Source organism: Chaetura pelagica, unplaced genomic scaffold, assembly GCF_000747805.2.
Source record: "Chaetura pelagica isolate M959 unplaced genomic scaffold, ChaPel_1.0 scaffold47, whole genome shotgun sequence".
Lineage (NCBI taxonomy): Eukaryota > Metazoa > Chordata > Aves > Apodiformes > Apodidae > Chaetura > Chaetura pelagica.
Genome location: NW_009954140.1, coordinates 3,598,569 through 3,661,727, shown reverse-complemented (window position 1 = coordinate 3,661,727; position 63,159 = coordinate 3,598,569). Strand labels below are relative to the sequence as shown.

At 40.0% G+C, this 63,159-nt stretch overlaps 3 protein-coding genes across 3 annotated transcripts in view; 2 read left to right on the top strand and 1 right to left on the bottom strand.

Moving 5' to 3' along the window:
* Nucleotides 1–4,928, top strand: part of POLG2 (polymerase (DNA directed), gamma 2, accessory subunit) — a 6,829-nt gene extending 1,901 nt beyond the window's left edge. The window contains exons 2-8 of the mRNA XM_010002786.1: nt 214–358; nt 504–609; nt 985–1,158; nt 2,172–2,312; nt 3,137–3,217; nt 4,032–4,132; nt 4,731–4,928. Of these exons, the coding sequence (XP_010001088.1) occupies nt 214–358; nt 504–609; nt 985–1,158; nt 2,172–2,312; nt 3,137–3,217; nt 4,032–4,132; nt 4,731–4,896 (914 nt within the window). The 3' untranslated portion in view covers nt 4,897–4,928. The remainder of the gene's footprint in view (nt 1–213; nt 359–503; nt 610–984; nt 1,159–2,171; nt 2,313–3,136; nt 3,218–4,031; nt 4,133–4,730) is intronic.
* Nucleotides 4,929–4,995: 67 nt separating this feature from the next.
* MILR1 (mast cell immunoglobulin-like receptor 1) lies at nt 4,996–9,230 on the bottom strand. Its single transcript, XM_010002785.1, has 7 exons — nt 8,945–9,230; nt 8,329–8,613; nt 7,720–7,833; nt 7,181–7,270; nt 6,055–6,114; nt 5,813–5,935; nt 4,996–5,054 (listed from the first exon to the last, which is right to left on the bottom strand). Exons 1-7 carry the CDS (start codon nt 9,228–9,230, stop codon nt 4,996–4,998), a joined length of 1,017 nt encoding a protein of 338 aa, XP_010001087.1.
* Nucleotides 9,231–18,596: 9,366 nt separating this feature from the next.
* Nucleotides 18,597–48,518, top strand: PECAM1 (platelet/endothelial cell adhesion molecule 1). The gene is made up of 16 exons (XM_010002694.1): nt 18,597–18,630; nt 18,772–18,798; nt 20,641–20,934; nt 21,890–22,189; nt 22,275–22,544; nt 22,917–23,177; nt 24,179–24,460; nt 26,227–26,508; nt 26,889–26,996; nt 28,503–28,530; nt 29,004–29,074; nt 29,742–29,798; nt 32,260–32,328; nt 36,201–36,257; nt 43,288–43,310; nt 47,967–48,518. Exons 1-16 carry the CDS (start codon nt 18,597–18,599, stop codon nt 47,994–47,996), a joined length of 2,193 nt encoding a protein of 730 aa, XP_010000996.1. The 3' UTR covers nt 47,997–48,518.
* The last annotated feature ends 14,641 nt before the right edge of the window (nt 48,519–63,159 follow it).

Below are 63,159 nucleotides of genomic sequence, written 5' to 3'. Positions count from 1 at the left end.
ATCCCAAAGTGCACGTGGGATGCTTTCCCGTGTCATTAGGGGAAAGGCTCTTAAAATCACAGTTGCCACTGTACCTGGAGGAAGCAGGCTGCACCTGCAGAGCCACTTTCTGCAGGACATTAACACTAGAGGGGCTGCACATACAGAGCCTGTGTGTTACGTTCACTGTCAGAATTTAAAAGTTAATTTTTTTTCTGTGGCTACTGAAACGAGCAATTTGTCTCTTGGCAGGTGTTTTGGCACAGTATGTTGGCTGCTTAGAACTGGTGAACAAAAGGCTGCCTTGTGGCCTTGCACAGATTGGAGTGTGTTTTCACTCCATTCCAGAAAATGAACCACACAACAAAAACTTTACAAGGTAGAGTAATAGAGGGATTGATCCCTCATCATACTTAAACTGTTTTGCACTTGGTTAACTTTTGGATTATTTTTGAATACTGTTTCTTGCTTTTTCCCTGTTATTTTTGAAGGAGTTAACTTGCTGACCTTGCTATTGTTTAAAGAATAGGCGAAAGGACCACGTCTTTGCTTGCATGGTTTAGCTCTCCCAGAACTGCAGGACAGTGGCTCGATTACTGGCTACGCCAGAGACTCCAGTGGTGGAGAAAGGTAACAGCAGCATTCCCGTGGGAAGTCTGGACCTGCTTCCTTCTACCTCAAATAGAGGGGGAATAGACAGCCTGATGGGTTTTGTGGAGTTAACCCTGCTTGCCTTTGGTCACTTAAATACGTATATTTATTGGGAGAAACAAAACTGTTTATGGCAAGTGGTTAAGTAGTTTACAGCATGACTTCTACAAAGACAAATGTTTTGTATGTGTAACTGATTTGAAATCAAAATACTCTAAACAGCCAGGAGACTTGGGCTGTAATTTATAAAAATCTCTTGCTGAAAAACATAGACTTCAGGTTCAAGCATGCCAGCCTTGTTTTGTAGTTAATGCAGCGTGCACAGCAGCAATAACTGACCCCTTTCATTTCCAGTTTGCAATGGGCCCGTCTAACTTCAGCAGCAGTGACTTTCAGGATGAAGAAGGAAGAAGAGGATTTCATTTACATTACAGCTTCCCTTGGGGAACAGAAACAATAGAAACATTGAAAAACCTTGGTGATACTGAACTGTTACAGATGTATCCAGGGGAGAGATCAAAATTGCTTGTAAGCTTTACTACCTTAAAATATTTTTTGTAAAGGTGTTAACATGTGAGATAAACAGTTTCTTTGCTGGTCCAGTTGCTTAGCATGTGACTATCTTATGTTGTTGTAAAAACTGTAGAACTGACACTCTGCAGTCAGGTCGTCACTTTCAAAAGCAGGTAATACAGTGTTTGGGGTTGTTTTGTTTTTACAAGGAGTTAATTTTTTGAAATTAGAGATGAGCTATATCAACAAAACAGCTGCTATGTGTAGATGTCAACACAAACTCGGGGTGTTGTTGTGTAAAGTTCACATCAGAAAAGAAGCTGTAAATGTTTTTGATTTCTGTAGCTTGTCCAATTCCATATATCTAGAAGCATATGTGGATTAATGAATGATAAACACTGCAAATGGCTTTTAGAAGTGGGCACACTTGGAAGGGGGAATGGAGCAGAGGGAAACATTTCCACTGAATGTATTGGATAGAGGCAAAATTCTGGGGAATGGCAATATTTGGAAAGTCAGGCTGTAGAGATAGAATGAGAGTAACTTTGTATTTTACCAGTACATGGCAACCTTTTCTCCATTTGGTGACATTCCTGTCTTTCCTGGTTTTGTAGCTTATTTCTGCACAGGAGGCAGAAGATTGTGACATAACCTGAAAACCTGTGGGTTACACAGTGGTTTCTCACAACGTGTGGGCAAATCCTTGTGGTCACTTGGCAGGATCTGCAAACCTCTGAGAGAAAATGCAGAGTTTCAAGTGTACTGGCCATAGATGTAAATGTATGATCAGAGAGGCAGGACAACAAAATAACCCCAACCTGCTCCGGTTTTCTGCTTTCCCAGGTGTTACACACTTACCTAGTTACTGTTGCACTTTTAAGATTGCTGGTAACTTTAAAAACTCTCTATCTGTATTTTAAATGTTAACAAGGGTGCTTGAGCACAATACCTCATTATACATTTAAAGTAAACAAGAGGATCTGGAGGACAATCTCTGAGGTAGCCCTTTGTGGGTTTTTTCTCTTCAGGGCCGAGATGGAAGGAAGAATGTTATTCCTCATGTCCTGTCTGTGAGTGGAAATCTGGACCGAGGGGTGCTAGCATACCTCTTTGATTCTCTACAGCTAGCTGAGCATCCATTGACAAAAAACAAAAATGCACAGAGAAAGGTAATTTTCTGTAGAAAGTGTAAGGAAGAATGGATGATGGATGGCAGTGGCAGGACCAAGTACAAAAGCTGCAGAAGTGTTGTAAATTTGAGCATGGAATTACCTCCCTTTTCCATGTGGCCATCCTCTGCTCCCTTCCCAAACAGGTGCAGGCAAGACACTCCTCAATGGTAGCAATAAGCTGCTCCCATGAGACTCTCTGTGGTGCTTTTTGCCCACATAAGAAATTTTTCTCTCATTCTGAGGTCACCTTTCTTGTTTGACCTTCTCTCTGATGAGAAGTTAGGATCTTGCCATGCAAGTGATGGAGTTTGGAACTGAAATGTACCTGCTGTGCTTGGGAAACAGGAGCTTGTCTCCTTGGGCAGCATCTGAAGGTTGCTGAGAGAAGTGGGTTGTAGATGGTAGTGGGGCATTTTCCTAAGGACCAACCTTATTTCCACTTTTACCCTCAGTTCTGGAGCTGGAGTGCCAGCTTTCAGCCAGCACTTGTTAATCAAACAACCATTTGGTCTTTGAGAACAGGCACTAGACTGGATGGTGTCTGCTGGGCTGTCTCTGGTGACTCTGGCTCCATGAAGAGGTGGAGCTCTGCTGTCAGAAACTTCATCTCTTTTCTGGGGCTTAGTAAAAATGGAGCAATTCCTGCCAGACTGACAAAGCTAACATGTGTACTAGTTATATAAAATACAGCTTGCTTCTAATTCAGGATGTTGTCTTAGGATAAATGTTTGTATGCTTAAAATTTCAGGGAAAAAAATCTAGTATTTCCTAGTTTGCTTTAGAATTTCATACTAATCTGACACTCTTTGTAAAATTCTTAGGTACTTAAGCTTCATCCTTGTTTAGCACCCCTTAAAGTGGCCTTGGATGTAGGAAAAGGTCCAACAACAGAGCTGAGACAGGTAGGTTGTAAGAAATATTTTTATTTTTGAGCATTAACTTTACACGTAACTTCTGTCACAGTTTGGACACTGATTACTTTGGGGAAAATCATGTTACAACTTTGATTCTCAGAGATTGATGGTTGTACAGATTTATTGCACAGTGCTTCCACTGTGCAGCTTGTGGGTTGTAGCTGAAGGAATTCTAGACTGGTTTGGGTTGAAAAGGACCTTAAAGATCATCTAGATCCAACCCCCTGCATGGGCAGGGACACCTCCCACCAGCCCAGGTTGCTCCAAGTCCCATCCAACCTGCCCTTCAACACTTCCATGGATGGGGCAGCCACAGCTTCTCTGGGCAACCTGTTCCAGTGTCTCACCACCCTCACAGGAAAGAATTTCTTCCTAACATAAATGCAGACTGTGGGTAATAGGTGTCTGCCTTGCATTAACACAGTGCTTTTAGTACTGTAGGAGAGTTGATATTTGTTCCTTGCAAAATTAAGGAAAATAAATAAAACAATCCTCAGCTTCTTAATCTTTCACAATTATCTTCACACACAAGTCACATCTTCAGAAGGCTTTTAAAAATGTTTTTATGGAAGTCAGTCATGAAGCCAGTCCCCATAGAAGGGAGGAAACTTACACTGGCATGTTTTTAAATAGAAATTAAGATTTATTTGCCAAGCTGCTTTCTGCTTTGAGATTATTTCGGCCAGAAAATTAGCACCGGCTAGGAATGCTAATACATTAACTTGAGTTCTAATGCTTTCATTGTGTAGCATTTCAAACCCTCAAAGTCTGTCTTTTAACTTTTGTTTTTAAATAAACACAGGTCTGTCAAGGATTGTTCAATGAACTGTCAGAAAATAGAATTTCTGTATGGCCGGGTTATCTTGAAACCATGCAGGTATCACTGGAACAGCTTTATACAAAGTAAGGAGAAAGAAACAGTCTTTTGTAAATTACTGTGAAGGTGAAAGATGACTTTCTGTGGAATAGTGAAAATAACCCTGTTTTCAGTAAGAAGTCATCGAGTGCAGTAACCACATGACTGAAGGCATGTATTCCCAACTATAAACTTGGATTTAGTTAGTTGTATTAGGAAGGGCAATGTCAGATAATTTTTTTAATTAAGTGAATTTTAGCCTTTCAGATGTTGTTGTTGGTTCTCTGAAGCTGTGAGATGCCTTTTAGAGACTCTACCATTGAAAATAAATTACTTTAGATGAGTCATAACCTTGCAGTAGTCTTCAAAGTAAGTCTGACTGTTAAATAACAGAAGAAATATATATTCTGCTTCTACAAAAATACCCTTGTAAAAGTTGACCAAATCACATTATGTACTGAAGTAACTAAATTAAAGAAATGTGATCAGGAAAGCAAGGAATGACAACAGGAAAGCTGATGTGTTCACACTGGGCTTAGTACAATATAGCAAAACCAAGTATTTTCAGTTTATGGTCAGTGTACATAATTTAGCTGAGTTTCTCATACACCAGGAGTAGTAACAGGTGTGCTCTTTTCTTTGCAGGTATGATGAGATGAGTGTTCTCTTCATGGTCTTGATAACTGATGCCACTCTAGAGAATGGAGTGGTCCAGCTGAGAAGCAGAGACACTACCATGAAGGAAATGATGCACATTTCCAGGCTAAAGGACTTTTTAGTGAAGTATGTAACATCAGCCAAAAATATGTAAACTTAGATTTGTTGAATAAAATTATTTTCTTAATAATTTCTGCCTGAACTGGCTTCTACAGCGTCATGGACTCAAGTGGTTTCTCTGCACATAGTTCTGCTAAAAATTGGTGCATCTGTTTTCTGTCAAATCTAGACCATCCAAGTGTTCCAGGTTACCTGGAAAAGAGGGAAGAGACAAACTTGTCCCTTGTTAGCAGTGCCAATGATATTCTCTTCCATGCCTTTGGTTTTACTGTCTTACTGAAAATACTTCATCTTAACCTAAAAAAAACCAGTCTGTGTATTGCTGGTATTGCTGATACAAGTATGATCTCTGCTGGAAAATGGTGTTTTCTATAAAAGACTTCCAAATCTTAAATGTTTTAATAATATCAGTAAGTATCTTTGTACTATCTCTTTGTAGAAATGTATTTTATTCACATGGCCTCAGTTCTTCAACACTTAAGCTAAACATTCATCTTGCACTTGATAAGTATAAAAATCAGAAATACATTATCAAGAGTAACAGGAAATAGAATAAATTGTAAGAAGTTTTTTTCAAGCATTTTTGTGGGCAAAAAATGTCTGTACATAGAAAATGATGGAAAAAGACTAATGTGTGATCATACTTACCCTAATGTAAGTGTTGTAGTCAAAATCAGATACAGGAGTTTGCATAGATACAAAACAGGCATTATTTTATGGTGCTGTTTGGGCAGTAAGCTGTTGTTTGTCTAATTAGATTACTGTTTGGGTCTTTGTTAATTCCAATTTTGATCTGTTCTGCTTTTTCTAAGTTGAAGTCCTTAGACATTATGACTTAGGGATTTTGCTTGCTAGTAGAGAATGGGTTTTGTTGTCTGTCTACAAAACAATGAGACTAGAAACTAGTATCTAAACATCATCTCTTTCTGTGCAGCCTTGGTGGTACTAACCACATCTGAGCACTGAAAAAGATGCCTGGAAATACATGACTAAGTTAATCACAAGAGAGCTCTTACCTTGTACTGTGTCTCTGATGAGGACCTTTGAATAGACTGTGGCACAAGGCTTCTTCTCTTCTAAAAGTCAGAATAACATAATTCATAATTGCTTTTTTTTTTGGTACAGATACACAACATAAGAATTAATATAGCATCAGCAACTTGGTCACTAATAACATCTGCATGGTTTTCACCTTTGTTGTCTTCTCTTCTAAGAACAGAAAAGTTGACATATTCTTCTGCTCTCACAGGTTCTGGATGAAAGATGAGGGACAGCAGTTAATGATAAGAGACTGACCAGATTTTAAAAAAATCAATACTTATTTTAAAAAAAATCTTGAAACAAAGCAGGAAGATTTATATTGAGTATAAATCTACCATGCTTTATGTAGCAGTCATGGGCCTCATCAGGGCTGTCACTGTCCCTGCAGGCTCTGTGGACAGAATGCTGATAGGGATCTGGCAGAACTGCTCTCTGCTGTTGACAGGAAGGCAGATTTGTTCAGAGAGGATGATTCCCTTGCTTGATATTTCAAAACAGGAAACAATACCATTGCTGTTAGTTTGTTTTGGGCGTTTCTTTTTCCCTTGAAAATGCCAACATTCATATATAAGGCAAATGCAGAAAGCTACAAGACAGTAATCATGGCTTTCACCTAATGTCTTCGTTATTGTGTATTGTCTGCAATTGGAGTAGTGGTGGTACAATGTCTTAACACAGAGGCCAGTTGCTTTCTTATCTAGCATTACCTCCTATCTTCAGTTTGAACTGACTGTGAGTCTTGTCAAAGTTAAGAAACTTGGAATAGAGAGCTGTTCTGTGCTGAAATTTTTGGAACAGAATGCAAGAGCTGTGTACGTTTTAGTTTGCTACAACTTGCATATCACCCACTTTTGTCTCAGTAAATGGGGATTGCTGTCTTTTGATTTTCTTTTTTCCTCTCTGATGGCTATTTCAATCATCACCATGAGTTGCCAAGTACAATTCTTAATTTTATGTCTGTTTACAGTAGATTTTTTTTATGGAATTGCAGTTCATTTAATCAATTCCAGTTTTGGCTGCATGGCTGATAGGTGATGCCAAGTGTGGATCCTGAGGGACTTCAAATAATGTATCTTTGCCTGGCATGGTTGGCCAGGGTATTAACTGGTGTAGAGGGATAGTAGGTGTCCCCTTTCACTGTTTTGCAGTACCTGAAGAATGGGCCCATGCCAGCTACAAAGAGAATAACAGCATTCTTCAACCAAACATCTTAACATTCTTCAACCAGACTCCCACAAGTCAGTTGCATGACTGCATGGGAAGTAGCATCAACTTACCAATCTCTGTGTATATGACATCATTTTCAGAGTCTTCTGCATTCACTGTTGAAGTAAGGCCAGTTGAGGGCCTAGTAGACTTACATTTTTCTGCAAATTGTAAAAGAAAAACACCTGCTTATATATGTATATCAGTTCTTCCTACAGAGAAATACCTACTTACTATTTTTTTAATTACAGAAGATCTCAGATAATGTTATTTTCATAATAAAAATGACTCCTTAACCAAGGACATTTTAATAAGAATTTTCTTGCTTTACTAAGAACAATGAGGTCTTAATTCCTTCCAACATTTCTGTGTATTAAATTAGATGTTGCTTTGCTTCCCCCATCCCAGACCTGCCATCTAAAACATAGCACAGAGGTTTTGCTTTATCACTGTCTTGTTAAGTTGCCTGTGTTGGTTAAGAAGAGACTTCAAAGCATCTTAAAATACCAACAGCATAACTCTGCTTGCAACATGATGTTTACTCGCTAAACTATATTGACAACATAAATGAGCACTTCTGGAAAATGAAACAAACGTTCAAATAACTCACTTGCTTTATATGAAGGAATTATGAAAAATCGAACTGCCAGAGCAAATCCTATCACAAACAGCAGCAAGATCAGCCCAAGAGAAATTATCAGGGGTTGATAATGGTGTCTCTCTTCTGCCAAAAAGGAAAAAAAGAAAAAAGTGTGTATGAAATGTTGTTTCATGTTCTAAGTATTTTCTGTAAATTAAAATCAAGACTCTGCATTTCTTTCAGCTTTTGGATTAACTGTGGATAACATAACTACACGGGAGATTGCCAGGTGTGCACTGCCAGAGCAGAAGGAAGGGAGCTTGGTGGTGCTAGTAGACTCTCCCTTTCATAAGACCAGAGAAAAACAAAACCAGACTCTTCCCAAGGTGGACCAGGAGGCTCTTGTAAAAGTGAGTCTTTAACATTCGTCCTTCGCGGTCACTTCAACCTCTCTTACTGTCTGGGCTGCAGGGAAATGTTTTGCCTTAATTTTAAAAACTCAAGTTATTTTTTTATTGTCAAACATTATAGTTTATTGCAAGAACAAAAGTTCTGGCTAAAACACTTGCATTATTGCAACATTTTGAATGTTGTGGTCCCTGTTGATCAGCAGTGGTCAGCTGCTCCACGCATGCCTACCTGCTAATGTGAAGTTGAAACCGTTGCTGTATTTTGTGTTATTGCGGAAGCTGTTCTCAGCTCTGCATTTATAGGTTCCAAAGTCACTAGAGGAATTGATAAACAGAAAAATCACAGCTGCTTCTCTCTTCTCCATCTTCACTGGGGGAGGGATGGTCTGTCTTCCTCTGAAGAATATGTATGTGATAGGAAGAGAGCCGTTCTCTGAGAGACAGGACAGGGTCACGTTCTGGCCTTTCTTTGCTTGAGAGGTGGGTGAGCTCAGCACTGGTTTGGAAACTGGCTCTGTGAAAGGAAAGCTGAAAAGGCTGCATCACTGGGTACAGGACAAGCTCCAAAGCAAGACTCAGAGTTCAGCAGCAACATTGGCAAATGAGATGGGCATTGAGGATGGAGAGCTGAGTGAGCCTGGGCACAACAACATTGCTGACTCCTAAGGTCATAATCACTATCTGCAGTCAAGTTCAGCTTCACAGTCAAGGCAAGAACACACTGCAGCTCAGAGCAGTACCTGCCACGAACAGCCCTGTCTCCTGCTGCTGCACTTACATTGCATCAGACATGGCTACATGCCCTGCAATAAAATGTGGCTGAGAAGCTGTATAGCAAGACATACCTCCAAGGGTGAAGTTGAGACTGTTGCTGTATTTTCTTCCACTGGAGATGTTATTCTCAGCTTTGCATTTGTATTCACCTATATCACTGGCAGAGTTGATAGTCAGGTTAAATAAACCCGGGGTCAAGTCTGGCCTGTTTAAAGTGGATACCTTCTGACTGTCTTTAAACAATGTGTATCTGACAGGTGGAGATCCAGAGTCTGAGTGGCAGGAGAGGGTCACGTCCTGATTCATCACTACATTCAAAGTCCCCCGAACAGGCACGAGCCTGGGATTGGACAGCATCTCTGGAAAGAACAACCTGCTGAGTGAGTTCACAGTACCTGTCATCCAAGCAACACTCAGATTTTTCCCCAAGTATGTCAAGGGTCAGGCTATCCTGATTTCTGTTGAAATACAGGTTTCTATATTTTTTCCACCTCCAGAAGCAGGCAACACGACTTTGTATTTTTCAAAATCAGTACAAAGTTGATGAAAAATGTGTGTCTGTGTGAAAGAGAGCACATCCACAGAAAGCCAACAGATGAACCAACAAAGCCACTATTGAACTACAGCAGCAATGAGAAGAAGTATAAAAGATAATTATAAATATTACAGGGTGTTAATTGTAGAAAAAAATAACCTTACGTGCTAGTTGATAGGTAGTATGTGAACCTGAAAGTAAATGAAGTATTTTCTTTGTGGCCATAGGTAAGTAGGCAGAATTAACCTTGTGTAAGTAGATGAAAGTTTTGAATTGTAGCAGCAGCTGCCTTGATGGTTTATCAAATGAGATTTCTCTTATGAGATCATACAAATACATTTGTAAGAAAAACCTTTTCATAGAAAATGGTAATAAATTAGTCATGACTAAGAGAAATTATTACACTTCTCGAGGGGAAAAATATGTTGTAACAACTTAAAGTAATTTTGACCACATTCAGGTCAGCAAAAAGTTAACTTAGTATAAAAACTTGTGAACTGCCTCACTGCACAGACAGAGGCAAAAGCTTTTATTTTACATGGAGGTTTTGGACGGTTTTGGACATTTTAAAATCCCTCCCCTGTTTTTCTGTTAACATTTTATTTCAGCATATATTTCAAAACAACAAAAAAGAGAACCTACCTTTTCCATTTGCAGTAGTTTTCTGAGTCTGCTGAGACATTTGAACTAAGAGGAAAAAAGAAAACTTTTAGACATGAAACAATGATTCTTGTTTAGAAAGATTTGTAGTATGTAAGTACATCCTTGGCTTACAGTAGGAAAACAGCAAAATTGTGAGAAAAAACATTTTCTTGATACTGAGCAAGACTGCTGGTGGAATTACATGAAGGAGATCTTTGAGGAGTGGCTCTAGGGGCTGAGGAAGTCCTAAATATAGAAATAGCACTGGTCTTTACTGATGATTGTGTAAAGACTTCTGTTGTATTCCACTTGCATTCAGCCTGTGGCAGACAGGGCAGCGAGCAGAATAAAAAGCTTTGGAGCGAGGAAGAGCAGTTTAGGATACAATTAAATGTTACTTAGAGTTACTCTAAGATGTAGCTGACATAATCAGCAGCTTTTCTTTGTGAGAGCTGTGTGGTAGAGCTGTGCTGCCACGCTGTATAGAAGGCTGTATATAATTTTTCCTGCACTTCTCTTAGAAGGAAATGAGGTCACTGATTCATGGCAGCCAGTCACATTTGCTAGAGTTAGTGCAAGTGACTGTATGGCTGAGGCTAAGGGAGTACATGGCACTGTTTATTATTAGCAGCAATGTAATTTAAAAAAAATACACCTATATTAAAAAACAACAACAACAAACTATCAAATCTAGAGAAGTTTTAAGATGCTAATAAATATTTATAGCTAACCAGCTGGTTAAGGAAGTATTGTGGTCAAAGTTTGAATATTAAGCTGTGAGGAAGTGAAAATTTGTATGAGAATAGTACAAATACCACAAACTTGAGTTATACTTCACTGCAGAAATTAATTTGATGACTCTTGATAATCTAACCAGTAATAAAAAGCTGTGTAATTACAGTTGCAGCAAGTAGATGCTCTTTATTTGTTACCCTTTGGACAAAGTGAGTATAATCTCTAGCTATGTCTCCTAAAGAACACTAGGCCTTGTTGTGTGTGAAGAAGTAACTACTTACACAGAGAATGCCCTAAAAGTGTTGTTGTGATCCTCATCTTAGTTGTTCTTAGTCTCCAGTTTCTGACGGTTACAAGACACGGCCCTACAGTCCGTCCTGTGTGATACAAAAGTGCTCCCTGGTCTGTTGCAGCATTGCAAAGCTTCCTTACAGAATTTGGTGCGAGGCTTCCTTTCTCCTTGTTTTGTTATTTTTTGTTTGATTGCTTTTAAGCCAGCCTCCACCCTGCCCTCGCAAAGGTCTCTTGATGTGGAAGTGCTGACAACTAACCACAAGACTGGAATATTTTTTTTTGCAGCTGGCAGGAAGCCTTGCGTAAGAATGCAACTGTCAGAAGAACTGGGGGCACTGGTACATTTTCTTTTTGTGGGAGCCTGTTCTTTGTCAGAAAACCACAAACACACACCAAAACAAAAAAGAATAAAAATCTTTAAGACGCTGGCAGGCAGGTACCCAGGAGCGGAGCCGGGGCCTGCGGGGCCCTGGGCTGCCCTCCCTCCTTCCCTCTCCCCGGCTGCTCTCCCTCCTTCCCTCTCCCAGGCTGCTCTCCCTCCTTCCCTCTCCCGGGAGTAGATATGGTGAGCTGTGAGTTTGTGTCTGCCTTTTAAAAACCAGGCATTGTCACCAAGGGCTCAGGTACAGCTGCTTTAAAATGGCAGACACGCAGAGGGCTTGGTTGTTTCCCTCAGGGCGTGTGGCCTGGGTATCTAGGGAAGACAAGTGGTGTTTGAGAGCCCGGATTTCTTCTTTTTGGGAAGTGAGGAGGGCTCTTCCAGAACTGTTTGTCCCTTTCTTGGCTGGTCTGGACTCTGCTAAGCAACCCTGCTTTCTCTTCCCTTGGGTGGAGATTCTGTAATTCTGTGCAGCTGTGTCCTCTGTGTTTGTTTTGGTATTGTTTGCGTGGGTTATGTTGGGTTTTTTCCCCTTTGAATTTAGGGGCTGAAATAAGAGGGAATATGGTTTCTTTAACAAGTCCCATTCATCTCAACTGTACATGCAGGATTATAGGAGAGAACTGCATTTCATTTAACTGCCCAATACTTGTGCCTAGCTGTTTCATCTACTTAAATATCTGCTTGCTTTTCAACTTTTGTAATTTATTTGCAGAGCAGTAATTAAGAGACACTTCCTATGTGAAAAGATTCTTGAACCATTATAATGGGATTTGGTAGCTAACGCTTACTGATGAAGTTTGTGTAAAAGCCAGACTGCAATTGCTGAGTTACCACTAGGGGAGTAATAACATGTACTGGTTAGAGAATGAGTCTTCAGATGTTCATAATGTAAATGATTAAATTAGGTTGATACAAAGAAGCTTCCAGAAAGATGTACTTGACTACTCAGTCCTATTATGCAAGGAAGGGCTGGATATACTAGACCTTTATTAAAACATAACCCAAAGGACTGTGTGTACTCATGGAAACTGTGGGTCCCAATGATGCATTATTATTATTCTCAAGCACTACACTAGTGTTTTTATTTTCTGCTCTTTTGTGAAAATATAATTGTGATGAATATTCAGAAGATCTGAAGGTGGATAGCACCTTTATGGCAGCTTTGTGTTTTTCTACAACCTGTGCTGTAAGTGTCCTGAAATTAAGAAAATGAGATAATTAAATCCTGTAGTATTAGTTTGAGACAAAATGTTACTGTCTTATTTTGCCTTTCAGCAACAACAACAGTGTCCATATTGCCAATGTGAAACAGAAAAAAAAGGCAAAATTAGGCCTTGGTATTACCTTTCTGTGAGGCTTTGAATACTGACTTTAACTTTGAATACTAACTAGCTTGTTAGTCTCTTGAAGGGTGTCCTGGAAATAGTAAAGTTTACTTCCATGTTGATTGTTTTTCTGGCAGATTTAGCTGTTGACTTTGGACTAATATGATGTTGATTGGTTCAGCATGTGTATGTAGAGTTCTGTAGCATCAGTAAGATACTGCACAAGCTTAGGGGTCCTTTTTTATTAGATTTATAGCTTTCCTGCCTGGAATTAATGTGGTTCTGTATGTAGGAAGAACTGAGTAAGTTTAACAAAAAGCAATTAACAGTCATCCAGCCAAAACAAGTAAGTTAGTCTAAAAGGGAGATGTGTATCACTTGATGCTGTGACAGTGTTCTGCCTCAGGGAAGAGAATAAAAGCCAAATTGAGCTTTCATTCACAAGGTTAATTCTTTGCCTTCAGAATGTAAATAGTCTGGAGTGGCAGTCTGTAGTAAGGTTGTGAAGGCTTTCCAGGGAAAGCTGCATGTTTCAGCAGAATTATTCCCTGTCCCAGTTTCTCACTCTGAGAGGTTCTCTGTTCTGGAAGAGCATCTGCTCTTCCAGACATATGTCTGCAGAAGGCTTTGCTAGAAATCACCATATACTAACAGTTACTTCTGCTGATCATAGAATGCATTGGGTTAGGAGGGACCTTTTGAGGTTTTCAAGTCCACCCCCCTGCAGTGAGCAGGGACCTGTTTAACTAGATCAGGTTGCTCAGAACCCCACCAAGCCTGACCTTGAACGTCTCCAGGGATGATAAATGAAACACTTCTGTTTTGCTTGCAAGAAAGTTTTACTGATATGGCAAGATCATCACAGAATACCTATTTTTACACTCCTACTCAAAGTAGCTGTGGTGACAAGTCTGCAGGTTATTTCAACTGCTTGGTATTTGATTATGATAAAACTCTTCTTCTAAAGGAAAAGAGTGGAAGAAGAAAGGATCTTTTCAAGGCTTATCAAGCAATATAAGAACAATACAAATGTACTGAGAAGGAAAAATATTTCCAGAATTAATTCCCTCTCCAGCCATCAGGTTCTGACCTTTTTTCTGGCACTGCCCATACTCTGTGATTAATATTATTGCAGAGCTCAAGGCTGTTTTTCTGCTACATGCCAGATAAGTGCAGTGTGTGATAGTGACACAGACCATGTCTGTCTTTTTCTAAACTGAGGAACTTGATAACCCAGTAGAAAACACTAGTTAAAAATGTACTCAAGGTGTAGAATCAGTCACTTACACACACTGCTGGAACAGAGAACGTTTGCAAGGTGTTATCAGAGACAATGATTCATAATGTAAACCAACAAATAGATTTAACATCTCTGGAAGAAGAAATTTTTCTCCTATGTCTCAATTACCTTCTGAGGCACATAGGAGTGCATTGCCACAGGAGGTACAAGTCAGTACTTAGGAATCCTAGTGTTCTTTTCCAAGTGGGGAAAGTGTTCTTTTCCTGCGGAGGAGGGAGTGAGGGAGCCGCCGTGTGCTTTGCTGGCAACTTCCAGCAGATGGTGCCATTGTGAAATGCAGTTTATCCTGAGAAGCACAGACTTTCAGCAATCTAGAAATTCTGTACATGGTAGAGTTTCTAGACTTCTGCAAAAAAGAGCACCAAAATCTGATCGTTTATTTTTATTTTTTTTATGGTAAATATTCAAATTCAGGAGTGAAATTAATGTCTGTATTTTTCTCCAGGGAGGTGTAGAGGGGCACTGTAATAATAAAGACAAATGATGCAGAAGTCTCACGTTCAAGATAAGACAACATACCCTGAAAATATTTGTAGAGCAAGCTCAGTTCATTCCCAGTTCTCCAGGGATTTGTCTAGACTTATGGAAACAGCAATGTTTGTTATAATTCTGTTATCTATGAGTATACTGAAGCAGGAAGTGGTAATTCAGCAAAATAGTTAACTCACAGTTGTAAGGAAACTAAATGATTAAATTAGTATAAGCTTCAGGGATTGGGGTATTAGAAATCAGAGCTGCTTTTCTAGTCTTGATTTAGCTGCTAGAAAGCTTGTGTTGACTTCAGTACAGATGGACACTGATCTGAATTTTTATACATATTTTAAAATAAAATTTAGAAAATTCCCACAATGTATAGATGCACCTCTACAGCATTTAGCTGTTTTTAAAATCAGTGAGTTTATACAAGGGATTATGTGGAACCTGCATTATCAGGGACAAGTTTTGATGACCCCAGAATGTTAAGAGAAATGTTTTGTCAGTAAATCAAGTGAGATAGAACTTCAAGAGAACACACGTAGAGACTTGGTATTTTCTGAAGAAACTTCCATGAAGAACTGGACATTTGAGACCAGGAAACAAAGTTTCAGGGCCCCAGAAGACTTGCTGGAATCAGCGTGTGCTCTGTGAGGAAGTAAGATGTCAGTCCTGAAAATCAGCACAGTGGTGTGCTCTGTTCTGTCATGCCAGCCAGCTGGAGAGAAAATGAAAACAAACAGCTGAAATGTGGTGTGAACTCCTGGCTTCCTGTCCTGTCCTGAGGGGCAGGATCAAACACTGTATTTGCAGAGGGAAAATCCTGAAAATCTTATTCAGCGTTTTGCCCTTAGTTAGGAAAATAGGGTTTGCCTCTGATTTTAGGTAAACCTCTGCTACAAAGCTGATGGTTTCTAGGAAATCTCATATGTAAGAAAGTACCAGGGGATTCAACAGCAGAAACAGAAAGCATGAATCCCCAGATGGACACAACTGTAATGCTTAAGGGTCCAATTCATTGGGCAGTGGATTAAATTAAATTATTTGCATAGATTTCAAAGGTGACTGTGTCAGATTATGACTGTTCTGTCTGCTTCAGGAAGTGTATTGCATTTATGAGGTTAATCCTGCTTTTCCCACAAACATAGTAGTGACTGAGTAGAGTTCTTGATATGATGTATATTAGAATAACTTTGATCTTATGTATTTCAGAAACATATGTCTTTAGAGATTATAATAAGATGATTGTTAGGAAAATATGCAGCTGTATTACTGGCACAAGTACTTCTAAATTTAAATAATTTCAGTCAATCTGATTTCCAGTTTGACAGTGGAAGAGGGTCTCAAGCCATTCTTTTGTGTTGGAAATGCTTTTCTCCCAAGTTCCATGATATTTTGACTTAAATTCCTGCAGTTGAATTTACTTCTTGGATTTTGGTCAATACCAGCTAGATTTTCCCCTCCAGTTGAAGGCTTATCAAGAATATAACAGTCTGATTGGCCTGTGAGATCTAACAGAACATCCTTCACTTGGCAGTGTCATCTAACACCAGCCTTGGCTTTTGTCACCATTAAATCTTACTCCCAGTTCATCCTAAAAGCTGGCCTTCCCACCTCAGTCTGAAACTAGCCTGTTTCTGAACTCGACCACATGGGCTCATTCTGTGGGATATTGGCCCACACCCACTTTCTTCTTCCCTCTCTGTTGCTAAGAGGGCAGCCTTTGTTGTCCCTCTCCCCATGGGAAAGACCGGTGTGGTTGTGCTGAGCTTTGTATGTCCCGCTGAATTCTTTTGTGGGGAAAGAGGGAAATCTCCTTCCTTCCTATGTTTTGTTATCAACAGCAAATGTTAATCTACCTTTGTTCTCCACCTGCCATGTGTCCTCCTCCTCTTTTCCTTCACCCAGCTTTGGAGACCATTGCTGGCAACCAGCCCAACCATTGGTCTTTTGGTGGTGGTGTGTTTCAAACAGACTGGATTAAGCAGAACAAGCACTATTGCTGGCTAACCAGCTTGCTTCTGAGGCATTCATTGCTATGGCTATTGTGCCATTCTGTACTCCCTGCCTACAAAACAGCTAGATAGGTGTTTGTTCATACTGCTGAGACATTCTTAAACAGATGAGTGTTTCCCTCATCTTTCCTTTTGCAAAATATCATGCTTATATATGTGATGCAAGCATTGAAGTGCTTTTACACCTTTAAACTATTGCTTGTTGGGAAATGTTCAGTTTTCATTGACCCCAGAAGAGAAAAAGGAGGATTTCGTATAAACAGTGATGCTTATGAGAACTGTATTTCTCATTTATAGACTTCTGTGAATATGTTTAGTATTGTTTTAGACAGTGTTTTAACAAGCCTGGAAAATGTTTCTGAAGTAAAGGAAAGCACTGACTCTGTCTGCAAAGGACAGGAACTGAAGGATTAAGAGTTCAGCACTCAATTTTCAATATTAACTAAATCACTACTTAGGGATTTCTGCAACACACAACTTGAGAAACACTTTTTGAAGGGCATGATTTCAACTCACTTTATCAAGCCTATAGACTGAGTCAGTGTTAGGGCTCAAGTGGAATGACTTAAGTCTGACTTAATAGTGGGCCTATAAACTGAGAAAGGAATATTCTGAAAAACTGAAAGGTATGAAACATTTGATTCCTAAAAGTCACAGAGAATTTTTTTCTGGAAAAACAATTAGTGCTTAAAGCTGACATTTCTCCATGTCAGACTATTTTAAAGTCCATTCATACAAAAAATGATAGTACCAAAGTTCTTCAGAACAATTCCACCTAAATCAAAGCTGTTGGCTACTGATTTACTCGTGGTTAGGCTTTCTTTAGCCTTTTTTACTTTCTTTAGGCTTTCATTCACAACCAGAAAAAATTCTCCATATGGATAAATGAAGTTGAATAATTAGTGTTCTGAATTTTACACCAGTTCCTTACTGGATCTCGGGCAGACATTTACACCACTTTTAACTGAGGGATTGTTTTGCAACTTTTCCTCCTCCTCTGATAATGTTTGCTCAATTTCTGCTTCCAGTATTTTCGATGCAGAATTAATCATCTCTGATACCAGGTTGGCTCTCCTATTGTCAGGCTATTTACACCATTGCAAAAAATTAAACAGTGCATAAAAATGAGATCTCTCAAAGATGCCTGAATTCTAACAGCTACTAACAGATTTCACTCTTGCTCTAGAGCATTGTCTATTTTAGATTGTGCTAGTGCTGCTTCAGATTTCTGCTGAGAAATGAAATTCCAACCTATTCTTTTCATGCTTCAGTTTTATAATTATGTATGGTTTGCACTGTCATAACTATATACAATAAAATCTTGTGCAGTTCTGTGGTTTTGATATTTGATGGTACTGTGAGAGGTCTGCCTATTGATATCCTAGTCTAATATAAGAGTAGCTGTGGTTTCTGAGATAATTTGAATTTATTGTGTACCCCACAGCTGTTCTTTGCCACGGAAAAGATGAGACACCTAGAAATGCAGGGAAAGGGGAAAAGTGACTAATTCTATATGTGTATCCTCTGAAAGAGTTCTCCATGTCAGGATGAAAGGAAGTATTTGTTCAAGGATCTGTCAAGGTCCAATAGTGAAGGTAATTTGTGTTTGTAAATGGTTAATTGTGACTTAAAAATACCCGTATTGGCAGGAACTGCTGGACAAATGTCATTGGAACTTCTTGTTTTTTTAATACACCTTAAGAAATTAAACAAAGCAAATGCATTTGGTGGCGCCCTCAGGAAAAGTCCAGTCACTTCCTGACCAGTAATCTGCCTGCAAGCAGCAGATAGATTCTCATTGTTTGCCATTTCCAGTTTCCAGTAATGGGAACGATTACTTGATCTCGCCAGTTTCTGTTGAAGATCTGGGGAAAATTACAGATTTTAATGGCAAATTTTTATCAATTTCCATAAAACAACAACAGAAAAAAACATAACCTGGTTTTGGTACCTGGAGGCATCACCTCTGATGATGAATATTTTTTTATTTTGGAATTAAGTGTCTATTCTTCAGAAACGAGATGTATCTTGCTCTTCTGCTGATTTTCTTGCAGTGTAAGTTTGGTAACTAAATATCTGGGTGGGTACATGTGTTTCTGATTTGTTTGGTGTTTGTTGGGGCTTTCCACTGTTTCCCATTACAGTCTTTCAATCTGTAAGCTTTGAAAATAACATTTCTTTTCATTTTTTTTCTAGGTTCAGAACTTTACACTCAGGAGGGAGGTAGGTAATTTTGGATATTACTTTTTCACATACCAATTTAAAATAAGTAGTTTAATTAATTCCTCAGCTGTTGATGTGCTTCCATGACAGAGTTTATCTGGATTTGCTGTATTATATCGCAGCATGAAATTTGGCCATATTAAAACAAAAAAAGGTATTACTTGGTGGTGTTTCTTCTTATGGTGTTTGAATGAGAGATGTGCTGCTCATACTTTAATCAATGTTTTGGTGAAATCTTTCCTTGAGTAATTTGCTTTACTGAGACATACAAGAGAACAGACAGGAGAGGAAATGTAATTACTAGTATTTTGGTTTGCTCTTTAAAAAACCCTCTCATGCCCCCAAGCAAGGAGGTAGGATAAAATTATAGAATATAGATTAGATGCATTCTCACCTGATCTTTTTTTCAAGAGAAAAAAATCACATCTGACCAGAGTACAGAACTTGCATTCTGAAAGGAATACGTTTACTTCTTATGTTATCATCTTGCTGACTTCCAGCACATACACTCTGCATGCTTCTTTTTCCCAAACTAGGGAGAAACATTTGCTTTTGGTTGTCATATAGTCTGCTCACATACAAAAATATTTACAATTTTCGCATTGTTTTTATGCCCGAAACTCTCCCTAGCGAAGACAATTTATAAATAGCTGGTAAGTGTCAATGGAAAGGGACTTCTTTAGGTGCAGGAAAGTTTTCCTGTTCTAGTAGCAAATTTCTAATAGGAATCCTGGCCAAAATGGGCATACCCAAAAGCTGTGAGTTCTAAAGAAAGGGAAAGTGAATGAACTCATAAATCTCTCTCTGTACTTTTTCATCTAGCTGTGTGAATACAAGTAATGATTATACCATGATTCTAATAATAATATTTTGAACTACAAATTGCTTATTGCTGTCCTTATGGACACAGAAGCACTAAATATACACTAATGCTATTATAAACTGTATGCCTTAAAGTGTTTATCAGTTTTAATTTTTGTTTAACAGGAATATTGCATTCACTGTATTTTTTTCAGGAACAAACATATTTAAATTCTAAATGAATTGAAAGCGTTGCTTCTGCATATGATTATGTTTTTGAATTAGCCAGGGTATGATTGCTAAGATCTCGTGGGTATGACTGCTGGATTGCCAACAAGATAAATTTAGGCCATGGATACTTTTAGTATCCATGGATACTTGCAGAACATTAACTCAAATACTTTCTGTTACATTCTAGTTATCCTAAACTAGAGATTTAAACTATCCCAAGCCTGTGAGAAAAATGTTTAAAGTGGAATTTGCTGAATGACACAACCCCAGCCTGACTTTCAGATAAAAAATACTGCACTCCAGGGATTTCTGCTAATTGCCTAGGGGTGAATTGGCTTGGGGTTTAGTACAACTCTAAGCAGGGTTATACTGTAATTTTTCAGTTTGTTCAAATAATTATAAATACAAAAAGTTGTTCAGCTCTCATACCTCCTGTCAGTTAGAGCTGAAGACAACAACCCATGAGAAATAAGGAAAACCAAGAAGTAGCTGCAAACCTATTCAAGTGTCTGCTGGTTTTCTAGGGAATTAGGTAGATTTGGTCATGAGCGTGGCCAAAGCAAGGATTCTCTCAGTCCCCCAGGGCAAAGACAGAGGGACACTGTGTGCTGTGACAGTCACTCATGGCCTCTACTGTACCTCTGCAGTGGAAGAGAAATCTGTGAGCCATAATTGCCTGACCACCATAATTGTAACACTTGCTACTAGGGTACTATGAACGAATTTTTGTGATTAAAGTGTAGCAACTTGAGAGAACAGTATTATGTTGGACTAACAGAAAATTAATATAACTTTTTTTCCCCCATCAAGTTTTTACTTTCAACACAGTTGAAATCAAGGTTGCACCGTCTGCCAAAGTAAAGAATGGAGCTCCTGTGTCAATTGTCTGCCATGCTGATATCAGCAAAAGTAGCAATTTCCAGCTGAAGCATAATTTTACAATTTTTAAGGATCGCAAGCTTGTCTTCATGACTGTATCAGACAAAGATCATGCACAATATGAAATACCTGTTGCTAGATCTTCAGATACAGGAGACTATGAATGTACTGTGCAAGCAGGCGGAAAGACAAAATCCAGTAACCCCTTACATGTTTGGATAACTGGTGAGTATTCCTTCAAATGTGACAGTTCTCCAAGGTGCAAAAAGACAGCAGCCTCCCAGGGGAAGTAATAACAGTCAGTGCTAAATAAGGTATTTTGCAAAGTGTTTTTTATCCATACACATGAGTACTTTACAAGAGTTTAGTACTGAACCTGAGGGCTTAGAAATGAGGGCTTAGAAATGAAATCACAGACCCAAGGCTACATGACAGATCAGTGATAGTCAGGAATACAACCTATGCCTCCTGTGTCACCATCCCCTCTGTCCTGAGCCTCAATTTCCTAGACTAGAGAAAGTATTATTTGTAAAAGTTTGTTCCTATAGATCATAAACATGGTGAGGGGTGGTGCATTAGTGGAAAAGCTGGAAATATGCTTAGAGGTTCTCTCCTTGTGGCAGCCACTGCCAAAGCTAGCATGGACTGTGGGCATGCTTTTGTAGACAATGTTCTGTCAGTCTTGTTCTTTCATCTCTTATGAGGACAGGGGCCACCTCTATACTCTTTCTAGCCATGTATTCTTGACTGTAAGTGACATTTTTCCCATTGAAGATGCAACTTGGAAAGAATTTGTTCATCAAATAGTTACAGGGTTATGCAAGGTCTGTAATTTTTCTTCAGAGGCCTGCACCTCTAGGTACAGAAGTTGAAATGACTTTTAGTTTCTTCCGTCACTAATTTGAGTGGCAGTAGGAAACACTGGGGAGGCAGCAGGCTTCAGACTTACCTTCAAAACAGCAAGTTGCATCAAGATTGTGTGGCCTTCTCTAGGGACATTTTGTTCCTCTGAACATGCCTTGGCTTGCACACACACATCAAAGGAACTGTCTTCAAAAGCTCAGGTCTTGCAAATTATTTGCATCTGTTCATTAGCATAAATCACTGCCGTAGTTATCAGAGATTGTGTTTCTTTCAGGATTTTGCAACGTTTTATTTCTTAATTGTTTTCTTTTCTAAGGAATGACCAAGCCAATCCTGACTGCTGAGAAAAATCAAGTTTTAGAGGGTGAAGTTGTGAAATTACGCTGTGAGCTGCCAGAAGAAGAACCTCCTTTATATTTCTTTTTCCGGAAGATAAAGATGAATTCAACACCTCAAGAAAAGAATAAATTTGAAGCATACAGAAATTTTTCTGAAGTGGAATTTTCTGTTGAAGAAGGAGATAATATTTTACAATTTGATTGCTTTGGTAGGAGGAATGTAAAACTTGAATTTGAAAGCTCAGAACACAGCAACAGGACACTTGTTATAGTCAAGGGTAAGTTGTTTAGCTTCTTTTTAACATTTCTTTTCTTGCCATAATTAAAAAATTGGATCATGAGTTTGCATGTATTCTCTTGCAGAACCTTTTATAAAGCCTACTCTGAATGCCAGGCCCTCAAATAATATTACAGAAGGAGACAGAATACAGTTTGAATGCTCAACTGTGGTAGCCCGGATGCGTGACATTGAAATCATACTCCAGAAAAACAAAACAATACTGAAGAGTGTACGAAATGAGCAACTTCTGAAATACTCTGCAGTAGCTACTCTAGAGGACAGTGGTCAATACCTGTGTAAGGTGGAGCAAGGGAGAGCTTCTAAAACCACCAAACTGAATGTTGTTGTGTCAGGTAACACCTCTGTTCATCTTAGAGTTTACTCAATGGATTAATATTTAAATTTGGTAGAACTCAGTATCCAAGCGTAATCTCCAGATCCAAGTGTAAATTTTCCCTGAGTTAAAGGCTATTTAGGTTTACATTTTGGTTTTAGCTTTTATCCTCCCAATAATTTCCAACTAAAATAATACCATGAAAAGTGGTTTCAAGTGATTATTAAATTTATGTTTGCCTTGAAAGTATTATTGTATTAAAATAACATTGATTTTTGGTTTTCCTGATTGGGAAACTTTCAGTCTATCCTTCAGTCTGTATACTTTGAGAGGGGTAGTCATATTCTTTCAGGCTCAATTCAAGTGAGTTATTTCTCTTCTTATCTTGCAGAGTTATTCCCCAAGCCAACATTGGCTGCTTCTATGAGTAAGCTGGATGAAAATAAAGAGCTAACTTTGAGCTGCAACATTAATGGTTTTGGGCAAGCTAAGTTCTCTATATTACGGAAACACTCAAACAGAGACACCTGGCTGAAAAATTCTACAAACTTAACAATGAGAGTCAGTGTGAATGATACTGGATCCTATATTTGTAAAGCTGAAATGAAAGGAATAGTCAAGGAGAGCAAACCTGTAAGGATAAATGTTTATGGTGAGTTGATACAGAGGCTTAGAACCAAATGCCAGGGGGGAGGGATCAAAACTGTAAGATTATAAGTAAGCACATGTGTTTACAGCATCAGTCCCTAGTCCATGAACTATTGGGGTGTCTTTGAGTTCTTGCAATATTAATTTCTGTGAGATGTACTTGTAATCTGTAGCTGTAGAGGACTTGGTGTATTGTGTTCTGATCAAGTCAGACTTTTCCAGGGCTGGCCCTAGGAGAAGGGAGTTAGCTTGTCTTCCTTCTGTTCCCTTGATTCTGCTAGGTGCCACATACACTCCCATTCATTACCATTTGCAGGATCTGGGAATGTTCTGCAAACCTTTTACTCATTAGTTTGATCTGAAACTCTGTCCATGTCTGCCATGAATCCCTCCCCCTGACCTTCCAGGCAGAAGGCCATGAGAGCCAGAGGTCATCTGGATAGCTCTACTCCAACAAGCAGAGTTTTTTGCTATCAATACACCCTCCCTTACCAACTCACTATTTATAAACACCCTCGTTTCCTTCCCTCCCACAGAACAAGCACAGTCAGTTCTCAGGTCTGTAAAGGGGACTGACTGGTTTATCACTCACTGGGCTGCAGAACCGGAGGTCGCTAACTGGGTGCTGCAGAATCCATCTTGGGTAGTACAAGCAATGCTACTTGCACATGCTGTTGCTCCTCAGGCTTAATCCTTTGGTCTGAGCTAGTTTTGAAATTTGGGTGATCCACAGCTAGGTCACTGATCTTTTTTTTGGTTTTCTTGTATGTTCTTCTTGTGTCTTATTTTAGTCTAAGTTATATATGTTTCATTATCTATGTTTTTGTTTATTCAAGTCACCCCCCTGCTTTCATTCTGTCAATGAGGAAGAGCTTCCCAATACAGACTACTTGTGCAAACCAGCCAAATATTGTATATTTATGTGTTTTGTACAAAATAATTTTGTATCTTTTGACCTTACACAGTGTAATTTGCCACAATTGTTTTCTTTTCTTCCCCTTGTAGCTCCAGTCTCCAGACCAACTCTTTCCGTTGTCAGTGGTTTACCAGAGGTGGTGGTAGGGAAGCCTCTGTGGTTAATCTGTCGTTCAGTGATGGGAACACCACCAATAACATTCACATTCTACAAAGGAAGTGAAGTTAAAAAAGTAGTAGTTAATGACACATATGCTCTGTTCTTGGATGAAAATATTAGACAAAATGACAAAAGAGGATACAGTTGTGGTGCTAGAAATAATCATTCCAGTGGTATGAAAACTAGCAATATTCTAAACATCACAGTAATAGGTAAGTCTGTTAAATTCTTAGAGTTAAATGGTTGGAGATGCCCCTCCCTGGAAGTGTTCAAGGCCAGGTTGGGTGGAGCTTTGGGCAACCTGGTCTAGTGGGAGGTGTCCCTACCCAGGCAGGGGGGTTGGAACTAGATGATCTTTTAGGTCCCTTCCGACCCAAACCATTCTGTGGTTCTCTTATCTGTATCACAGACTATTTGTCACAAAAGTAAAATCCTGCTAATAATCAGAATTGAGTTAACTACAATTGAGTTTATTTAATGTTAAAACCAGATCTGACTTGAAATCTTCTAGAAGCTGTTTTAGTAAAATTAATGATTAAAAATGTCAGGACAGATCCATTTTCTTCATGTTGGGTTTTCATAGGATTGGGTTGAATGCATATGTAATGATATTGGAGTTAGTCCATGATTTTACTCACTAAAATAATTGAGCTAGCTAGACTCCTGGTAAAAGATGTCAGTCTGCATTTTCAACAGTCCCTCTAAATACCTTTATTATTAGGTGCAGTGCTCAGTGGCACTGAGCATATGTTTAACACTAGAAGCTGCAGTTGCTAAATAGCTGTGAAAGTCAACTGGGAGTTACTGTATATGGGCAAAGTCTCTGATCTACAAGTATGTGTGAAGTAGAAAGGGCAAATTCCTCTGCCCATGTGTGAGGTTAGTGGTTGAAGCTTTGAAAATAAGAGAAATTGGAAGTCTGGAGAGGAAAGCCTGTTGTCTGCTACACACAGGGAATCTGAGTAGTACTGCAAGAAGGGAAATGCAAGTGAAAAAGCTGTGATTTGCCAGTGTGTTGTTGGCAGGTAGAAAGAGAAACCAAAGCAAACAATAGCTCTTTAGTGGTCTGTGTAAGAATGGTGCCAGGACTGGTAACTCTTCACATGTGCATTCTTCTCTCTTCTTCTGTCATTGTGCATGTAAAAGAGTGTGCTGTCCTGGTAGGATTTTTTAACCAGTAGGTTGTGTTTCTGTAAATTTGTTTGTAGCACTCAAGCAGAGGTTTTGGGTGACAGTTCCTTGTTTAGATTCTAGAGGTTCCAAGGTTTGGCTCAAAGATCTTCTGTCACTGATTTAGATACGTCCTGTCCTCATTGCAAGCATCCATGCCATGCATCACAGAATGGTTGTACATTTTTCCCCTATGTAATTATAAGCACTGATGCTCATCTATGCCTAAGCTAGCTTGGTATATGCTAATGCACTTAATTTGTGAAGCAGCAAACTTTAAAACTGTATTTTGGCTATGCATATTTGTATAGTTTATTCAAATGCAAGCTGACTTCTCTCACTGTGCTTGCTATATTCTGTAACCATTAGAATTTGGGACTTGCTTATGCTTTCAAAGAACTTGATCTATGATCTGCTGATACCCACTATTGGATATTAATAGCATAGCTCTGTATAACTGTGAAAGCATAGCTATATACAGGGAACAAAAATGGTTTACACTATTGTGCTGCTGTGTTTTATTTCTGAATATTAAATATAAAATAAGGACTGAAAGACCTCTCTGGAACAGATATAATTTCCTTCTGCGTCTGCTTTGTTTCGTTGTAGTGCTCTCTCTATTTCTTGGTGTATAAAAGTACTTACTATCTGGTAGAAACTGTTCAGAAATACTAATGCTGTGCATCCAGTCTCTTTTTTTCCCAAGTAAAATGGCATTTAAGCAAGTATTTCTATAATACAACATTTTATCATCAAAATTTTTTGTAATAGTGCTAATAACTTGTTTTCTTTGTGCCTTCCTCTGTAGTACCAATCAAGAATGCCAGCTTGGGCAGCATTCCATATGGAGAAGTGGAAGATGGCAGTGAGACTGCTTTTCTCTGCTCTGTGAAAGAAGGATCTTGGCCAATTCACTTCAGGTTTTTTAGAAAAACTGATCATGACGTTCTTGTGTTTGAAAAAAGTGAACATGCAGACCGAGTCATGTGGCACAAGGAAGCAATGAACAGGCAGGACACAGGGACATACTACTGCATGGCTTCTAATCGAGCTAATGTGGATGTGAAAAGCCCCCCAATAACTATCAATGGTAAGCTCACTTCTGTGATAAGCTGCATCCTGTGTCATCATGACAGGTGGAGGGCAAGTTACCTGGGATGTTTTTGTCCTACTATTGTCAGAAGTTAAACAGAAAGATCCACTTATGAACAGAGATTGTCTAACTTACATCGACAAGTTTCAGGGATGCTCAAGAGCCAAAGGAGACAGGTGGAAACTAAAAACAACCCATTGTTGTACTGTGATTTTGGTCACAAAGGAGACGTTCACTAGTGAACTTTGCATGCGTCTCCTTGAAGTTCTTCCCCATCGTGTAACAAGGCCAATTTGCAGTAAAGTGAAGGATCAGGAACTGCAGAAGTTGGTAGTGATGCCCTGTCACTCTCTTAAACATCTCTTTCTTATTTCCAGTCATCTTAGCCTCCTGGCAGAAAGGAGTCATTGCTGCATTTGTCCTAATACCTGTTGCAGGAGCAGTAATTCTTGCTTTATGGTGGTTTTTGTTTAAGAAGAAAAAAGGTAATGAATAATTAGCTACTCAGACCGAGTCATGTGGCACAAGGAAGCAATGAACAGGCAGGACACAGGGACATACTACTGCATGGCTTCTAATCGAGCTAATGTGGATGTGAAAAGCCCCCCAATAACTATCAATGGTAAGCTCACTTCTGTGATAAGCTGCATCCTGTGTCATCATGACAGGTGGAGGGCAAGTTACCTGGGATGTTTTTGTCCTACTATTGTCAGAAGTTAAACAGAAAGATCCACTTATGAACAGAGATTGTCTAACTTACATCGACAAGTTTCAGGGATGCTCAAGAGCCAAAGGAGACAGGTGGAAACTAAAAACAACCCATTGTTGTACTGTGATTTTGGTCACAAAGGAGACGTTCACTAGTGAACTTTGCATGCGTCTCCTTGAAGTTCTTCCCCATCGTGTAACAAGGCCAATTTGCAGTAAAGTGAAGGATCAGGAACTGCAGAAGTTGGTAGTGATGCCCTGTCACTCTCTTAAACATCTCTTTCTTATTTCCAGTCATCTTAGCCTCCTGGCAGAAAGGAGTCATTGCTGCATTTGTCCTAATACCTGTTGCAGGAGCAGTAATTCTTGCTTTATGGTGGTTTTTGTTTAAGAAGAAAAAAGGTAATGAATAATTAACTACTTTTTTTTTTTTTTTTTAGTGACAATCTTGCCTTTGTTTCAGGAGCAAAGCCTTGTGGGGGTGAGGCTTCAGGAGATGATTAAATATAATTTAAAAAACCTAAAAATCTACTTTAAAATGTCAGATGGTCCAAATTAAGCTGTGAGTGTGCTCAGGCTTTCCAAGTATATTGGGCAGAAAGGGAGCACCTAACTAATGGTGCTGGGAGGGTATGAGTGAGGCCAAAGTTGTTGGAAAAAGGCCAGAATTGCACTGTTCTGATGCAGCCCTGGGTCTGGGATTCAGTCCTGTGCAGTGTAGAGGCAGGCAGGCAGGGCCTGAGGATTTTTTTCCTCCCTTGTAGACCTGTGACAATTTGATTTGGGGTCCCAGCTCAGATGTAATTGAGGTACTTCTCTAGTCCTTATAAAACAAATTTAAGATTATTAGGTTGGGGTTTGTTTTGTGTTTTTCTCCCCATGCTGTAATACAATTAGACTTAGGGATTTGTCTTTTATCATGAAGCTATTCTTTCAGATCTTGCTCTTTCAAAAAATAAGTACATCTTAGTTTAATAAAAATCCTGTGATATGCAGTACATTGCAAAGTCTTGTGAAAATTTGGAGTATCTGGATGTCCTGGTCTGCTTAAATTGGCCGGACTAAAGTCTGGGATTTGGGATCTTAAGTTCTCTGTGGAAGAGACATTAAAGGCACTTGGGTGATAAACAGAATATAAGACACTAAGTAATTAATTTTGTGATTGCTAAGAGAAATTATTCTGACTTGGATAGATAATCACTAAATTTTTGTTTTGATTTTTACTTTAAAATTCTTTTACTTGTGCAGTCTATTAATAGGTGGTTTGCTTTTTCTTTCTCAAGCTAAAGGACCATCCCTGGAGATGTCTGGGTAAGCTGACTTGCTTTTATGGTAGTGGTGAAGCAGTTCTGCTGAAGGGACTGGAGGCCTTATCCCAGATGAATATAGTTTATTATGGGCACACACCTGCAGACAATAGATGGTTGTACTTCATGTACCACCTGCTAACACAAAAACAGGATGAGGAAATACGCTAAAAATAGAAAAAAAAAAAGGCCAGCTAAGAGAAATAGAAGACTGTCAGACCTGTGTTTGAATGCATTTAGATATTACATCAAAAATACAGAGGTCTTAAAGAAGAGTAATGCAAAAAGGCCCATACTTTACCTTAAAGATTGCTTCTGCTTCTCTTAAAGACAAAGGCAAAATTGTTGTTAGCTTCAGTAGTTCAGCATGAGGGGTAGTCAGCATATACAGTGGCTGATTTTTGCATATCATCATGTTGTTATTTTTATTGACTGATTTTGGATAATGACATCAACTTTCATTGGTTTGCTTTCCAGTTCTGCCTTGCCTACCAACTTGACAAGTGAAAAACTGCCAAGACAGCACAATGATGGAGATTACTATTCAGGTAGGACATTTTGCTGTAAGACTACTAGTGAATTGGCTTAATTAAATATTTATTTAAAGTTTTGGATTTACCTGGTTGTTGTTTGGATAGGGCCCAGTGCTTTGGGAATACAGAGGAACACCAATAGCATTCTTCTAAGTAGCTTCTATCAGTTTTTTATAAGCACATTTTACACAAAGATAGGTTTAGAAGTCTATTTAAGGCACTGCTACCAGGCAACCAGTTCATAATCTTGCAAATCATGGTAAAAGAAAATTACTTTCTCTTTTGGACAGTTTTGACACATTTGTAAGAAAATTATTTCAGAGAGGAAATGTTAGTAGTGTCACATGGTGCTGTGATGTGGCCACAGTGTAAGGAAGTGAACTGACCATGACTGGGCACCTTTAATTCCAGGATCTCAATGCACTTTACCAAGATAGGTGGACATGTTATTTAGAGCACTTGATATAATCAAAATTACCCCTTGGCTGTTTTTTAGCTGATAATTTAAAAAGCCACATTCTCTCCACCTCTGGTAGATGAATGTTGTAAGTGGGAATCTAAAAGTAGATTTTCTCATATGTAAATAAACATCATTACAGTAGGAACTGCAGCTGTGTAACTCATTCATTTGATTGGCTAGAAGAAATATTTTGTCAGTTCAACTTTTGCTTTAATATTTTAGGATCAGGTTACATTGAAGATAGTGAAAATCATATGAAATCAACAGATGAAAGTAAAGGTAATTTCAAATTTAAACAATTTAAAAATCATTTTATGATTGAAAGTTGTGACGTTTTCTAATGGCAGCAATCAGGATTTGATAGGTCCAGTCCTTTTCTTTTTCTCTTTGATAGTGAGGAAGACTCTTTCCTGTGCTGAGCTTAGTTCTTTTTCCATATGTGCAAAATTACAATGATAGGACCCATTTACCTACTGACTTAAGGAGTGTACTTAGTTGTGGTGGGTTCAGGCCATCTAATGAAGGATGGTATGAAATACATCCTAGACTCAAAATGTTAAGTTCCATACAACAGATATTCAGAATTTTTTTTAAAAAATCTTTTCTATAAACTTCTCCTTTTACTTCTCTGTCCTTTGTTTATTTCATCAGATATGGAAATATTTAAGCATTATACCTAAAAATAATCTGCTATGAAATATGAATAAAATAACCTGCCAAATACCTTGAGGCACCATGTGGCATAAATCTATCTATCTATTTATCTATCTATCTATCTATCTATCTGAACTTGGTCTAGTAGGAGGTGTCCCTGCCCTGGCAGGGGGCTTCCAACTAGGGTGATCTTTAAGGTTTCTTCCAACCCAAACCATTCTATGGTGATATGATTCCATGATTTTCATTAAAACTTGTCATCAAGCACTGCATCATGCAGCACATTCTATTCTTCAAGACAAGGTGTTCCTAAGATATTTAGTGAAGGAATAGTACTCAGATATGTGGGGGTTGCATTCTTTGTTCCACATATTTTTGTTTTATATTGATGTGAAAGTATTCTCATGGGTTAGATGCAATTTCTGATGGCTAATGGAACATTTTGACTTGGTTCTTTATTAGACCATGATTTGAAAGATAGTTGGAAATGTATCAGTGTAACTAAAGATTAAAGTTAGGCTAAAATTAATCCACAGCACAGAACTGGACTCCTGCATGAGCCTGTATGCAATGTAGATGGCAAGAATTTCTAATTGTTAATTCCTTGGTGCAATTCTGTGTGGGCAGGGCAGCATTGTACCACAAAAACTAAGAGAAAGCTGCTGCACTAAGTTAATTTCACAGGAAAAGTTGGAAACAACCTTCGGAAACTCTAGCTCAAAGACTTGTTTTTTCCCATTGTATTCTACCTGTTTCAGATTAAATGGGGCTCTGGTCTAACAATCTGTGTGTGTGCAAGGAATTGGTTCAATCCTTACTGTGGATTGGGCAGCTTCATTAAAACCAGCTAGGCTATTGCAGATCTCTCTACCAGATGTGAAAAACAAACCTATTATTCATAAATCTCTAAAAATAGAAGTACATATTCTGCATTAGTGTGGCAATAGCTTTTAGGTTAGCAAACAAAAGGAAGGAGTTTGTAGTCGGTGCATGGAAGTTATTCCATTGTGGCCTGAATAAGTCAAATTAGAACTAGAGAGACATTCTCATGCAAAGCAGACAAACAGCAGAAACATGGGAACATAAAGGTATATTGATCATTCAGAATCACTGCTGTTGTAGGAAGCATGTCACTTAAATTTTATTATTAACTAATATGCCACCTTAAACACTGTTGAAGTTTTTTTGGACTCTCACCAATACTATTACAAGGCTGCTTAAAAAATTTACTGTTCTAATAATTTGATCTTTCTCTAATTTCTGCACTAAAAATCCACAAGCATTTCTGCAGGATTGCTGTCTGGATGACTGTTGTGGTTCCTCCCAGCTTTTACAGCAATCTAGTAGAAAACCATCTCCACTAAGGAAAAAAGAGAAAACAGCAAAAACTGTTGCTTGTGTCTATTGTATCCAAGTATCCAGTACTTGTCAGCCAGCCCTCTTAGTAAATCAGGTGTCCAATCATTACCAGGCTTCCTGTGAGCATTGTGGCAGAGAAGCATTTTGAGGAGGAAGATGGGTTGCCATTGTAGATGTTGCATGGAGAGCTTGAAGGATGTCAAAGTGCTGAAATTGCTTATTGGCAAAGCAAAATTCAGAGTATGAGAGGTGATGGGGGAGGCCTTGAAAGACTGGGAGAAGGCTCTAGCTGTGAGGGAAGTGGAGAATGGAAATTGTCCTGCCACAGCAGACATAGAAGAGAAGGGAAAAGTAATGGCAGGGAGAGAAATAGAAGAAAGAAGAGCTGGAGCAGGAATACAGGGGAATCTCAGATAATTCCCTGCTCCATTTGTGCTGTGCCACTTTTGAATGTGTTAAATCAAAAGTAAGAGTTTTAGGCATAAAATGTACATCAAGCTGTTTCAGAGATCTGGCCTGAATTTCTCTACTGTCTTTCAGCTTGGGGTGACCCTTAGGAATGGTCTTAGCAGAGTAGCTCACATCTGCCATCACAGGGCCTGATCCTGCACCTATCAAAGTCAATGAGGACTTGTCCATTAATTGCAGTGGCAGCAGGATCAGGCCCAGAACTCAAATGAAGCATGCAGTCCTACAAAGAAACATCTTCTTGATATTTTTGGGGCAGGACCTGTCCTTGAGAGTGCTGAGGTGGAGTACACTGAAGTTGAAGTGTCAACGCTTGATCCTCACAGAGGTAATAAACTGTCTGGCCTCTCTGATTATGTTTTGGGAGCAACTCTAGGCATGTTGTTGCTCCCTTACACTGCTGTGATATTGTCACCTCTGAATGTAGGAGCAGGTTGTGTTTTGTCTGCATGACAGTTTTATCCCAGTAGAGCTCCCTAACCTAGATGGTACTGTGACAACCACTCTGTTCATTGCAGCTCTTCTTCCCCTGGGATCCTCTCTGCACTTGCCCTCTCCATCCATATGAGGTCTGGAGCTGTGGCTCTGAGCAGAAGGCAGCCTGCTGAGAATCCTCATGTTATAGAGTCTGAATTCACTGAGAGCCATTTGAAGTTAGCCACAGGGTAGGATAATGGAGAGAACAGAAGGCAGTGGAATTTCCTCCTTTGTAATGTAACTGGTTGAAGGGTCAAAGCTGTAATTCACTGGTGATGGAGAAGGAAGAGAGAATAGTCTTTTAGTCTGGAGAGGCCTGGAGACCATCCTGGATTTTGTGGCACATTAAACAGAGAGATAAGAATATTGGTGGTCAGATAACTTTGGCCTCCTATTGGTAGTTCTGTAGTAACAGTAACCAGACCTTGAAGCCTGAGGCTAAGGTACCTGTCTCTGCAACCTTGACGGAGAAATACCCACTGAAATGTATTCTCAGCACCCAAAAGCACACTTCAACCTTTCTGTGTCATCTGGAGAGCTGTGATATCATTGTGTCCTTGCCTTGAAGGCTGTTAAATCTTTCAGGAATTTGCAAAAGTTTCAAGTAGCTAAGAGCTAATAAACCCCACAAGAGATGTTTATGCTCTGCTCTTACCTAAGCAGCAATGACCCTGTGGAGTCTGCTACCTTGCTTTAGCTGAATGAGAAGCAAACTGAGGGAGAAATGGACAAATTTGCTTTTTCCTGGTAGGAGGGGACCACTCACTTATTTCAGAGACCAAAGACATGAGTCATAAGACAGTATCCATGCTATGTAGGCTGAATCCCATTAAACTGCAAACTACTGTTTAAAAGATAAGTGTGTAAATGAGATCAGATTATTTTAACTGAATGCTGTCTCATGTTAATGTCTGACATACACAACATGAATGAAGACAAAGTATATAATGCTGACCTTTTCTCTGAGCATGCATAACTGCATGTACAGTCTGCTTCCTTCTGCCTTCTGAGGAATTCCAGGTTTCTTTGATCCTTCAGGGCTAACTTGATATTAATTTATCTTTGCAGTCATTCATTCCTCCTGCCACTGTTGTCAATGTCAATACTGATGTTCATCTCAGTAGCAGAAGAATCATCTTTTCTGTAATTGTAAAAGATTACTGCAAAAGACACTGCAGGATCTGAGCTGGAACAGCAGCCTTAGTGACACTTTGGGAATTGATTAAAGGAATTTCATCTCAAAACAAGAGAAAAGAATTATAAGAGTATCTACATCTGGTCTTTAGCAGTAAAGAGCTACTTATATTTTCAAACAGTGTTTTCACCCTGTTTTTCCAGCCTGTGTCTGCACTAACTGGTTGTTTCTAAAATACTTTTTCACATAGTATAATGGCAAGCAGGCTGCCTACTGCATCAAGAATTTGTGTACTCTGTTCTGTGTGAGGAGCAAGTCACAGCGTTCATTGCAGGGTTACTGAGAGGTAGCCTTGCTAGATACAAAGTTTCAGTGCTTTATTTTAAAGCCTCTATGTGGGAATAATTTGGTACCTGCTTTTTTGAAGTAAAGTGAAGAGATTAGGCAAATAGGAGGCAGGGCTACACAGTCCAGCTCTTACTTGGCATAGACATAGTGGAATGTTAATTTGATATTTAAAGAGGTGGTAATTCTACAGAATGATTCAATTGAATACTTGCAGAGATTATGTGCTTGACAAAAATACAGTGCTTATCTTTTCTAAAGCTTAGTTGTGCAAAAAGATGGCAAAGTAATTTAGACCCATTGTGGTTAATCCAAGCAAAAAACATTCTAATGCTGAAGTAAGGTCAGGAAATATTCCTAAAATGAAGAGGGAGAAATGGCTAATCACAGCTGAGTAAGAACATGCTCCTTCTTTTACTTTTATAGCTGATTAGTTATCTGCAGGGTGGCAACATTATAAAGTTAGTGGGAAAAAAATATCAAATCATACAAGTAGTTTCTCCTAGCACATATTTTCAGTGCTGAGGCGACTTTTGGAAGATTAACAAAGAAAACAACATGGGCAGTGGCATTATATCACCATTTAATGAAATGACTGAAAAAAAAAGAAAGCAAGCTAAGGAAATGCCTCCCATCAAGTCTTTCCACAGAGTCAACAGGAGTAGATTTAGGACTGGAATCTGCTAAAAAAAAAAAAAGGTGTTCCAAATGAAATGAGCTACTTCTCATTAAAATTCTGAGAATATGAGTTCTTACTTCACTAGAAACTGAATTGATCATTTAAGCAACAGTCAATAAACACATTAAATGTGCTTCAAGATCTTCAACTATTTTGCAAAGAAAATTGATGCCAAAACTGCAAGTTTGAAAGCTGTCATTAGGCACTCTCTGAAGTGTAACTCCTACTGTCATTGAAATTAATAGCAAGTTTGCAAGTCAGTTCATATGTATTAGGTCCCAATGTTTAAAGGATGCTTAACAGAATTGAAAGCAATGAAATTAACTTTGGGAAATTAGAATCTGGTGCCAGAGACACTTAAGTTCTTCAGAGTGATGGAGAACAGTAGCAGTCCTGATTCTGAGTCTGGCTGCAGATCAGTATGTCTGAATTCTTTAAATGTTGGGGGATTTTTTATAGCTAAAGTACAGGACTCTGTATCCAGAAATGTGAATTTTCTTTCCCGTTTCTTGCAGAGTGGCAATAACCATATTCTATTGCTTTTTAACTAGAAAAATCTAACTTCTTGGTTTATTGAGGGTCCACAGAAATTTGAGGTAACACTGATAGAATTCTTAGGTTTTCTAAGAGACTCAGTTTAACTTAAATGAATGAATGTTTCTAAAATGCTTTGAGATCCTTAAACAGCAAGCTCCCAGACCCTGCCTGCACAGGCTTTTATACCAAATGAAGAAGGTTGTCCTAAATGCAGAGTTCTGGAGCACATAGCTTTACTGAGGTTACCCAAAAGGCTTATCTGTAAACCTAAGGGTCTGAAAAACATGTTTAAGACTAACATTGTGTTTGTGTGCCACCCATGTCCTTGGAGGCACAAATCTTCTCTGCTTTTTCTCCCTGCTTTCTGTCTTCCACAAGTCATCTTAGCCTTCAGTCCTGCTGTGTTCCACTGTTGTCAGTGCACTCGTGGAAGAGTCCACCATACTGAGGAACTCTGGGAGGAGACCTTTCCTGGGTAGCACCTGAACACAAAGTGTGCAGTGTAAAATCTGCAAATACTCCTCTGAGACATTTCACAAAGAGCAGCAAATTAGATTATTTTTGTACCCATAAGATGTAATAAGGCTAATTGCCAAAAGGGAGGGTAGTCTTCCAAATGTTAGATCTCCCCAGGTCTAGCATCCCTAAATCCTTAGAACAAATTGAAGCAGCTCTTCAAAGTGATCCAAAGAAGCTCTTCCTTAGTGGTAGATGTCTCTGTAAAATAAAAACAGTATCAATTTAAGTTGAGAAGATCATTAGAATGTTAAAAGTCAAATTTAGAAAAGGAAGGTTATTTTTTATCATTTTTATATGGAAGGAGAGACACCTCCTTCTCAGAATTTTACAGCCTGGGTTTGTGGGAGGGGATGTAGTTGCTTTTTCATACAGACTCCACAGGGTCATTGCTGCTTAGGTAACTACTTCCTCTGAAAGTAAAACAGTGTGTTCTGTTTGTTTAAGGAGCTTTTCATAAGGCAAACAAAAAAAAGGAAAGAAATTGATTCTGTGCCAATACATTTTCCAGCTCCTGTACAGAAGGGGACTGAAACAGTTTATAGTGAAATCAGAAAAGCTAATAATGGTAAGTAAGCTAGTGAAAAATTAAACACATAAAGGAAGCGTTTGTGTAGAGATTAGGGATAAATTTGTGAGTTAATAGTTTAGAAGATAAATGCCATAAAAAGATCCAGGTCACATAGGAACATACCAAAGGGCAGCTACGAAATCACAGGTGTTGAAAAACTGTACACCACCTTCTTGGTTCCTCATAAACCAGTGATATTTACTGCAGTGAGATTAATATTTGTAATATCTACTTCATCAGCCCATTTGCACTGTATCTAAGTAGTTTGACCAGGGGTTTAGATCTGAGTCTGTAGCTGAACATGCCCTGTGAGGGATGAGATGCTGTGTTGTGTTACCTCAACTGGTCCTGACCACTGTTCCTCTTAGTTGATCATGTTTGCCAAGGGTTATAAATTATTACACTGGTTTTGGTTACAGCCCCAGCAAATATCTGTAAAGCCTCTGACAACAACTCTGAAGCAATATGATCACTTCAGGAGGGTGGGTTGGTTGTTTAAGCACCATCAGAAATAGTCTCAGGTTGTATGTACCAGCCACTCTACCCTTCCAGCTCCTGTAACACAGACTGCTGCATGTGGCATTAGCAGCTTACTAGCAATTACTGTCTCTAAATGTTCTGGCAGTAATGAGTTCAGAGACAGTAGTTTAAAAGCATTTCTTTATAGTTTGTCAAAGACTAAATCATAAAGGATTTCCTTTTCTCCCCTCAAGTTAGGAAGTCTGGATTTGTAAATATTAGGACTGTAAACTGTTCAGATTTTGTCCCCATCTGTGTTACCAACTGGGTTTGTTGCTTGCCTTTTTCAAATTTTTTATCATTGTGTTTTAATTTGCTATTTTTTTCTATTTTATAAGGGATTTCCCACCTGCTATGACACAGTATTCTGTTTCTAGGGAATCTTTCATGTGAGGGTCTCCAAGTGCTTTAGAAAACATTACTCAATTTTCCCTTGTGAGGACTTAAAAGGCAAATTTTATCTCCATTTTACAGCTGAACAAACAGAGAGATTAGGTCATTTGTTTAAGGCAATGTGTTTAGAGAGTGACAACATTGGGAACAGAATTTCTGAATCCTTACTCCTAGCTTGGTGCTGAGGCTACATGTTGCATTGATTTTTCTCAGCCTTGCATTGAAAAGTAGAATGTCCTGTACACTAAAGAACAGAGCTGGGCACTTCGTGTAGGATCACCTGGCAGCAGCATGAGAAAAAAACCAGCTGGTTTCAGGGCTGAACCCAAAGGACACTAATGTTCTGAAGCATTTTCCAGGGGGCGTGAATTGAACCTGTAACAAGCTGCAGCAGCTGGTGGCACAACCCCTCACTTTCTGCCAGGGTGTGGAGCTGATCATTGCACCTTCCATCATTCCTGTTTTTGACTTACTGGAAAGTGTTATGTACTAGAAGGATGTTTTGTGGGTTGTAAACTGAAGGTTGGTGCAACAGAGCTGTGCTTGACATGAGGTGGAAACTGGAATAAGATGAGATATGATTGAAAGACTGAACTAAATTAGCCAGATGATATGCAAACACAACTTAATCTTGCAGTCCACCTGCTCTTCTATGCCTAGCATTCTGCAGTTTCAGTTATTCTTGGAAACATAGTAACAGTTTATTGTTTTAATCACGTCTGTTTTTCCTGACTGATACACAGGAAAAGTGTTTCAAATAGATAAGCAGTGCATCACATAGCTGTGCTTTGGATAGCTCCATTACAGTCTATTTAAATGCAACATTTACATTGATTTGTGATGGCTGTGTGATTGATTGCAAGGTGGCAAAGTATAAATGCAGTGGAGGATCCCTAGGAAACAGATCTATCTTCTTAAGTACTTTAATATATATTAATATAAGTATATTACGACAAATTGTGAAAGATGTTGAACAATACTAGTGGGTACATATGTTGGTTTGCAGTTATGATCTGCACTATGTTTGAATATTCTTTGAGATTTTTGAGCAAATGCCAAATAGTGCAATCTACTTCAGGAAGTTAATGGGTCAGACAAATATGTCCTATGGGGAAAGTACAATAATTTGGGAATTGGTGTCATCTATGCAGTTTGACAGATTTCATACCTAAGATCTAGGTAACAATTTAGTATTATGTGTTTATAGGTAATTATTGTGGTTTGGGTTTGTTTAATTAGACTGAATTGAGGCCTTCATAAGCAATTTTGTCTTTTTAAGGAATTGTCTGTGCATTCCAGAAATGGTGTCCACTAGAGAGGAAGCTGAGGAGATGACAGTAGTTGTTATGTCTGATGCAATTATTTGTGACTGAGCTAAAATATTTTTTCTCTTTGTTTTTCTAATGGCTCTCACTGCTGTCCCCACTAAGGCAGATGCCACATCAGTAACCAGCTTCTCTTGTCTTTTGAGTTCCACAGCTACTACTTGTCCTTACACCAAATCATGAATCCATAGTGAAGATAATGTTCTAACCTTTCCCAAGCCCCAGGTCTGTGGCAGTGTGCTGACAAGAGGAAATGGCCTTAAGTTGTGACAGGGGAGGTTTAGATTGGATATTAGGAAAAACCTCTTCACCAAAAGGGTTGTCAGGCACTGGAACAAGCTGCCCAAGGAAGTGGTTGAGTCACTATCCCTGGAGGTCTTTAAAGACACGTAGATATGGGGCTCAGGAACATGGCTTAGTGATGGGCTTGGCAGTGCTGGGTTAACAGTTGGACTGGATGATCTTAAAGGTCTTTTCCAACCAAAATGATTCTATGATTATTCCTTTTCTTCTAATTTTCCTGGTATTGGCTAGGTTATCTCGTGTTACAATCATTTGAGCACTTCCGTTACACTATGGGAAGACTTCCCATCCTATCTGATGTGCTGCTTTTCTTACTCTGAGTATCAGGCATAACGAGGTGTTACATCAAGGCAGACAGAAATAAACTATGAAATGCACATTTCAAATCCCAGAAGACCTGCACATGGTTAACTACAGTTAATCTGTAGTTAACTACAACTACAGTTGCATTGCTACTGAAAGGTTAATTTAATTCAGAGAAAGATTTGGTGTTCAGGAAGTTCACCAGGTATTGGTTTAATACTGGCTGTTATTTTAGTATTTTGGAGAATGATCACTGTCAGTATCAGTCTGGTCAATAACACCTTTGTCTGCAAGTTCTTCCCACCTATCAGGATGAATTAATTTCCTTAAAATACTTCTTTCTTTGGTTGCTCTATGAAAAAGTCAAAGTATACTGGGAGTCAGGAATATCCAGCTCAGTCCCAGAACTGATGCTTTTTGTTGAGCAAGAATGGAGACAGTCTGAGACTTAAGCAAAACAGGCAATTGTCTAAATCAACAGACTGCCAAGAATGATAAAATGACTGTGGCCCTGATGCCTACTTTGCCCATGCTGCAGTCCCAGCAGGCTAGGCTGGCAGCTGGTGCTCTTCCTGAGGGAGGGGTGAGGATGTGTCAGATACTAAATTCAGATGAGTGGGTGGAGGCTCTTTTAGTGGATGATTTACTTCATCACACCTTTCATCCTCCCAAGAGGCAGCAGGGGCAGGAAGTCCAAGCATCTCCATATCTCAGCTTTATCTCAGCTTCGCCACTTCTCTCAGTGTTGATCCCAGTTTCTGGGATTGCTGTGAAGACCAGAGACAACTCCACAAATTTCCTTACATTTTTACTGGGCACTTCCTGTTGAAGTATCCATACATTCTTGCCTCCAGTGACCTCTGCTTGTGCTCTGTACCAGATGCACAGCTCCCAGAAGCCAGCAATATGCTTTGCACTGATTTTGATGTGTGCTGAATTGAACTCATAGGGGCTTATTCCAAGGTAGCTATTTCTAATTTCTTATTGGGAAAATGGAAAGCTAGTGAACAAAATGCAGAGCCAGCCTTTGTGCTGCCAAGTCTGGAAAAACGAACTGGTCGCTTGGAAGCAACAGCAGTGGCGAGACAGGAAATTCTAAGAATCCTATTGCAACTAACAATGTACTATGGAAAAATAAATACATCCCAGTGGAAAGAGGCATGAGAAATCCCCCATTGCATTCAGTGGTTTGGAACAAACTATTAGAAATCAGTTCTAGCAATCAGGAAATCTGCTCAAATACTTTCCTGCTACAGAGCCTCAGGCTTAACACCTTTGTACTTAGCCAGAATTTCCCACTGAGTGCCTTTTCCAGCATGGAGTCCAAAATCATGCAAATAACCTTTTCCTTCTCCAAAATAAAAACTCTTTGAGTCTTTAGGTTTCAAGACATGTTCTAGACCAAAGCCTGAATCTGTCAGACATTGATTCCAGAGCCAAACGCTTACAATAGCTTCAGCCAAAAATGAGGCAAAGCCAGATGGTTTCAGTAAGACACAAATATGCAGGGAGGTTCTGACCTTGCTTGAACCTCAAATGTGAAGCTGAATTGCGTGTGTGCCCCTGTGTAAGATCTGTTCCCAAACTGCCTGCCAAGATTCTGTTAGAAGCTACTGCTCCAGTAGAAGGCTTGGCAGAAGGCACTAATGTGTCTGCAGTTCAGCCTCTTCAGTTCATAATCTGGCATTTTAACTTTCATCAGTGTCGGGGATGGGTTTGAGGTGGATTGTGAATTGCAGCTCTCTAGGCATTTACTCTCTTCTCCACAACCTTAGCAATGAAAAAGGGCAGAGCAGGTAGGGATGGCAGTGTTTTAAATTCCTCCATTAATGCATTCCTTTGAAAAAATGTGCTCTTTGAATTTAAACCCCCATCAACTAAAAGCAATAGCAAGAGTTTAAATCCATCAGAAATCCATAAAACACCTACCTTTATTAGGCTTGGGAATCTTTTAGAAATCTCCAGCACCAGACCTTCAGTTCTGATTCCTTTCACAAAATATGCAGTTTCTTGTTTGCCCTGCTATGAAAGCTTGACCAGTTTTTCTGTATATGACTAAAATCCGGCATAGCTCATTTATTGCTTTTTTTTTCAGTCAGACAAAGCCAAGTATCATTTGAAAACATCTCCGTTCTTTTTAGCCACGGTAAAAGCAGTGCCTTTCAAGTAAAGAACACTTCATATTTTTTAACAGGAATGAAATTTTAAAAGTTGTAAAAAGGTTTATGTAGCAAAGAATCTGCAGAAGCAGTGTCATTGTGCTTCCGTTAGAGGCTACGTGCTGACTTACTGGATTGGTACCTTTTAGAAGTCATACAGCCTTTCAGCAGCACTTTCACAGGACACAGATTATGGCATTCTCCTGGGAGAGATATGATCCTTAGCTAGAAAGCCACACTAATTTGAATCTGGGTGACAGATAACAAGGAGGCGGGATGTCAGTTATTGTGACCTGGTAGCAAACATCCCGTTGTTTGAAGTTTGGAATTTATACAAAATTTCTCATTTCCTCCTTCCTGTGAGGACAATACATTGTGTCAGAGGACTAAACTACAGCTCGTTAATGCATCACTTCATAAATCTTACATATAGTTTTGTCCACTTAAAGTCAAGCTTTGATGTAGCCGTGGGTCAGCAGTGTTTTTGTTCACTTCTTTTAGCTTTCAGGACACAAAAAGCTTTTAGGTGTTTCCCGTGTAACTTTTCTTTTCAAGCTGGCTAAACGTATAGGGATTAATCTTGCCAAACACTGAGATCAATTTTATACTGAAATTAAGTTTAGGCAGTGGTATTAAGGTGCTGTAATCACCTCAGTTGTTAATCCTCTTCCTAGGCTTAAAGTTCTGGGTAGAGCTGCCTTGGAGAGCATTCACAGTGCACAGTGCCAGCAGCAGGGGTAGTCAGTCTGTGCTCCAGAAATGCAGCCTGGTTACATACTGTGCTCATGGTGCTGCTTTCTGTGAAGCAGAATCATAATCCTAATGTAATAAAAATCTGGATGGTAGAAACTGTACAAGCTTAAGTGCACCAGAAATATACCTGGATGTAATGAGAAAGAGAGGAAAGAAGACTTTAGCATTGTTATCTGCAAAGTTAGATTCACAGCTCTGTTCAGTTTCCTCATTACTGCAGGTGGCTGGCAAGAGAGTTTCTGAAGGACCTTTAATAAGGTCTGTTTATGGTAGTACTTTTCATAGTATCCTACATAAGTGTTCTACCTATGATGTTATCATTTGATATTTTAAAAATACTTAGAAAAAACATAGATTCAGATACTATCCTATGATCATAGAAAAAATGTGGACAAGATTAACCCAGAGCCATAGTCCAAACCCTCTTTTGAGCATTAGATGAATATCCTTGACACAAACTCTCTCCACTTAACGTGATATACTTTCCAAGAAAATACCCTTCAAGGTTCAGCACTTTTGTCATATGTGAAATATCTTATCAGACCATACAAAAGAGCACTTTAAACAAGACTTGAAGTCCTCTTCTAAGAGTGGAGTTACTTTCCCATTGTCTCTAGATTGTCTTACTTTCTGAGGGCAAAGAAATATTTGGTTTAGTATTTGAAGGTATTCTGTGAAACTTCTGAATAGTTAAATCCACTTTTTTTTTTAAAAAAAAAAAAGCCTAAGTTCTAATCTTAAAGTTCACTGATTCTAAATGGAGAGAGCCTCCTGGCTCTCAGGGTGTCACTGGGAACAAGCATTTTTTTATTAATAACATTTCAGGTGTATTTCTAGGATCTTATTTGTCCCTGAAAATTGTATCCTGTACCGGAATTCTGCAATATGTTATTTTCCTGGCAAGGAATTGGAAGAGGAAGTGTAATGCTCATGAGAACTCCAAAGGAGTCTCCTCTAAAAGGAAGATTCTTTTTTGTCCAGTGACAGCTTATGGTCTCAGGAGAGACTGCTGCTCTGAACCATAATCAGGAGAGCTGTCAAACATGTACTGTTCAACATGGTCTTTGAAATGTCCAGTCCCACCCAGGTACTTGAGTTAAGCTGATGCTGGGATACCTCTTAGGACCAGAGCTTGAACCCTTGCTGTAGGTAGTGATTTTACATCAAACAAAAGAAGTTAGATTAAACATAGAAGTCTGTTTTCTGGAACATGGAACTGATCACTCTGCAACATGCAATTTCATAATTTATACATTGTGTTTTATTTTGCAGATTCTGTGGAAAACAGGCACTCTGTAAGTATGTATTTTGTTTTAAGCAGTTAAGTATAGGGAACATGGATTGAGATTATTGTGTATCTAGTGAGATAGTGTTCAAGTGTTGCTCTGTTTTGCTTGTTGTTCAGGACTGGTACTGGGCAGTCCCTTCATATTGATTCTTACTCATCAGACTTTCAGTGCTACGTTTGTAGAATGGTCAGCTTTAAAAGTCCATGGAACTGACTGGTGTTTGGTAATGCTGGTTCAGGAGGTAGATGGCGAATACGGATCTTCCAAGAATTTCTGTTTGACCCCTACTCAGCTTTGGATGTGTCACAAACATTCATGCTGACAGAATGGCCAAGGTTGGGGGTGGTTGCTGCTTGCTTCAGGCTCCTGATGGACCTGAGGCCCTCAAGATTTGTGTATAAGAATCGGCTAAGCTGGTTAATGGATCACTGGGGACAGAACTGCTGTTCCAGACCCATCTGTAAAATCAACAGGGTGTTCGGTGCCAGTGAATCTCCTCGGGATGTGCCTGCTCACATGCACACACATTCTGTGATTGGAAAATCCAGAGAAGTGAGGTTCTTCCTAGGATATGAAATTAAGAGTTAAACTAAGGAGGAATGGCTGATCACCTGAACTTGGGCTGAAGTTCTGTTCACTGTCTGTGATTGTTTCCTTCTGGGTTCACTTTCATCCACTGGTACAGCAGGATGACTCTACGGGCTGCTGGTGAAAACTCAGAGTTTGTAAGAAATTTTAAAGGCATTCAGTTTTTTACCTCAGAGTACCTAGTTATGGCACAGTTATCTGTTTGAACCAGGAGGTGAGAATAGTACCACCCATGTATGGAGGATCTCAGCTAAACAACTGGGCGTTTTGTGAAGGTTCTATAGGTGGTAAACAGCTTTAGAGGGCTAAGAAGCCAGTGGAAAAAATATGGATTTTGTTTTTTTTTTAAAGATTACATGTCTTGAATGAGCTGTTACTCTGCTCTCAAGAGATCTAAGAGGCAGGGAGTACTTTTCAGGAGTACTTTTATGAGTGTTAGATAAGCTATCTAACCAACCTCAAAGCAAGCAGACAGGGTGTTTTTTCTGCCATCCACTTCGTGACTTTGGAACTTGTACTTAAGAAGAAAAAGAGAGAGACTCATAAATAAGAATCACAATAGCACAGTCTACGTCAGCTTATGGCATCCATTTGAGTTTTGAAAGGTTCCATCAGCACTCACATCCCCATGGGATAAAAAAACAGCCATTGTATTATTTACAGACACAGGCAGTGCACTGAAGGTCACAGATTGTGTTACAATAAACAGACATATATTAACAGGCCAGTAGGGTTTATAGTATCATTGTCTCTCTTAGTTTAAAGGTCTGTTTTTATTCGTTGCTCTCAATTTTCTAAAAATAAATTGAGCTGAACCCTCCTCTGGGTTATACCAGGCATTCCTTGGCAAGTCACACAGCAGAAGGTTTGTTCGTGTCTGATACAAAGGAAAAATTGTCAAGAGTGGCTGTGACAGACACCTGGTATAAGCTCAGGGAGGAGTTTTTATCTTTTTTTTTTTCCTTACCCTACATAATTCATAGTGCACATTAGATGAAAAACTAAAGTTTTATGAATTTATTTTCTTGTGGCCAAAAGTGAATAAAATAATCTCTCAGTGGAAGTATAATGAGGCTGCATCAGTAAAAATACACTGACTACCCCATGTAAATCACTTCCATTATAATTAATTGGGCTATTAAAGCTTTACAACACTGCACATCTTCATTGAGTTTTCCTAGAAGTAGCCTTACTCTATTCATCTCTGTGACATTGTCCCCTCCTTAGATACTGTAAATGTACTTATATCATAGTAACTATTCCTTTTTTAAAAAATTATTAATATTTAAAGGACATAGCACAAAAAAAAACAGATCCTCTTCTTCTGCTTCTTAAATTCCCACTTCTATTCCAAATAAAGCCTGTGACAAAAACCAGCACCAACCTTCTTGAATTCTCCAGATAAGTGACCTAAAGTTGGACTGGTCAGATAAATTTTGTCATAGATTTTTCCATCCCTTCTATTTGCCTCTCAGCACTTTTCAGGCAACATAGATGAGTACAGAAGAGGCAGGGAGCTACTGAGGGCCTCTCTGTTTTCTTGCAACTATTTATTTCAACAGCTCATTTTCACACAATGCTTAACTGTCAGGTACCTCAGAGGTTTGGTCTAGATGAGTTGTTGATCCTACTCATGAAAAGGAAAATGCTCCTTATAACGTGATCTAGTGGTTTTAACTTCCTCCCCAGCTGTTCTGCTTCTTCATAGCCAAAGGAAGTATTTGACTCAGAGGTGAAGTTGCTTTCCATCTGCTGCTCCCTTAAATTGTGAGTGAAAGGAGGCTTCAGGAGCTGGGCTGGATGCTGGCATCTTAATCACATGAAATGCCAGATGGATAACTTAGCTGTAGTGACCTTCAAAAAACTTGCAGAATTTCATTTTGTTTGGGAAATAATAAGTATTCCAGAAGTGTGGGACAAAGGGCATCACATCAGAGAGTTCTGCTCAGAGTTCTGTCTTCAGAGACAGGACATGCAGCCTTCTTGTTTCAGTAGTGATGGTGGAGACTCAACAGATCCTGCTGTCCTTTTCACTCTCTAAATTCACATAATAATGTGGGTTCCACTCCTCAGATCAACTCTGTTTATTTACTCAGTTTGCACTGATCTTTCAAAAGTCATGGGAGTACAGCACTGTGGAAAAGAAAGGTGAAGCAAATTATTTTAATGAGTTTTAGCCCTGCTCTTGTCCTCCTACAGTTTCTGTCAGAATCGATAAAATCCAGCATGGAAATTTAGGAACTTTGCTTTATCTTCACTGAGAGACCATTATAAAATTGAGCTCAGGGCTCTAGTAAACACTGTACGTGGACAAGAAGTGTTGTGTTGCACGGAGGCACTGAAAGTGTTTGTATTATGTCAAGAAAGGTGGTGCATTAGGAAAAACAATCAGTTAAAGTTTGCATTATTTGAATTGTACAAAGGCTTAGTTATAGAACAGGTTCTGACTAATTTGCAGACCAGAATACCTTGAACCTGAATGTCTTGGACTTTAAGGTCATTTGGAAATGACTCCAAAGTTTTGGGTTGGAGTTCCTTCTCTCTTTCTCCTGTTTCAGAAATTTGTATCTTAAATGCCATCCATAGGAAGTATTTGCAAAAGAAATGAATTACTTAGAGAGGAACTGGGAGGAGGTTTCCTTCCTGAAATCAGAGCTGGCAATCTTTCTAAGTTATTTAATGGTCCCAGTTTCTGAAAACATATTGAAGGAAATATCTTAACAATGAGGTAGCCACTTCGCCAAATACTAATTGGTATTGTGTCAGATTTACCTCAGTGGTACATTCTGACTTCATATCTCCTCCTCCTCCCCTATTACCTCTTAGAAGTGTGTTTGTTTGTTTGTTTGTTTGATTCTGTCCTAGGGGTACATGAGGACTGGCAGCCTCTGTCAGGACAGGGTGTACTTTTAGCTACCTGTTTGTTCAACCTCAGAATGTACCCTCTGAGACACAGGAGTCTGTACAATTTTAATATTTTCAGAGAAATTGCTGGGGCTTTCTTCAGCTACTTTCTCATCTTACCCAAGTGATTCCAAAAGTATTTTGTCAGTTTGCTGTGGTAAAAGGATTGCTTCCCAATGCCAGCACAACACAGCCAGCTCTGAGGGGGAACCTGGCATGTGTTTACTATGCACAGTTACATGGCACAGGAGTTTCAGGCAGGAAATGAAGATGAAGGATGTGTCAATTTAAAATTGGGGGGGTATTCAGGCAGTCAGGATATGAAAAACAAGGTGATACTCTGAAATAAACATTGAATTATAAACCAGGAATTCCTGCCTCTGACTCATGGGGCAAATCCTTTGGGGGTAAGTCCACAAAAGGCATGAGGCGCCTTGGTGCTGACAGACTAAACTATTAGGTTAGAGGCCACCATGTACTATTAGCAGGTATTTGTTAGAGGAAGACTTGCTTTGGCAACAGATGTCAGGAAAGACTTGACAGCTCTGAATCCTCAGTGGACAGAGTTATTTCTGTCATGTGATGTAAAGACAATGAAGTTTGGGATCTCTCTTTGCCCTTTCCCAGTGGCTGGCCAGGTTTCCATGTCCCTGCTGTGCTGAATAGGTTACCTATTCAAAGGAGCAAACTGTTGGAGGAACGTGACATCAAAAAGTTAAACACAGCTCACTGCTGAGATACCCAGCTACTTCTTAGGAAAAGGTTTTCTTCCCTGTGGGAGTGAAGATGGGGGCCTAATTGTGGCAACTGGACATCTATGAGTAAATAAGGGATGGGACTTTGGGATTTGTTGAGTGCCAGCAGTTCCCAGTAGAATCCAGCTTTTATCAGTAAGCGCCCAGTTGCAGATGTTGGTGATTAACAGTATTGCAGTCTAGCCTGTAATTGTTAACCTAAGTCTCCCACTGTCTTATTTCCTTTTCAATCTGATGAAGATAATGCTAATATCTCCCCAGGGAACTGTTTGTATTTATTAGTTCATTGTACAGTGTTCTAAGAAGTATGTTACTATATTTAAAGTTTTTTTATTGATCCAAAAGTACAGGAGAGGGAAAGGGACATTTGTATTCATACCTTTTTTTTTTCTTTTTTTGGTCTTGTTGCCAACAGAGAATACAAGGGCATCCTGATGCTACTTAGAACAGTCATCTCAAACATCAGCTGGGAGAAGAAAACAAGCCAAGATGGAAGATGTTGCAAATGTTTCAAAAGCTCTGCAGCACTTATTTATGAGTTTGTCAGGCTCTCTTTGCAAAGTTTATTTCCTCAGGGGGAACAATAAAGATGTTCCTAAAGCATTTAATGGAAAAAATTGCAAATAAAAATTCTTGCAGGAAAGTGGCTCTAGAAACCACTAACCTCTGTTCCCATCTTTAATTTCTTTGGCTAATGGAATTTTGTCTTTCTGGCCTCCAGTTCATCATGCTCTGAGGAAATAAAAGGGGAAGCTACAGCTGAGGAAGTACATTTCTACAGTCCAGTAACTACTGTGATGCTATAGGATGCAGAAATATCTAAGCTTGCTTTAAACTAGCTAACTTAGTTACCAGTAACACTCTACTGTGGCAGAACAGAGCTCAGCCCAGGTTGGCCAGCCATGTATGTACTTTGACATGATCTTCCAGCTTGTGTTGAACTCCCTGTGCTGCAGCAGCTGGACTGTTCCCAGTCTTGGAGCCAGCTAATTTATAGCTCACTTGGATATTACACTGCAATGAGGGCCTCATGGAAGAGCAAGCTCTGGGCTCTCCAAAAACTTGACTGTTCAGAGATTCAGTACTTTACCAAGTGCTTCTATCAGTAGAGGCACAAGAATTCTTTATTCTTTGCTAAAATACTTTTCCCCTTTAAAAGTCTGGATGTGTGTTGGTTATTTTGGTATGATGGTTCTTCAAGGAATGATTTGCCATCACAGTTGTTTTGGATGATGCAAAATATAGGTCTCAAGTGGGTGGTTATACTACACCCAGACCAGAGAGTTTGTACATGAAAATCCTGTTGCATATAATAATTTTTCCTTTGATTTTAGGGGAGGTCTGAAGTCATACTTGTGTCCAGTTTGCCCAGTATGGAATGCCATACCTATCCTTTTTTTCTCTACAGTATGATAAACCACTAACATGGATCCAGTTTGGACCTGGATCTAATCCTTGCAGCCCATGTTTATCTCAGTTGCATTAGTTTAAAAAAGAACACAAAACAAACCAGAAAATGTACTGTTCTCAACCCCTTAACGAGCTGGTCTTTGACACTGTAATTGCTCTCCTTCTTTTACTGCAGATTAAATTACTACAAGATCTGGGCCACAGGTAAGAAGGTTCTCATTTTAATTAGAAAATAGTGTGAGAGAGGACATGGATTTGTATATACATATATAGTTACTGCTTTAAGCAATGAATCAAAGGCACAAAACCAGCAAGAAATACAAAAGGGTTTCATATCTTCATTCCAGACGTTTTCTTTTACAAGCTCCAGTTACTGGCTAATATCTCTAATTTATTGTTCCCTATGCAAATGTTGTTTGTATCATAAGCCTTTCACAAATTACTGACTTCATGGCACTCTTCTGTTGGCAAATGTTCTTTCTAGCATCCCATGAGTGTCCATACAAATTATCATAAGGAATGTGAAAAGTCATTTTAATAAAGAAAACTCTGAATTGAACTTTGCATTGGATCTTGCATGTTCGTATTAGTGACCACTGGTGAACTGCCTTTTGATTAGAGGTGAACAATACAGATGTACTGTCTAAATTTACATATGAAATATGTGACCTCTGCCACAAGTGCTTCCAAGGCACTTAGATCAGTTGTCATGACCCAGTTCACCAGGAGGTAAATGCACTGAACTGGTGTAAGAGTCGAGCAGGGGGGAGCTTGTGTTCACTCGAGTCTCTTGCTAAGTGCCAAAGGTGGAAGTTCCTCCACAAGCCTTTCCACAGTCCCCTGGCACAGCTCAGGAAAGCACTGGTTTCTGTGGACTTTGATAATGTTATCTGGGCACAGCAGTGGGACAATTCATTGAGCTATTTCAGCTTCTCTCTCCTAAACTGTTTTGGATTTTGTCTGCAATACAAGTTGTTTTGTCCTCCTGAAACGTACCTGAACTGTCCACCTGCGGGTGCTGCGTGCTGCTTTGAGCACTCCTGGTTTGTCTTACAGATGCACCAAAAATATTATTAAATGTGGGTCATTAGATCAGCAAACATCTCCAGTGAAGACAAGGTTAATGGGCCCATGAAGTAAACAGCTACACAAGGAGTCCACATGTCCTGTTGTGAGCATGTATTCTGGATGCCAAACAAGCCTCGTTGGAAACGCTGGGGAAGTAAGGCTTGTGTATCTGTTGCTGCAACAGGTTAAAGCTCTGATTAGAGCTCGAAGAATAAGTTATCAATAAAAAACAACAAAAATATGCAGATTTCTATGTTGTCATTAAGTTGAGCTCAGGAAATATAAAACGAGGTGTGTTGCTAAATATGTACTTTTTGAGAAGACCAAAAGGGGTGGAACATCTTGGACTCCTGTGGCCTCTGAGCAGTTCCACCAGCAAAGCCTGCTCAGCAAGCAGCCTACCCAGCCCCCTGGTTAACTTGGGAATCTTTTTGCTGTTGCAGAGCAGAGGCTTTAGGGATGAGCTACAGAAATGCTTTAAACCATCAGACTCTTCTTCGTTGGCCACCGTTAATTTTTTTCATTTCCAGAAAACAGCAGCTGCTCCCTTACCCTGTCTGATGTAAGTATAGTTCTGTGTGCCCTGTTGTGGAGCAACCAGGGATGATGGGCGCTCTGGTTGGTGCTGGGAGGTGCCTGCCACGGGGAGCTCCTGCTGCCTGTCACTGCTGCGGTGTCCCCGCTGCCCGGGGCGGAGGGACCGGCCCCTCGTCCTTGCGGCTCCCCGGTGCGGTGCTGACCCCTGGCGGGCCCGGGGCTGCCGGGCTCGGGCCGGAGGGTCCTGGTGTAGGGCAGGGCTGCGGGGCCGCCCGGTTCCTGGGACGGATTCTAACTTTTTGGCCTCTACGTGCGTAAACTGAGCCTTCCGACCTTTATTCCTGCAGTGGTACGATCTCCTCGCCTGGATCCCTGCTGCTCTTAGAGAACAGTTCTCAACCCCCAGTGTAAAGCTGCCAGCCAGGGCTTCTTTCTCCCTCGCATAGGGTAGTGAATTGTTTGTCAATGCTGGGGCACGACTTCTGTGCCGAGTAAACATCCTGTTCATCTGTGGGTAATTAAACCCCAAAGATTATTTACTTTTCCGAGGTGTTATGTATTTGTTCTAACTGCTTCTTTGTGAACTTGGGCCATTTAAAGCTCTTAATGTAATTAATCACTAAGCTGTCTTGCATCAAAAGCCCCCAGCTTTTGGGAGCTGGAGATGTAATGCTGTCAGACTGGCTACAGCCTGTTGGGAGGGAGAGCACAGGTACAGGAAAAAGAAACAAAGTTTGAGAAAAACAAGAGACTAGAAGTCAGTCTGAAAGTAATGAAGTATCAGAACAGATCGAAAATGCACATTTTGTTATTTAGAATTTCAAGGCATTTCTGAACAGACCAGTGAAAGCAGAATAAACATCACTTTTACTGTTATTTGGGAGATAATAAGCAAGTTGTCACTTCTAAAGAATCACAAAGAATGGTGCTTATTGTCTAACTGCTTCTTTGTGAACTTGGGCCATTTAAAGCTCTTAATGTAATTAATCACTAAGCTGTCTTGCATCAAAAGCCCCCAGCTTTTGGGAGCTGGAGATGTAATGCTGTCAGACTGGCTACAGCCTGTTGGGAGGGAGAGCACAGGTACAGGAAAAAGAAACAAAGTTTGAGAAAAACAAGAGGTACCAAATGGAAAAAACCCACAACAATTAAACTAGAAGTCAGTCTGAAAGTAATGAAGTATCAGAACAGATCGAAAATGCAGATTTTGTTATTTAGAATTTCAAGGCATTTCTGAACAGACCAGTGAAAGCAGAATAAACATCACTTTTACTGTTATTTGGGAGATAATAAGCAAGTTGTCACTTCTAAAGAATCACAAAGAATGGTGCTTATTGTCCTCATGCTTTGAAATGCTCCACTCTAAATCACAGGTGCTCCCACTTAAAAAAGCTTAGAGAGTCTCACAATCATGAGAATGTGGCTTGCATGGAAAGCTTCAGTTAAATGCAAGCATTTATATTTATACAGGTAATTTGTTTTCTCACCAGCCACAGACCTGCTGAGTGGGAAGGCTGAAAAAATGCTCACCACTGCAAGAAATAATCACTGCAGCTAAGTTTTAAATGTAATAGCAAAAGAAATCACAGTTTCCTCAGGGAGGAGGCAGTCACCTGCAAAGTCTGATGACAAACAGAATAACAGCATGAAACTGAAATGAAAGATTTAGCACGAATCAGCCAAGGTCTAGGTAGTGCTAGGCACTGAGGAACCTGTCTGTTAGCTGCTCTGACAGACTGTGATGTCTGTCAGATGTGATGACACACTGGATGTGTGTCTTCAGAAGCAAACATCCTATTTCACTGTTTCTTAGCTGGCATAATCCAAGCTCTGCTCAGTGCTTGCAGAGAAGCTGTGAAATAGCCTGTTTCCACAAAGCACTTATCAACACTTGCACAGGGAGAGCTTGGCTTTAAATCCTCTGCTCTAGCTTTTTGTTTATTCATTTTTTAACTACCCGCAGAGCCAAGTCTTTGCTACAACTGACATGGTTTCACTTTGCAAATCAATGAGTGCTACAAGGGCAGAAGAGTCTCGTAGTGAACTTCACATTGTCCAGAGCTGCCAAACTGATGCCCCCCGACTGACCTCTGTCTTCAAGGCACTAATATGTGCTTAAATGCCTGAACCCCTGCGGCTCTAACCACCTACCCAAACTGTTCCTTAGTGGGACCTTCTGGGGTAGTTAAAGCTGCAACCAGCAGTAAGTTGCAGAAATGTGTCCAAGTGCAATCATCACTTTTAAGCCCCAGGTTTTCCTCTGGGAACTCTCTCATGTGTTTGGAGTTAAGTGCTTCCAGGGCAGTGAAAATGAGGGCTGATTGGTCTGTCCTCAGGAGTGGAGGGGCCAGAGAGGTTGACATCAATGGGACAAAGATGAGGGCTTTGTCTTAAGTGGCCTGAGTCATGGTATTACTGGAAGGGGTGAATGTGGCATCATCCCTGCTTGGTAATAGGCTGAGAGAGTCTAATGGAAGAAAAAATTGTCAAGTGTATTAAGATGTGGTCAGAGTGTAAGTCAATCAACAAAAATTACAGCCACCCAGGTTATTAAATTAACATGAGATTGTCAATAGGAAATATAGATTGCTTTTGAAGAATTTTAAATTATTTACAGCATGGTAATAATGAAAATCTCACAGTCTGCATAATGCAAAAGTTAGGTTTTATTTTATTAGTGTTTGAGGGGTTTTTAATATTTTTGTTTCAACTTCATGATCATTAAAGGAACAAGAGCTTTAAAGAGGAAGACGTTCTTGTTTAGGAATGCCAAAAGCTGGTATGAGGCAAAAGTTCAGAGGTGGCTGGAGATTAACTGTGATTCTACAGTGTGATCCAAGGCAGAGATGAAATCAGGTAGAGCCAAATGTGTCTAAATGCAGTCCTTGCACACAAAGTGACATATCAAATTTTCTAACCCCTGATTGTGCCCAGATTACCCTTCAGGTGATCAAGTCTAGATGGCCTGGATTGCTTCAACTTTGGCCGTTAATGACAATACTTTTCACAAGCAAGTTGGACCTGCTGTGACTGATACTCCTATAACTCTCATGACCTGTGGCCACTGCCACTTGAGCTGTGGCCTCCAGGTAAGAATTTAGCATTTTGCCCTGCCCTAGACTCCTGGAAATTCCTGCACATAGACAAAGAGAACAGGAGTGAACTACCTCCCTGGCTGCAATTTCCAAACAGATTTGGTCAAGAGACCTCAACCCTGACTCAGGACTAGAAGAACAAATGTAAACATACTCAGAGCATGCGTGTGCACTCTTGAAAAACTTGTTCCACCCGCAGGTGCTGAGCCTGTAACAGCCTCCTGACAATCTGTGCCCCCTGGCTGGAAGTCAGAGACCTTAAGGGAGCAGAGAGGAGAAATCTGCAGACTTATGAAGAGAGATTCATGTGTCTCCCAGGGACCTCAGGGACTAGTTGATCTCTACAGAAGGATGGTATGTTCAGCATGACTGCATGTATTAGCTGGCTCAGCCCAGAGACCTCAGGACATTGTGTACACTGCTTAAATCCAGTTTAGTCACTGCTGGAGGGAGGCAAAGCTGCCCTATTAGAAAACAACCCTGACACACACCTGAGCTTTGTCAAACAAGAAATGCTGAAATGTTTTTTTTTAACTATCCTTATTTTCTTTTTCCTCTTCTTTATTTATTTTTTTTTGGAAGCTGATCTTTTCCCACTGACTTGATTTCTTTCTGACTGTTACAGGATGAATCACACAGCCCTACATTCTATCTGTATGCCAAAAAGGACTGTGAAAGCAGACCTGGCTAATGTCCCCTACAAGGAGAAAATGATAACTGATGCTTTTTAATTACAAGTTTCCTGCAGTATGGTCTAGTTTTTCAGCTTATAATCGTTAACCGTGTAATAGAGACTTCAGTAAATTGCTGACTTTTCCTCTTTTTTAGTATATATAGGTCAGATTTTCATGTTGAACAGTTATCATCTCTGACACAGTAATTAGTGCACTGACTGGCTGACAAAGGTCACATCTGTGTTTTCTTCATTGCATATAAACATGGATAGGGCTGTGTGCACACACCAACTGATTCTCCTAATTGCTGTGTCTTCTGGAGTCATTTTCACCAGTGCAAAATCCCTAGTTTCACTTGGTAGCTGCTTTACACCCCCTGGAAATAAAGAGAAGGGTGAGGGCAGTGTCAGCAGCCCTCACAGCACGTGTCCCCTGTTCTGCCCTTCCTAAGTCGTAGCAATCACACTTCATGCATCCTTGCCTTTTCAAGCTCTGTGCAGCTGCAGTCAAAGGGATGAAGTCGTTGCCTTTCCATGATGAAAAGAATGGAGCTTTAATTCCCTGTCTTTGACCAAAGCACTTAGTTTTAGGCCCAGCAAATTGTTTCTAATAGCAGGCAAAACCGATCACCCAGGTACTTTGATGCAGCCCTTTAATTGACAAAGAAAGTACAAAAATCTGTTTCCTTGGGGAACAGAAGAGGGATAGGAGTCAGTTTCACTGCATGCAATTTCAATCCTTTCAGCCAGCACTTTAGCTAGAAGCACTCCACCAGCTTTTTTTTCTCAAGGTCATTCTCCTAGACTTCATCTGGTTCTGCCTGGTTTTGAGAGGAGGCTGCTCCAGTCAGACCATAGGACTGTGGAGCTGCTCCAAGCACTGCCCTCCTCCCTGCATCTTCAAAGCCAAACATTTCAGCTAGGAGAAACCTTGAGTGCATTAGCTTCTCCTCCAGGTTGACCCTTTTGCCTTCTTTCATAGGGTGGCCATTGCTGTTTCAGCTGCCTGCTTCTGTAGGAGAACTTGTTTGTTTCTTACACAAAAGAATATCCAGGGAAAGGCAGCATTAAACCTGTTGGGGTCATAAGCTTTGGCCTGAACTCTGTGTCTACTGTCAGTGAAGAGGAGCAGGAATATGTGATGTAATTGGGATGAGGTGAGATTTTCACTGCATATGCATTGCTAACACTGGGTTGGATTTCTCTGCATTCCTTGAGCTACTCATGTTTAAACTTTCTTTTGTTTTTTCTTTTTTTTTTTCTTTTTTTTTTTCTTTTTTTTTTTCTTTTTTTTTTTCTTTTTTTTTTTCTTTTTTTTTTTCTTTTTTTTTTTCTTTTTTTTTTTCTTTTTTTTTTTTTAGAGAACTGCACAGAGAGTCCTGTTTAAGCAAAGAGGAAACAGAAAGAAAACCTGGACATCGTGTGTTTTCTTGCAATATTGTCCTGGACAGTTTCCAATCTGTTAATGAATGAACACTGACATCTAAACCGTCCCCAAGGGAGGTTCAAGATCCATCTGAGTTCAGTAAGAGGTTTCTAAATAGCTGTAACAAGCCCATGCTTCAAAAGAAATACATTTTGCTATTTTTAAAATGTGAGTTTGGGAAGGTTTTGAATATCAAGATTAATTATCTGTCTAAATGCAGTAGAAGGCAGCAGTGACTGGTGAGCCTCACTCAGATCAAGAAGATTTTAGTATTGCTGGGAATCTGGATTTGATGTTCTAAAAGCTTAAATTATAACTGTGTCTAGTTCCCAGAGCAGACTGTGCATGTACTTATCAGATTGCTTAGTATCTCACTGGTTTTATGTACAAAATACATTGCATTATCTATCAGCACTAGAAATTTTGACTCAGGGATTCTGGTTGGATAGATTACTGAGCAGTGTTCAATTAAAAGATATAATGATACTCTCAACAAGATGTGATTCACTCTTGAACAACAGGGAACAGCTCCTGCATATGACAAAACCCAAGGTCATAGGGAGCCAGATGCTGCCCTGCACATTGTGATGCTGTTTGCAGTAGGCAGCAATATAAGATGGCTGTGGAAGCTGAGCAGAAGGGTCAGGGCAGCTGGGCAGGTTTGGAGACTGGTCTATGCACCAGGTCACTAAAATTAAAAAGTAAAGCTGAGCAAAATATTCTCAGTGCCTTGCATTAGACATCTACCCTGGATGTCTGAGCTAAAAGGCTACTCTGCTCTCTGGTACAGTCACTGAGTGTCCTGTTCAGAACTGCCCCTTGGAGGTGCCTGTCCCTTTTCACTGCCTTTACTGGGTAGTCTAAGGAGCCACCTGAGCAATTAGCACAGTGAGATGTTATTTAATATGTCTCTGTGCTGAGGTCTTCATTCTAAACTGCTGTACAGTTAATGTTATTGGAGAGGAGAATGCAAAGTCCAGAACAAGAATTCAGCTGTGGAGCCACTGAGGGCATTTGGCTTTGGAGGCTGGGTCCAAACCTGTTAGAGAAATGGGCCAGGATGGAGCTGTCACTGCAGTTTGTTCCGTTGTAGGGAGAGAAGGGAAGGATTGAATCTTGGCTGGGATTGTTTTGTGTGAATGGACAAGTACTGAGTTCTCTGTCAGAGGCAGTTCTTTAACATGGGAAAACATCAGTCTTATGTTTGCTTTCAAAGCTGTGCTTGTTTGCTCTGGGGTGTAACTGCACCTACCTATTCTCATTGTTTAAGTCAGCAAAGCTCAGTGTCTGACTTGCCCCATTTAAAACAAGACCTTGCCCCTGTTTTATCCCAAAATGCTGGACTGACTGGCATAGGCATTTTGATTTAGTCTAGGATATGTGTCACAATGCTGCTACCACTCAGTTAAAGTTTGCTAATTACTGTCACAGGGACTGCAGCTCCCACCACCTTGGTGCAGTTAATAAAGGCTCTAACAGCATTCAGGTTTGAAACTGCACTGTCTAGATATGCACAACAGCCTAAATTATATCAGCCTTACAAAAACAATGCATGTTTACACCTTCAGTAAATGACTTGCCCAGGGGTCCATCTGTGGCAGTTCTCCATCTCAGCTGAAGAAACCAGTCTATTCAGTGTTTTATCCCTCTTTGATAACTAAGAATTCACTTCATGCAGTAATTTCTGATGCAGGTATCCCTTAATTTCTGGATCAGATGTTAATGCTGTCAGAACAAAGACACCTAAGCAAGATTATGCTATTTTTATGATGGTGCTGAAGTTTTGACCTCATGCCAGCATGACCCAGGAATAATTCCCATTAAGTCTATTGATGCAAGTCTTTCCTTGAAGGGGACACTCAGGAAACCTTATGTGAATGATCTTTTAAAGTAGATTTAGTTAAATTCTATTAAACTCTATGCAGATAGTCATATTCAGAATTAAGTGGCATTAATCTGATTTATTGTACTTCACTCTGAAACTGAAGAAAGCTAAATCAAATGAGGGCCACTCAAATTCTGAGCAACAGCCCTCACACCAGACTCCAGAGTAACTTCAGTAACCGCTTTCAATTCACACTCATCAGGAATTTGGATTAGTTTTTCTGACTTTTCCTGTAAAGACAAGGGATTACAATCATCGTAAATAACCTGATCATATGTTCTGCTTCTCTTCAACCCCTATCCCCCAAAAACACTATGGACCTTAGCTCCTCCTGAACATTGGACAGTTCGTTTGGAGTTCTGGATTTGAAGATTGCTGTTCATTTGTAGTCTTTAGTCAACGGTCTTTTTTATTTATTAATCATTAATATTAAGCACATCAGTGTGGAACCTGAGCATCTGTCCAGGCACGAACAGAAGGTTATTGCTGGCTGGTGTTAATGTTCCTGCGGTAGAGCTGTGCATGTGGAAAAGCTGCAGTGTATGTGCCTGGTTTAAATATGTAACTTCAGCTGTTCTATATCTGTAGAACTAAATTTACTTGTAGATTTAAAATAGGTGAATGATTTGGCCGCTAAAAGGTCAGGACATGTGCTGTTTATTTTGTGCTTTGCTTTTCTTGATTAATAGAAAATTGTCTGTTGCATCTGATATTATTTTCAAAGATTTCTGGTGCAATGCCTGTGCAGACAAAATGTAGGACAGTGCCACTGTATCCCCCCTACATCTCCCCTGCTTTGTATTTTGTCACAGTTGCACTCTGGAGTACTCCAGCACTCAGCCAGCATATATTCTAACTCACAAGCTCCCTGCGGAGGGAGGGGTATTGACTTCTCTATCATGTGCAGATCAAATTTCAGGCTTTTGGAGTTTTGTGCATTTGCCAGGTACACTGAAATACAGATACCAGCTCTTGCAACCTTCATGTGACTTTGGCAGCATGCACGTGGCTGTTCTGCATGGCACACAGACTCAGTTCTTCCCCAGAGATGGGTGGCACTGCTGCTGGAGGTTTGCACCAGCCATTTTCCCTATCTGGATTCAGCACTGAGGAGGGATTAGCCCTTGCAAGAAGCATCAAGAAAGCTTTGCAGGCCTGAGAGAAACCAGGGCAAATTCACAGCATGCAAACTGTTTGATCTAGGCTGCACTGCTAAGCACCTTCCCTGGGAACAGGTCTGCCTCTGGGTGTCACCTTGGCAGCATGGTTCTAGCTCTGCATGCCCGACTGGCCTTGTTTTAGCTTGTTCTGTGCATACACTTGACCTCCTGACAGCCAGGAGAGAGGCCTGTGCTGCTGCCCTTCTACCAGTACATCAGCCCACAGCTGCAGGGAGATAGGTGGAAGTTAGAACCTCCTCTGGCTCTGGAAATGGGTCTTCTCTGAGTGTGTGCAAGGACTTGATGTCAGAAGTAATACAGAGCTGTTTCTTCACAGATACTTGGAAGTCAAGAAATCTTTAATAAAGTAAAAAAAAAATAAATAAAAAAAAAAATGGAGAGAGAAAAAAAGAGAAAGATCCCATGGACAAATGAGTAGGAGAGGATCTATCCTCAGCTTTAAAAATGAGGCAACAATACAAAAAAACCAGCACAGAATAATGTAGTTTAGCACAGGAAGCAACAAGAGCTCAGAGCTTCTGCAGATGCCAGGGGGATTTCAGAAGCAGAGCTGGAGCTTGCTGGAGAGGCTCAGAGAGCTGGCTGGGGAGGGTATAACCTGGCTGTGCTCCTTTTTGCCTGTGAGAAGCCAGGCAGCAGCCTTGCTGCTAGGGGCTGGCATCAGTGGGTGGGGAGAAGTGATGGGTTGGAGACCAAGATTTGCAATTTAGGCAGGTCCAGGGCGTAGCTCGTTCTCCCTTTGGTACCGTGAAGCCACTGGGAGGTGCTGAGGTCACCCTTGTTCAGTGTTTGACAAGAAGATTGGCTGACAAGCAGAAGACAGGCTGAGAAGCACTGTGGAAGGAGTGCAGCATTCAGGAAGCTCATACTCTCCTCTGTACCCATAGCCAGAACCAGCTGAACCCCACTGGGAAGCTCTGGCCTTCTGAGTGCGTGCTGGGTTGTACACATTGAGTGGGCTGAGGGCCTGTTTGTTTGTTCTGGGGTAAGACTCTTCCCATTGTGTTCAATACTGAAGAGATAACAAACAAAATAGCAGGAAGGCTGTTCTCAACACACACACAAAACCGTGTATGCCAAGATTCACACGTTCAGGCACAGCTGCTGCCTCATTTGTTTTAAAGCCTCTCAGCATAAAATTGCAAGCAGGCCTGTCCTGCAGTCCTTGGGTCTTCCCCAGGAGATCTGAGAGCAATATGTGGTTTGTGAAAACCATGTGGAAACCCAAATCTCATGTAGTGTTCCTTTTTTTTTTTCCCCCCCCAAAATACAAGCTTTGAACTGCCCAGAGCTGTGAAATTCTGATGGGGACATTACAGAGAAATGAACTGAGCTCACCGTAGCTCTGGGGGAGAGAAATATTACTTCTTATTTTACAGCATGAAAAGCTGTAAGCACTGCTTTTAAGAGGCATTTAAATGTCTCCCTCACATATTCTGAAAGATTAAAGTAATTTTTTTCAAAAGCAGCTCCTGTCTGGAGATACCTATTTCTAGAACGTGCAGGCCTGTTTCTCAGATTGACTGCATATTTATACACAGGACACTGAAATATTAAAAATAAAAAAGCATTATTTTATTCTCTTGTCTTTTTTGTAGAATGACTGGAAGATAAATTACCCAACAAGAGGATTTACTCTTACAGCACTGAGTGATTAAAAAATTCAGAGATACCTTCCCTTTTCCCTGGGACTTGCCTTTTAGAAGAGGATTCCCAAGAGGCCACACATACCATGAAGTTCAGAGGCAGGTATCCTCATCAGACACAGCTTATGCCTAGTTTTCCCAGGGGCTGGCTCCAGCCTTTGCTCAGGAGGTGTCATGCTATGAAAGACACTTTTCCTGAGCACCTAACATCAGGTGCAAAAATATTTTTATTGAGGTCAGGCTTTTTAGGCCATATATTGCCTGTGTTAGGTGCAAAGAGAGGGCAGAAAAAGCTTTAAAAAATTCTAGTGGATTGTTTATAGTTTTAACAGCTAAAACCAACCCATCAGTCAGTTTCAGCCATAGTCTCTGTTCCTTTGGTGAAAACCTGTTCTTAAGAAAACAACCATTATCTTCAGACTATGGAAACATTATCAGCTTTATGTAATGATTCAAAGGTCTGCCTGTATAGAGTGACAGCTGTGAAAAGAAACCTAACCCAGATGATTGAATACACTTGTACATATATTTAAAATAGGTTGTCTTTTTAATTAAAAAAAGACTGCAGAATAAAGGTGATGCAGTGATGCTCACACGATGCAGTCTTTTGATGGGTTCCTTCAACTCAGGGAGTCTTAGGGTTGCTGAGTTTACTGTTTGGACATCAAACAGCTTGAAGGATCTGCCCCCCCATTTTGTGAGCTCAGCCCTTTCCTCTTGAAATATTGTATATTTAACTCTTCACATTAGCTAGTTTGGAGCAATGTGAATTCTGCTCACATATCCCACTAATGTTGGCTAGTAAATAAATTGTCTTTTGCCTTATTACCTCTTAAAGTACCACGAATCTCAACACTGGCATGAAACAAAGAGTCTGTAAGAAATCATAGGATTCTTCATGTTTTAGTTCAAACTGAAATTGTTAAAGTAAAGAGACGTGGACAGAATTGACCCAACCAAATTATCTGTCAGGTAGCTAAAGAAACATGCTTAGCTAAGGCTAACATCAATCTGACCCAGTGTAGATGTTGTAATCTCATTATTAACTGCCTTCAGAAGCAAGAGCAATTAAGTGAAAGGTAAAAGCAGTAGAAAGGCTGCAATTTATTGCATGAGACCATTATTGGGAAAGCAACCTTTTGACAGAGAGAATGAATTTTATTCCTCAGTCTGCTGCAAACTGAAAAAATATGAAGAGTAAATAAAATGACCTCTGACACGGTGTGTTTCCTAGGATAACTGCCTGGTTGTTTGGGTAACAGCTAATTTTTGGCCATTTGTGTAACGTTTTGATGCCAAACAGCTTTATTTTGTCTGCTTGCATAGACATTTCCTGCAGGCAGCAGCTCCTTCTATGAAGCAATTTAGTCAGAGATGACAGCAGTAAACATTTGCCTGCAAAACCAATGCACAGAGTTTATAAGCCAAAACACAAACCAAACGCAGCCTTTTCCTACAACCAGCTGCTTGTTCTTGATCCTAAGTCACGTGGAGTTTTTCTTCTGGTGAATATAATGAATTTCATAGTTAAAAACTAGCAGTTTAACTCAGGATTGGCAATTAAACAAATGACAGTAATGCTTTCTATTCCCTCCCTCTCCCAGCCAGGTTTGGAAAGGAGAGAGAGAGTAAGAAGAGAGGCTTCCACATTGAAAACTGAAGTAGACAGCTTTAATAAAACAGTAGTAATAAAAGAAATATATCAGTCCACTGGCTGGAAAACCTGCTGTTAATTTCAGCAACTGTGCTGCTTAGAAGAGAGTTAATTGAAGGAAAAAAATCAGAAGAATATTGGCTTCATCCTGGCTCAAACCAAGACAAAACCAAACAAAATACAAAGCAAAACACAGAAACCCACAAAAAATTAAAAAAACTATACCCCCAGGCCACCAAAACTATTGCTTTTGCTAGTTTATGCAGTTAATTATCAAGACAACCTCAAACGTTTGTGTCCTGAGACATGTTAGGTAACTATCATTAAATGCACGGGTGAAAATTCAGGTGTTAATGCAGCCACTGCACTGTTGTGTTCCAGCTGATCTGCTTTACAGACCCTGTTAGAACTGAGCTCCGAGTCACGGCAGAAACGATTTTCCTTGGGAGACGTGGGATGGTGGTGCTGAGCTTTTCGTGAGACAGACGCTGTTTCACTGCAATCTGTGTTTCACCAAACTGAGGAAAACTGCTGTTGCCTTTCATGTTCCTTCTAGGCCAGGCTGTAACACAGAACGTTTCAGTCTGAGGAGAGAGGAACGCGAAGAGGCCTCCCGACTCCATCGCTGAGATTTACATGAGATTTATTCAGAAGTGTCTGAGCACATTAATTTGGTCTTTGTTTTGCGCAGAGGGCCCCCAGTTATTCTGTGGATCAGACCTCACTGAACTGCTTCCATGTCGGCTTCTGCTTCCCCAGCAGCACAAAAGCAGGTGTTAGGGGGACGAACGTGCCCTCGTCCCCCCCGGTCCCTGCCAGCCCCGAGCGGTGACTCCGCGCGGCCACAGACCGGGCCCCTCAAACCCCCTCCGGGGCACCGCTAGTCACGGGTGTTTTCCCGCCGATCGGGAGAAGTCACGATTCCGCAGCCCCCAGCAAACACCCATTTGCTCTGAGGAGCCCATCACCTCTCCCCGGCTGCCCGGGGCTTTGCCAGCGGGGGCAGGGCCGGTTCCTCCCGCCCGCCAGGACC

Bases quoted from the DNA above. Each gene is read 5' to 3' on its own strand.
- MILR1 (XM_010002785.1), bottom strand. From the start codon at position 9,230: ATGCTGTCCAATCCCAGGCTCGTGCCTGTTCGGGGGACTTTGAATGTA. The intron at 7,271-7,719 runs GTGAGTTATTTG...TACAATTTGCAG, and splicing joins AATTCCTTCATATAAAGCAA to AAAAATGTAAGTCTACTAGG. The intron at 5,055-5,812 runs GTTAGTACCACC...CCTCTTTTCCAG, and splicing joins TTTTTCAGTGCTCAGATGTG to GTAACCTGGAACACTTGGAT.
- PECAM1 (XM_010002694.1), top strand. From the start codon at position 18,597: ATGTATCTTGCTCTTCTGCTGATTTTCTTGCAGT. The intron at 29,799-32,259 runs GTAATTTCAAAT...TTTTTGGGGCAG, and splicing joins ATCAACAGATGAAAGTAAAG to GACCTGTCCTTGAGAGTGCT. The intron at 32,329-36,200 runs GTAATAAACTGT...TACATTTTCCAG, and splicing joins AACGCTTGATCCTCACAGAG to CTCCTGTACAGAAGGGGACT.